At 54.5% G+C, this 68,403-nt stretch overlaps 4 protein-coding genes across 6 annotated transcripts in view; 1 reads left to right on the plus strand and 3 right to left on the minus strand.

Annotated features, from left to right (window-relative positions):
- The window catches only part of LOC142818647 (uncharacterized), an 18,378-nt gene extending 11,345 nt beyond the window's left edge, over nt 1-7,033 (minus strand). The window contains exons 1-3 of one of the 2 annotated variants that reach the window (XM_075899927.1): nt 6,856-7,033; nt 3,597-3,701; nt 1-3,016 (exon numbers count right to left, since the gene is read on the minus strand). The exon at nt 1-3,016 is cut by the window's left edge and continues 98 nt beyond it. In XM_075899927.1, the coding sequence (XP_075756042.1) occupies nt 1-3,016; nt 3,597-3,701; nt 6,856-7,015 (3,281 nt within the window). In that variant the 5' untranslated portion in view covers nt 7,016-7,033. Of the gene's footprint in view, nt 3,017-3,596; nt 3,702-4,699; nt 6,159-6,855 lie in introns of those variants that run through there. The other variant, XM_075899928.1, reaches the window with a different exon arrangement.
- Nucleotides 7,034-12,098: 5,065 nt separating this feature from the next.
- NDUFAB1 (NADH:ubiquinone oxidoreductase subunit AB1) lies at nt 12,099-16,221 on the minus strand. Its single transcript, XM_075899929.1, has 5 exons — nt 15,986-16,221; nt 15,384-15,503; nt 14,674-14,761; nt 12,989-13,100; nt 12,099-12,250 (listed from the first exon to the last, which is right to left on the minus strand). Exons 1-4 carry the CDS (start codon nt 16,124-16,126, stop codon nt 13,009-13,011), a joined length of 441 nt encoding a protein of 146 aa, XP_075756044.1. The 5' UTR covers nt 16,127-16,221; the 3' UTR covers nt 12,099-12,250; nt 12,989-13,008.
- A 7,597-nt stretch (nt 16,222-23,818) lies between these two features.
- PALB2 (partner and localizer of BRCA2) lies at nt 23,819-41,546 on the minus strand. Of its 2 annotated transcripts, XM_075899930.1 has the most exons (12): nt 41,473-41,546; nt 37,377-37,436; nt 34,738-36,474; nt 33,073-33,824; nt 31,696-31,776; nt 30,281-30,442; nt 29,647-29,732; nt 28,414-28,575; nt 28,104-28,220; nt 27,667-27,754; nt 26,150-26,298; nt 23,819-24,390 (listed from the first exon to the last, which is right to left on the minus strand). In XM_075899930.1, the coding sequence occupies exons 3-12, from the start codon at nt 36,260-36,262 to the stop codon at nt 24,177-24,179; spliced, it is 3,336 nt and encodes a 1,111-aa protein (XP_075756045.1). In that variant the 5' UTR covers nt 36,263-36,474; nt 37,377-37,436; nt 41,473-41,546; the 3' UTR covers nt 23,819-24,176. The 2 variants fall into 2 exon arrangements, with proteins under 2 accessions (XP_075756045.1, XP_075756046.1); XM_075899931.1 differs by lacking the exons at nt 34,738-36,474; nt 37,377-37,436; nt 41,473-41,546 and adding an exon at nt 34,576-34,726.
- A 182-nt stretch (nt 41,547-41,728) lies between these two features.
- DCTN5 (dynactin subunit 5) lies at nt 41,729-57,035 on the plus strand. Its single transcript, XM_075899932.1, has 7 exons — nt 41,729-41,853; nt 44,136-44,204; nt 45,335-45,453; nt 47,421-47,532; nt 50,790-50,892; nt 52,177-52,268; nt 56,619-57,035. Exons 1-7 carry the CDS (start codon nt 41,806-41,808, stop codon nt 56,637-56,639), a joined length of 564 nt encoding a protein of 187 aa, XP_075756047.1. The 5' UTR covers nt 41,729-41,805; the 3' UTR covers nt 56,640-57,035.
- Nucleotides 57,036-68,403: the final 11,368 nt, after the last annotated feature.

The raw sequence follows: 68,403 nt of genomic DNA on the forward strand, positions 1-68,403 counted from the left end.
GCCGCTGGGCCAGGGGTCACTGGTGGCTCCGCCGCCCGGCGCTGCGAGCTGGCGGAGACGTTGGCCCGGGCACTGCTCACGGGCTCCGGTACGTCTCTGCTCCACGCCCTGAGGGTGGCTGCCAGGGTGGGCCAGGGACGCCAGCTGCCAGCTGTTAGCCTCAGCCCTGGAGTGGGAGGGGTGGGGCTGGCCTGAGCCCTGCTGCTGCTCGGAAGGCTCCCCCCAGCCCCGCGCGGGGCGGGCGCATCGGTGGCCTGGCTGGAATTCCCTGGTTCCGCCCCGTCCGGGCGGGTCGCTGCCTGCTGGCTCAGCCGCTCGGCTGCTACCCCCCCGTGGGCAGCTGCCACTGGGGACGTGGTGGCTGTGGCATTCGTGGGCTCCTGCAATGGCGACTGGGTGGAGGCCACGCTGAGCCCCCGGGTAGCGGGAGCCCCCGAACTGTCCGTCTCTAGGGAGAAGGGGGTGCTCGGCCCTGGCCCGGGCGGTGCAGGGGGCTCTGTCGGACTGAGCGCCGTGGCTGCCGGCCTATCAGCTCCAGCAGGCTGGCTGGCGGGCGGAGGAGAGGTGGCTGGCAGGGGGCCTGGCCCCTGGGGCCCAGCTTCCCCACTGGAGACCCCGGGGGACAGGCCCTCCTGAGACGTCATTGTCCCGGCGGGGAGGGAGGCTGCGCGGGAGCCAGGTGGCAGGGAAGACACGTGCCCGGACGGCGCCATATCGGGCGCGGCTGTGACCGTGCTGCGGGGCTCCCCTGGGCCCGGCCCTCGAGTCCTCTCCGCAGGCGTGCGGGGGAGCCAGGCGCGAGTCCGGGAGTCTCTCGATGGCCACTCTGGGGCTGGGGTTGGCAGGCTGGGCTCCGGGGCACTCCCAGGGAGAGACCCGTTCTCCAGGCCGGGCTGAGCCAGGTCGGCCCCTGGGCTGGGCGCTGCGGGCTGGGCCAAGGCGGAGAACAGGCCAGAGGCCGAGGGGCTGGCCAGAGGCCCGGGGGTCCCAGCGTAGGCTCCTGGCAGCCTGTCTGGGGAAGCCCCGGGGAGCGGCGCAGCCCACGACGTCCGTTCGGTGCGTGTGTCATTGGGGAGAGACACGTCCAGGTTTTCTGGGGCTCCGTCAACGCCGCTGAGTCCTGGTGACTCCTCCGAGCCAGCCGCCTCCAGGGCGTGCTCCAGCCCCTCCCCCGGCCCGGAGGCCCCCAGGGGTCCCACGCGAGGGGTACTGGGCTGGCGCCGGGGGGCAGAGCGAGCTGCTGTGGTGAGTGGCCCTGGCGTGCTGCCGTCGGGGCTCCCGGCCGTCGCTGTGGCTGGCTCGGCCGTGCTGGATGAGCCGGCCCCCCGCGGCCCGGTGACGCTCTCCCAGCCCTCCGGCTGCACCTCCCCGGTTCCCAGAGCCTCGCGCGGGGCAGCGGCCGCCGTGCGCAGGGTGAGCTCCGTCTGTCCCCGCCGCAGGGCGCCAGAGCCCTCCGTGGGGCTTGGCAAGCCGGCTCCTGTGCCAGCCAACTCCGGCGTAACAGCAGCCCCCTTGTGCGCCGCTCCCTGCCCCCCTCCTGCAGAGAGCTGAGCCCCGCGGCCCCCGGCGCTCGCCCAGAGAGCGGGGCTGGGCCCCGGTGCAGAGGGCGGTGGGGAGGTTACTGGCAGCCGGGTGTCTGCAGCTCTGCCCGGGCTGGTCTCTGGCCTGGCGCTACCCGGGGTGAGAGCAGCCCCCAGCGTGTTCGCACCCCGTGGCCCCAGGTCCGAGGGCCCCGGCGGGAGCGCGCTCTCCCCGCTGGAGTACCCCGGGCCCCTGCCTGCCAGGGCACTGGTAGGCGTCCAGGCCCATGAACCCGGATCCCCACGGGCAGAGCCAGGCAACCCTGGGGGGGACCCTGCAAGGAGGGTGCTGCCCAACGGGGAAGGCGGCTCCTTCGTCCCCCTGGTCCCCAGAGAGCCTGGCACTGACGTGGGGTCTGCTGCCCGGAGCTGCGACCTAGCAGAGAAGGCGGGGCGGCCGGTCCAGCCGAGGGGCGGCCCCATTCCTGCAGCCGGCCGGTGCGTTGGTGCCCCCAGCACGCGGGCTGTGTCCCCAGGCGCAGCGGCCGCTGCCGGGGCTGGCGGCTCCTCACGCTCGGCGCTCGGCCCGTCCGGGGGCGGGGTCCTGCTCCTGCCCGTCCCGTCCGGGGGCGGGGTCCTGCTCCTGCCCGTCCCGTCCGGGGGCGGGGTCCTGCTCCTGCCCGTCCCGTCCGGGGGCGGGGTCCTGCTCCTGCCCGTCCCGTCCGGGGGCGGGGTCCTGCTCCTGCCTGTCCCGTCCGGGGGCGGGGTCCTGCTCCTGCCCGTCCCGTCCGGGGGCGGGGTCCTGCTCCTGCCTGTCCCGTCCGGGGGCGGGGTCCTGCTCCTGCCTGTCCCGTCCGGGGGCAGGGTCCTGCTCCTGCCTGTCCCGTCCGGGGGCGGGGTCCTGCTCCTGCCCGTCCCGTCTGGGGGCGGGGTCTTGCTCCTGCCTGTCCTGTCCGGGGGCGGGGTCCTGCTCCTGCCCGTCCCGTCCGGGGGCGTGGTCCTGCTCCTGCCCGTCCCGTCCGGGGGCGTGGTCCTGCTCCTGCCCGTCCCGTCCGGGGGCGGGGTCCTGCTCCTGCCTGTCCTGTCCGGGGGCGGGGTCCTGCTCCTGCCTGTCCCGTCCGGGGGCGGGGTCCTGCTCCTGCCCGTCCCGTCCGGGGGCGTGGTCCTGCTCCTGCCCGTCCCGTCCGGGGGCGGGGTCCTGCTCCTGCCCGTCCCGTCCGGGGGCGGGGTCCTGCTCCTGCCCGTCCCGTCCGGGGGCGGGGTCCTGCTCCTGCCTGTCCCGTCCGGGGGCGGGGTCCTGCTCCTGCCCGTCCCGTCCGGGGGCGGGGTCCTGCTCCTGCCTGGCTCTGGCGTGGTGGCATTTGGCGCAGAGCCCGGGCTGGCAGGGCGGGGGTGGGGAGCCAGGCTGGGGCTGGTTGACCTCCCTGTGGTCTCTTGCGACTCCATTTCCCCAGCATCTTCCTGCAGAGGCCCTGGTCCCGCCGGGGCTCCCGCGCCTACGGAGAGAGGCAACGCCTGGGCGAGGGCAGGGCCGGAGCTTGGAGCCCCCAGGAGGCACCTCGCCGGGGGGCGGAAACGCTTTCCCAGCCCATGGCTTGGGGCAGGACGCCTGGGTTCCCGTCCCGCCCCGGGCCGGCCCGGCAGTGCCCTGCGTGCAGAGTGGGGCTATGGCCCGGCCCCCTCCCCCGGCCCCGGGCTGAGTCGCTGGGGGCTGCACAGGTGCCACACGCCGAACGGCCCCTGGACACCGCTGGGGGGTCTCGTCCCCTGCTCCCCGGGGCACCGAGGGGGGCAGGCGAGGTCTGAGCCGGGCTTTGCCAGCGCAGCCTTCCCCCTCCGCAACGGGGCTGGGCCCAGAGGGGTGGCGAGGGCCTGAGAGCGCCTGGCAGCTCCTTGGGGCTGGGCCAGGGAGAGGAGCTGCAGAAAAGCCCAGCCCCAGCCAAGGCCTGGGGAGGCGGGAGAGCCCCGTGGACTGGCCCTGCCTGTGGGGCGGGGGTGACAGAGCATCCCTTCCCGCCCCGGGATCAGACAGGCAGGCTCCCCGCCGCTTGCCCCGCCCCCGCGAGCAGCCTTTACCTGGGCGGCAGCCTTCCCCCATCGCGGTCCCCGGGCCGAGGCCGGGCTGGGCCGAGCCCTCGGCGGAGCAGCACAGGGCCAGCCGGGCGCACCACTCCACAGCGACTGCGGGAGAGCAGAGGGGGGCGGGTCACGCAGGCCCAGGCCCTGGCGCCGGGGGCAGGCCGTGCACCAAGGCCAGCCCGTGGGAGGCAGCGCCGGGCTCTGAGGCGTGTTCCTCCAGCAGGGCTGGCTGGGAGGTTTCCAGCCCGGGGCCCACGCCAGGCTCAAACGCCTTCCTCTTTGTAACCGCCCTGGCAACGGCGGGGCCTGGGATCCGGGGAGCACCAGGCACCCCGCACTCCCCCTCGGCCAAGCTACGGGGCGGAAACGCTGAGGGCCCAGGGCTGGCGCCGCCCTCCGGCTGAGACAGGAGGGAACCAACCCGCCTGCATTTCCCACACAGGCCTCAGAAAGTCCCTCGCTGGCAACTGGGTCCAATCCTCCCCGCCCAACTCTCCAGGAAACCAAAGCCAAGCCGGGCGCTTTCGCCCACCGCCCCGGCTGGAGCAGCCGCACTGCTCTGGCATCGGGCTGGGGGGCTCCCAGACGCGCGAGAGACCCTGGCACGGCGACAGTCACCGTGGCCTAGACCCGACCTGGCCGAGCGCCTCCCAGAGCCGCAGGGCCCAGAGGTGTGATGGAGGAAAGGACCGAGTGCACCTCGTGACAGCCCTGCCCCTTCAGGCAGCTTTAACTAGGGACTGCCCCAGCAGCCCAGAGCCGTGCAGGGCTAATGACGCGGCTGCACGGTTGCCCTCCGGAAATCACATGTAGCATGGTCCATAAGCCCACTGCTCTCACGCGCTCTGTTTTCCTAAAGACTTGACAGTCTCTGCAAAGGCAAGACCCTTCCCCTGCCTCTCCCCCAGCAGCTCGGAGCTTTTCTCCCTCCAAACCCCATGGAGTCATTTTTCAAATACAGTCCCTTTGCCTGACACCCCTTTTGCTGTACACAGCCACTCACTGGGGAAGTTAACCCTTTGCAGTGTCAGGTTTTGCCGAAGGCCATTTCCTGGGAAAGGAAAAGCTGAGGCATCATTTAAAATCCATCTGGAACTCACCAAACCTCCTCTATCACCACCAGCAGTTGCAGGAACAAATGAAATCAACCCCTCTCCACCAAACCTCCATTAGCTGAACACACACCAGGGGAGGAGCCTTGCTGATGTGCAAAATGCTCCCCCCCTTTCCTGAAGTCCCATTCAGCCAAATAAACTCCATGTCCCCCATTTCGTTCAGCTAACCGAGCCCATGCACCACGCACACGAACGGTACGATTGCAGCATACAAAAGACCAGGCCTAGATCTGTACGTGAGCGCAAGCTCCCGGCCTATTCGCTCGGGGAGCACCACAGGAGGCGTTTTGCACTGCCTGTGTGCAGAGCCCCCGACAATGCAGATGCCCTGCTTTATTGTTCCAAAGCTTCACAGTCACTGCAATGAAATTCAAGCAGGCGCTTTCCCCAAAACACCAAACAGCCGCTACTTTCAGCAGACGAAGGCGACATTTTTTTTTTCCAAAGCAACATGAATCATGGATGCTCTCCCTGGGGACAGATTACAGGGAATTTTCTCTTCAGGGAAATAGTTCAGCCCTAGGCATAGAACTGGCTTTTGCAGGGTTTCTAGCCATTTCCTCTGCAGCCGTTGGTCCTGGCTACTGCCAGAAGCCACATACCATGCCACAAGCACCTCCCCTGCAGCGAGAGCCGTCTGGGGAGCCCAGCGCCTGCTTGGGGACCCCTGGTGCCACTCAGCCAGGGCCCCCCACTGCTCTCCTGATCCATTTTAATGGCCTATTTCCTACTGGGACCCCAGGCAGATGTCTCCTGCAGACAGCAGAGTTCTGGGTTCACCTGCCTTTTGGCCAGGACCAGAGCGCACCTGCCCCCCTCACCCCGCACCTGCAGTGACATTCGCTCTTCCCACTCGCCGGCCCGTTGGCTCCTCAGGGCAGGGCCTGGCCCAGTGCATGGGCAGCAGGCTGCTCAGGCCACGTGGAAATGGTTCCAGTGTCTCCAAATGGCTCTTAGCCCAGCAAGTGGCAGTGAGAGGGGAATCCCGGCTCCCTCTGATCCAGGGGCATAGGCAGACAGGGGCCCGCCAGTGGGCTCTGATTTAGGATGGGTGGGCAAGGGCAGGAGCCACCAGGGCCACCTCTGCCCAGCTCCAGTGCCCTAGGCGTGGAGGGGGGATAAGCGCCCCCCCCCCATCAGGCACTACAGCCGGGGAGTGGAATTGTGGGCTTGCCCCATCTGCCCGGCAATCCTTCGGGGGAACAGGGTCAGGGTGGTGGGGCTCACCCAGCCCTGGTGGGAGAGAAGGGGTCGGGGCTGCAGGGGCTTGGCCAGCTCTGCCCAGGGCGCCTGATGGGAGTGGGGTCGGGCCACGGGGGCTGGGGCGCTCTTACAGGCCCCCACACCCCAATTCCACTCCCTGGCAGGAGCACTGGGCAGGTAGGACAAGCCCCCTTGGCCCAACCCTTGGCCCCAGCTGGAGCCAGCAAGCCCCCCCCCCCGGGCACCACCCCTGGGTGCCAGCCCCCCTTCACTGCGGGACCCCCCCCGTCTCCCGGGTACCACCCCTGGGTGCCAGCCCCCCTTCGCTGCGGGAAACCCCCCCCGCCTCCCAGGCACCACCCCTGGGTGCCAGCCCCCCTTAGCTGCGGGAACCCCCCCCCCCGCCTCCCAGGCACCACCCCTGGGTGCCAGCCCCCCTTCACTGCGGGAACCCCGCCCCCGCCTCCCAGGCACCACCCCTGGGTGCCAGCCCCCCTTCACTGCGGGACCCCCCCCCCCCGTCTCCCGGGTACCACCCCTGGGTGCCAGCCCCCCTTCACTGCGGGACCCCCCCCCCCCCGTCTCCCGGGTACCACCCCTGGGTGCCAGCCCCCCTTCACTGCGGGACCCCCCCCCCCCCGTCTCCCGGGTACCACCCCTGGGTGCCAGCCCCCCTTCACTGCGGGACCCCCCCCCGTCTCCCGGGTACCACCCCTGGGTGCCAGCCCCCCTTAGCTGCGGGAACCCCCCCCGCCTCCCAGGCACCACCCCTGGGTGCCAGCCCCCCTTAGCTGCGGGAACCCCCCCGCACCAAGCCGCTCTTCAGGGGCGGGGCCGGGCCATGCTCTGAGCTGACCCGCAGCCCTGCGAGCCCCGGCCCGGGCCGAGCGCAGCGCGGGGGGGCACAAGCGACTGTCCCCGGCCCGCCCGGCTCTTACCTGCCGCGCCCAGCAGGGCCAGGAGCGGGCGGCGGCTGCCCATGCTGCCCGCGGGCGGAGCGCTCGGCGCGGCTGCCGGCAGCGCGGAGCCCGGGCTCCGGAGGGAAGCGGCGGCAGGAAACCCCCGCTGCGGACAGCAGCGCAGCGCAGCCCGCCCCATGCACCCCCCTGGGCCCCAAACCCCGCCCCTCCCCATGCACCCCCAAACCCCGCCCCCAGGGCCCCGAACCCCGCCCCTCCCCATGCACCCCCAAACCCCGCCCCCAGGGCCCCGAACCCCGCCCCTCCCCATGCACCCCCAAACCCCGCCCCCAGGGCCCCGAACCCGCACTGCCCCTCCCCTCCATAAACAACCCCGCCCCTAGTGCACCCCAGCCCCCGCAAATGCATCCCCAGGGCCCCAGGCTGCATGACTCACCGCAGACATCACAGCCCGCCTGCCATCCACACCCCCTTGAAAAGAGGCCACAGCACATTGGACAGGCACCCACAAACCACACAAGGATGGTGTGGCCACACAATGCAAGCGCAGCACCCTGTCCGCACCCCCCGCCCATAAAACACAGGCGTTTGCACTGCTCAAAAACACACAACACCTGTACACCACACACACATTGTGCAAACACCCCCCCCCCAAATCACACGTAGGGGTCAAGGAAGGTCTGGTAACCCCAGTGGCAAAGAGGGAAGCCTGGGTTGTTCTGTAGAAACGTCTGTCACACGTCCCCAATGCACAAAGAGCGGCCCCCCAAATGCAGGTTGAGATGCACAGCAATGGCAAATGCAGCCATTCAAAAATCATAAATCAGGCCCCCCTGAATCATCACATCCTGATTTTGTGTGTGGGGGGGACAAACTTCTAGTGTGAGAGACTGGAGTGTCCTCCGGTCACGTTTCAAGATGTTATTTACAATCCCGAGAGGGGACGTGAGAGCAGTTTTCAGGTGTCTAGAGGCTGTCACAAGGAGGAGGGAGAAAAATTGTTCCCCTTGGCCTCTGAGGACAGGACAAGACACAAGGGGCTTAAACTGCAGCAAGGGAGGTTGAGGTTGGACATTAGGAAAAACTTCCTGCCTGTCAGGGGGGTGAAACGCTGGAATAAGTTGCCTGGGGGGTTGTGGAATCCCCATCCCTGGAGATATGGAAGAGGAGGTTAGACAGACACCTGTCCAAGATGGTCTAGACCGGAGGGGGGAGGGGCAACCTGTGGCTCTTCTGAAGTTAACCTGTGGCTCCTTGCTCAGGCACTGACTCGGGGGCTGCTCAACTCCTGGCTCCACCTCCTCCTCCAAGCGCATTGCACCCTCTTTCCTGCCCTCCCCCGCAGAGCCTCCTGAGGGCCATGAAACAGCTGATTGCAGTGAGCAGGAGGCACAGGGAAGGAAGAGGCGGCACCAGTGAGGCTACTGGTGGGCAAAAGATGCTGGAGACGGGAGAGGTCTGCGGACCAATGACTGTAGCTCTTTGGCAGTGGACACTGAGTTGGCCACACCCGGTCTTGACGGTGCTTGGTCCTGCTGTGAGGACAGGGGGCTGGACCTGATGGCTCTAGAGGTCCCTTCCAGTGCTAGGATTCTATGATCAAGAGGACTAGAAATGTACCTGTGAAAAGTGAGAGAGTCACTTGATTGCAGGACCTCGGCGGTTAGGAGCAACACACACCCTGTGCCCACCAGAACCCCCCTCCGATGCAACAGGAGACACACGCATTAGCTGCCTCGTATCATTTTGATGGGGTGCACGTCTCTCCCATTCTGCTACAGCAAAGGCCACTCCCTAGGGAGCTAATTCCAACAGGAATGGACTTTAGGTTTTGGAAAACTGAAGCTTCCACTAGAGTGGAGCAGCTTAGGAACCCTTCCAACTGCAGGTTTTGTCAATCCAAAAGTGAACCAGGCTCCAGGGGACTGAAAATTCACCATCTAACGCAGTGGTGGGCACCCTGCAGCCCATCGGGGCTCTATCTACGTGTGGCCTGCGAGACATTTGCTTAGCGTTATCCATGCACAGGGGCGTCAGATTCTGGCAACTTCTGTCTGCGTCATTTTTTCCTACTGGCCTGACTAAAGAGACACATGCAAAGCCAAGGCACGACCATATTGTAGCCCACTGCAATGGAGGAGGCCACTCATGTGGCCCACTCACTCGCCTAGGTTGCCCATTGCTGATCTGACAGACGTGCAGCGCCCCCCTTGCAAAACAAGATGGAGATCCCTGTGCAGCATCAGCTGATCGTAACACAATTAGCACCAAGGTCCTGCTGCCAGTGGTAGCTGTGACATGTAGACCAGCTGGTCTTTTTTCAAGGTTGCACAAGTGACACTCTAAATCTGTTTACAATCCAAATTGTATTGTGCTGGCACAAACCCCTAGGTGGGCACTGAGCTGACAAATTGCTACAGACAGCGTTTCGATCCAACGGAGGTGTCCGCTCGAGGCTTTATTTCAGTTTAACTCATTCAGCTTAAAAATCAGCCCTTTAGTGCAGGCGGGGGAACCAAATACAGACAAGGCTGTCGGCTCCCCACTGGCACGCAGACGCCACTGTACGGTACCACCCATGGGTCCAGCTAGCATAGCTGCTGATCCCCCATGGCGAGGAAGACGCAAGAAACCCCCTAGCGGTCAGCTATGGAACAGCCGGCAGGTACTCCCCCCGGTGCGAATTCAATGCCTGATGTGTACCGTGTAGTGGAACTGTGGATGAGATGACCCATGCATGTCCACACCTACTCCTCCTTTCAAACCCCAGCAACTAGTCACTGTCCTGTCTCTCGTGGAAATGGATTCCATGGGTCAATTTTGTTATGTCAAGAGGATTTATTTTTACCCATTTAGAACTGGTTGCCTTTCCATTTGAAATCCCCTCACTCTTGCATGAGGAGAGACCATACGCCCAGCAGCGCATACAAAATACTCAATGCCTACAGCCAACCATTCCCAGAGGCATCCAGACCCTCTACAACAGATTCACGTGACACGCTGGCGTTGAAAACACTCTCAGGTCAGATTAAAATTAACTCGAAGGCTGCCCTAACCTCAATAGAGTCCTGAGGCCAACAGCAGGGAGGTGAGGGGGCTAGAGAGACAGAGCATGGGGTGGGGGGGAGTGCTGGACTAGGCAAGTGGAGCAGCACAGCTGTAGCAGATACTGTCCTGTTGCAGACCATGAGAGCAGAACCTAACACTCCTAGAACCTGCTGGTCCCTTCGCTCAAGTCCCATCAGTTACACATCTGATGGCAATGAGCTGATCACGCCCCTGGACTCTCAGAAGCTAAGCAGAGGCAGTTGCTGGGCAGGAAACTCCCCAGGGAAACCCCAACAGCTATAGAAGCACTAGCGTTAGTGCAGGGGCACCAGTCTGGAGCCACCACAAAGCAACTGTGAGCCTGGAAGCAGCTATGCCATAGGGCCCAACACTGGTGCAGATAACAGGACTTATTAAGCAGGTCCTGGCTTATAGGGACCATCCACTAGAGAAGCCAGCAGAGACTGTTGATCTAGCTGAAGACTATGCTGCCAGGCAAACAGCTACAAACAAAAGCGGTCACATGCCGGACCGCTGCTGCCAATCTTTTTTTTTTCGTGCCTTTTGGCAGGAATGCTGGCATAGGTGCAACAGCTACTTGAGTTCATTGTATTCCACTACCCCAAATTCCCCTTTAAATTGTAGGTGGAGCCTGCCCGCCCCCCCCAAGCTGCTTTGCTAACAACACTGCCTCCAAGTGGCTGCACTGCAGTAAAGCCAGGCTCTTGTATGCAGAGTGGACTTAGGACAGGGCTTTGGAAGGAAGGGTCCTCTTAGGTAATCCCTTGAGCAGTTTCTAATTACAAAAAGCAAATCCTTGCAACCCTTTCGGAGGACTGAGGCGCAGTCTGAACCATACAGCCGCTCCAGGCCCAGTGCCTCCAGCTGGCGGTGAGAACACAGAATTTTAAAGCCCAAATACAGCTGGAGCCAGCAAGCTGTGAAAACAAACACCTACAGTTAAGGAGCCCACGTGTGGCAGGCGTAGGCTCCAGCTTATTTTCCAGCCGCCTACCACTGTGAACGTCACAGGAAAATACACAATCAGGCGACACTTTCTTGGCGCTCGGCCTAGTGGTGCCCCCACGACGGATGAAAGTGGTTCTTGGCTCAGAGGGGAAAAGCTGTGTAGTGTCCAGCAATAACTTTCAGCTCTGCCTTGGGAGAGATTTAAAACAAGCCCCTCATGCTGAGATTAGCTAGATTTACAGTAGCACTGATCCTAGTCGGCATTTCAGCAGCAGGAAAATCATTCCCCTTTATTTTCCATCCAGTCAGGACCACCATTTTGAAACTAACTTTTACTTTTAACACGTTTATTTAATAAACACATTTAACAGGGGGAAGAAGCTGATTCACTGGAAAGAAAGCAGATGTTTACTGAAAGGTGAAAGGAAAAGTGATCACTCAGGCAGAGAACCCATGCTCTTTTAATAAGCCAATTTTAACACATTGTACAAATGATAGTGTAAGACCCATCTCTGAGCATTCTGAAACTGATGAACAGTGGGCTTATTATGGGGTTACCTTAGTGCCAACTGCAGCCCAAAGACAAAGCTTTGAGCATAGTCACCTAGCCATTGTACTCTTCATGATTTATGTGGCCAGACCCAAGCGACGCCTTTATAGTAGGTGAGGATTTGCTGGAGTCTTCTAGTATTGGTTAGAAATAAAAGTCTTGAGAAAAATCAAGTGTTTATACATATAAGTTCGACAAAACAGAGGGAGAGGATTTGAATTTCGCTGCCAGGCGCAGGCTGTTAACCCCAAACAATGGTCTCCTAACTGTGCTTAGTAAAGCAACTTATTTAAACATAGTATCAGGGCACAGGAAAGATGGGACCCAGGTGTGCAAGACCAACGACTTTAAACACCTTGCTAAGTACCGTGGCTGTTGCTAAAAGATCAGGACAGGGACCCACAGGCAAACCCAAACAGTAAGATAAGCCCAGAGCCATGACACTAGTAGTCAACTGCAAGGGGATGCTACAGTATCTGAAGAGACACACCAAGAGCTTTTCCAAGACTTTGGAGGAGAAATGCTGAAGGCCTCAAATAGTTATAGCATAACCTACCATTCACCCTAAATATCTAGGAGCCAGCATATCTCCCCATGAAGGAAGATTTAGCACTTGAAGAATGGCCAGAGCCATTTTAGACATTAGCAATAATTATTCTGGGCCATTGACAAAGGGTCTGAAGAACAAAATCACCACCATATTACTGGTCTCATTTATTTTTAAGGCCAATACATAGACTTAAATACAATGTCCAACAGAACTACTGCAGCCATAGGACAGTAATGTGCGCTTCCATTCACAAAACCGCTGAGATCATCCTAGTCTCCATGGTAGAAGAGAATTTCCTGTTAAACACACAGATTTGGTGTTTGAGCTCAAAAAATTACTGTGTAAAATAAAGCACGCAAAACCGAACTGACATGGATGAGTGATCAGCGCGAAACAGCACTGCCAAAGGAAGCCAAGGGCCAGTGACAGGGTGCTCGCCCTTGTGAGACTGCCATCTCCCTTCGCAGCACAGAAAGCAGCGGGAGCAGCTGAGCATGCTTCCCCAAAATGCTGTGCCATGCTTCTCAGTCCTGATTTTGGGAGGGCGGGGGGGGGGGGGGAGGGGGCACGGGGAGGAACGAACTTCAGTCCTTGCCACAAGGGGACTGCCACAAGGGGACCAGCTTGTGCTGGTATGTTCCCCTGCGGTGCAGAGCTGGAAACTGGACTGAGGCCACAAGTGCATTTCACAGCCAACTAGCCACCTGCCACAAAATCTGTGCTAGGTCCCATTTCAATATCTGGACTGCATCACGGCATTGACTACAATTATACAGCCGAGAAACAAGGGATTTCTCATCTCCAGCAACTGCCTGATGGTTTTGCACTGCCTGGCCATTACTGCTACCCAGCAGCCTCCCCAGGAATTGAAATGGGGGGGGAGGTAAGGGCCAATGAGGGGTGAGACCATGAGGGTGAAGGTGGGCTGTATGGCACCATATTTCACAAAACTGGGAGGTGTTGGGGAAATTCGGGGGGGGGAGGGGGTGTAGGGAAATCCCTGGCTACTTACATAAAAGAACGTTTCTACTTACTCAGCTTAGAAGAAATGCCTTTATTCGTACACATCCTTCTTATCTGCAATATAATCTACAATCTCTTGTGGACACATTAGCTTTTCTGCTTCTGCATCAGGAATTTCAAACCCTGGAAGACAGAGTACTGCTCAGCTTGTAATAGGAGAGACAACAGCAAAGAAAACAAGCATAACTCAATTGCCAGAGCCTTGGCTTGGGGGGCAACACACATGCAGAGGTTGCTGTTCGGCAGCTCAGACGTTGATCTGGCATCTCTCATTACGAATGCTGCATTTCAAACCCCGCTGTACCAGGCCCAGCAGCAGAACATTATGTAAGAGGCGTTAGGCAGAAACAGCAGTTCCTGCCTTCCAGGGTCTCGCTTGCTCCAGCGGAGGGCTGCCAGGGTCACCACGGCCCCACTTGCTGCCCTGTCTGGGCCCCCAGCACCTGGCCCAGTTATCTGGTTACCTCAGTAAGCCTAATGCTTACCAGGTAACCAGTTAACTGTTTACATCCCACTTACATGCAAGGGAGAATGCAAAGCATCAGTTTGATAGCCTTCTAGCAAGTGTCGTTACAGCAAGTAGCTTTTATTATTTCTACAAAATTCACCAAGTTAGGGACCATTGGGCCTTGAAATAGCAGAAGGGGCCACTACATTTTCTAGATAATTCTGGATTGTCTATTTCTAGTCCTGCTGGCTGCAAGTTTAACCTCCAATCAAATGCAAATCAGTGTAGAGACTGACTGTATCTGGGCAATGTGCAAGTCAAAACGTTTCCAATTGAAGTGTGTATGTTCTACTACAGTTCAGTTTTTAAACTATTGGGATTTACAGGCACTGAATACAAATGTCAAATTTTGACCACACATGGCACAAATTTGCCTTACTTTATGTCTATTTCAGCATTTTGGTTTTGGTCTGGGACACAATAGGTGGTTTAGCAGGAGCAGATATAGAGGTTAAATAACTGTTTTAGCAGCTAAGCTTGGAGAAATCGAATAAAATTCTCCTATCCAGAGCACACAGAAGAGAATGGTGGCTGTACTGGACAGCAGTCAATGCAAAATAACACGTCTGGCGTGGTCATTTGCATTTCATTACTTTGAATGCTGTTGCCTTCTAGCCAACGCCATACTACAGCTAATTCCCTGGGATGGTCTTAAGGAGAGGATTTGAAAGTGCACCACTCTGCTTTATGGTGAAGCTATGAAAATCTTAATGTACACTTCAGACAAGCAGGTGCAGAAGCCACAAAGATGAGCTGTAAATCCCTGAGTAGGAGCTACATTGCTCACTGACAGTGAAAGAGCTTTCTTTGGCCCGGGGCAGTAAGTCAACGCTAAATATTCCCATTGAGCTTATGGAAATAAAAGAACTGAGATTTTATCTGCAGTAAGCACATTTTGAGGGAGGTTACAACAGCAGAGCTATCTTTCTTTTAAGTACCTACATACCCCCCATTACCACAGCACTGAGCATGCCAGTCTTTAGGGTATTTATCCTCACACACCACCAGGAGGCATTTACAAATGGGAACGGAGGCTGAGGCTAAGCAACTTGCCAAGGTGACACAAACTGGTGATACAGCAGGTATTAAAGCTAGTTCTCCCAAGTCCTAATATAGCCCTCTAACCCTTGGACAATCCTTCCTCTCCATTGGGAAGGGCAGGGAACAGACATCAGAAACTTCAGTTACCAAATTCATCTTCCATGGCCATGATGATCTCCACTTGGTCTAAACTGTCCAAGCCCAGGTCTTTCATGAAGTGGGAAGTTACTGAGAGCTTGCAAAGTCAAACAAAAATACAATAAAATTGATCGCAGCCATTTCACTAGTGTAAGAAAAGTAAGAATATCAGAATGTTTCCCCGCTAGGAGTTTACAGCCTGGAGTTGCTACAACACCTGGTGGATTTTGGCCTTTACTGTCCCTCTGTAGGACATTTTTCAGCTGTACAGTTAGAAGTTTCTCTGCTATCTAGTCAGTATGTATCATCCATGGGAGCAACTCATGACTTAAAACCAACTAATTTGTGTAGAGAACGCTAACAGATGAAGGGGCAATTTGACTCTTGAGCAGACTCTTATCATTCCTGAGATGAAAAACTGCTTCCATTGATAGTGACTATTCAGAGAAACAGAATTTCCTGTTTCCTGACAGCCCCCGGATGCTGACCTGGTTTATTAACCCACAGGCCTTAACTTCCTGGACCTTGTCACCACTCATGTTTTACAGCATGTCTGTTTGCGTGTGTTAGCCACCCCCACGCTGCAGACCGTATCCTTTGGCAAGGCATGCAACGGCCAGCTGGGGACAGCCCAGAGGAACTCCACTTGTTACCACTCTAACTATTTCCCTCCCTCTACTGGAAAATGGGCCACGTGGGTACAAGTGTCTCTGTCTCACCTTGTCTGGATCGACCTTATCGTACAGTTTCAAGACGTACAGGACGCGCTCCTGGATGCTCCCCAGCGTAAGGGGCGGAAGGTCTGAATAAAGGCGGCATGAGTGCAGGGTGCCGGAGGCCTAGGAGAGAAGCAGGGAATTGCTACAAACCGCAGGGCACCGGGAGCAGCAGCGCAGGGCAGGACCAGGCACCGGGCAGGGTCCCCCCCGGGCCCGCAGCAGTGGGGCTGGGCAGGATTCGCTCTTCCGGGATCGCCCCTCCCGCTGCAAACCGGGACCCTGCGGGCGGCAGAGCACGAGCCCCCCGCCCCCCCACGCCCACAGCCCCGAGACCCCCCCGCAACCCCGCCCCCCCACGCCCACAGCCCCGTGACCCCCCCGCAACCCCGCCCCCCCACGCCCACAGCCCCGTGACCCCCCCGCAACCCCGCCCCCGAGACCCCGCCCCGAGACCCCGCCGCGACCCCGCCCTCAGCCCCGTGACCCCCCCCGCGACCCCGCCCCCCCAGCCCCGTGACCCCGCCCCGCGACCCCCCCCGGGGAGCTGCTGAGGACACGCGCCGGGGCCCGGCACGAGGCCGGGGGGGCTCGGCCCCGCTCACCTGGGGGCCCGGCGGGGGCGCGGCGCGGGCCGGGCGGCGGCAGAGGGCGCTGAGCGCGGCGGGGCGGGGCCCGCGGGCGGCGGGCGGGGGCAGGCGGGGCGCGAGGCGGCGGGCGCAGGCCGAGAGGACACGGGCCGCCATGGCGTCCCCTGCTACCCAGCGTGCGCCGCGCCAGGCCCGGCCCGCACTTATCCCGGCATGCCCCGCGCGCACGGGGAGGGGGGCGGGGCCGGGGCAGCGCCCCCTGGCGCGCGGGAGGGGGAAGGAGCCGGCGCGGCCCGGGAGCGCCAGAGCCCGCAGCGCGCACGCGCGGGGCCCCTCCTCCCCTCCCCTCCCCCGCCCTGCATCAGCCGCCTGCGGGGGCGGGGTCACACCAGCCCGGCCCGGGGCCTGGCCCCGCCCTGGGGAGCCCCGCGGGGCCCGGCCGAGGGGGCCAGAGCTGAGCTGGCAGAAAGAGCGCGCCCCGGGGCGTGTCCGTGCGGCGTGTCCCGGTGTGAGTCCGCCTGTGCCAGGGCCAGTGTCCGCCTGTGCCAGGGTCAGTGTCCGCCTGTGCCAGTGTCCGCCTGTGCCAGGGCCAGTGTCCGCCTGTGTCAGTGTCCGCCTGTGCCAGGGTCAGTGTCCGCCTGTGTCAGTGTCCGCCTGTGCCAGGGTCAGTGTCTGCCTGTGCCAGGGTCAGTGTCCGCCTGTGTCAGTGTCCGCCTGTGCCAGGGTCAGTGTCCGCCTGTGCCAGGGTCAGTGTCCGCCTGTGCCAGTCCGCCTGTGCCAGGGTCAGTGTCCGCCTGTGCCAGGGTCAGTGTCCGCCTGTGCCAGTCCGCCTGTGCCAGGGTCAGTGTCCGCCTGTGCCAGTGTCCGCCTGTGCCAGGGTCAGTGTCCGCCTGTGCCAGGGTCAGTGTCCGCCTGTGTCAGTGTCCGCCTGTGCCAGGGCCAGTGTCCGCCTGTGCCAGGGCCAGTGTCCGCCTGTGTCAGTGTCCGCCTGTGCCAGGGTCAGTGTCCGCCTGTGCCAGGGTCAGTGTCCGCCTGTGCCAGGGTCAGTGTCCGCCTGTGTCAGTGTCCGCCTGTGCCAGTCCGCCTGTGCCAGGGTCAGTGTCCGCCTGTGCCAGGGTCAGTGTCCGCCTGTGTCAGTGTCCGCCTGTGCCAGGGTCAGTGTCCGCCTGTGCCAGGGTCAGTGTCCGCCTGTGTCAGTCCGCCTGTGCCAGGGTCAGTGTCTGCCTGTGCCAGGGTCAGTGTCCGCCTGTGCCAGTCCGCCTGTGCCAGGGTCAGTGTCCGCCTGTGCCAGTCCGCCTGTGCCAGGGTCAGTGTCCGCCTGTGCCAGTCCGCCTGTGCCAGGGTCAGTGTCTGCCTGTGCCAGGGTCAGTGTCCGCCTGTGCCAGTCCGCCTGTGCCAGGGTCAGTGTCTGCCTGTGCCAGGGTCAGTGTCCACCTGTGCCAGTCCGCCTGTGCCAGGGTCAGTGTCCGCCTGTGTCAGTCCGCCTGTGCCAGGGTCAGTGTCTGCCTGTGTCAGTCCGCCTGTGCCAGGATCAGTGTCCGCCTGTGTCAGTCCGCCTGTGCCAGGGTCAGTGTCTGCCTGTGTCAGTCCGCCTGTGCCAGGGTCAGTGTCCGCCTGTGTCAGTCCGCCTGTGCCAGGGTCAGTGTCTGCCTGTGCCAGGGTCAGTGTCCGCCTGTGCCAGGGTCAGTGTCCGCCTGTGTCAGTCCGCCTGTGCCAGGGTCAGTGTCTGCCTGTGCCAGTGTCTGCCTGTGCCAGGGTCAGTGTCTGCCTGTGTCAGTCCGCCTGTGCCAGGGTCAGTGTCCGCCTGTGCCACTGTCCGCCTGTGCCAGGGTCAGTGTCCGCCTGTGCCAGGGTCAGTGTCTGCCTGTGCCAGGGTCAGTGTCTGCCTGTGCCAGTCTGCCTGTGCCAGTGTCTGCCTGTGCCAGGGTCAGTGTCTGCCTGTGTCAGTCCGCCTGTGCCAGGGTCAGTGTCTGCCTGTGCCACTGTCCGCCTGTGCCAGGGTCAGTGTCCGCCTGTGTCAGTCCGCCTGTGCCAGGGTCAGTGTCTGCCTGTGCCAGTCTGCCTGTGCCAGTGTCTGCCTGTGCCAGGGTCAGTGTCCACCTGTGCCAGGGTCAGTGTCTGCCTGTGTCAGTCCGCCTGTGCCAGGGTCAGTGTCCGCCTGTGCCAGTCCGCCTGTGCCAGTGTCTTGCCTGTGCCAGGGTCAGTGTCCGCCTGTGTCAGTCCGCCTGTGCCAGGGTCAGTGTCCGCCTGTGTCAGTCCGCCTGTGCCAGGGTCAGTGTCTGCCTGTGCCAGGGTCAGTGTCCGCCTGTGCCAGGGTCAGTGTCTGCCTGTGTCAGTCCGCCTGTGCCAGGGTCAGTGTCTGCCTGTGCCAGTGTCTGCCTGTGCCAGGGTCAGTGTCTGCCTGTGTCAGTCCGCCTGTGCCAGGGTCAGTGTCCGCCTGTGCCACTGTCCGCCTGTGCCAGGGTCAGTGTCCGCCTGTGCCAGGGTCAGTGTCTGCCTGTGCCAGGGTCAGTGTCTGCCTGTGCCAGTCTGCCTGTGCCAGTGTCTGCCTGTGCCAGGGTCAGTGTCTGCCTGTGTCAGTCCGCCTGTGCCAGGGTCAGTGTCTGCCTGTGCCACTGTCCGCCTGTGCCAGGGTCAGTGTCCGCCTGTGTCAGTCCGCCTGTGCCAGGGTCAGTGTCTGCCTGTGCCAGTCTGCCTGTGCCAGTGTCTGCCTGTGCCAGGGTCAGTGTCCACCTGTGCCAGGGTCAGTGTCTGCCTGTGTCAGTCCGCCTGTGCCAGGGTCAGTGTCCGCCTGTGCCAGTCCGCCTGTGCCAGTGTCTTGCCTGTGCCAGGGTCAGTGTCCGCCTGTGCCAGTCTGCCTGTGTCAGTGTCCGCCTGTGCCAGGGTCAGTGTCCGCCTGTGCCAATCCGCCTGTGCCAGGATCAGTGTCTGCCTGTGCCAGGATCAGTGTCTGCCTGTGCCAGGGTCAGTGTCCGCCTGTGCCAGTGTCTGCCTGTGCCAGGGTCAGTGTCTGCCTGTGTCAGTGTCAGTGTCTGCCTGTGCCAGTGTCAGTGTCCGCCTGTGCCAGGGTCAGTGTCTGCCTGCGCTCCTGGTGCATGCTATAAATAATATAATACTCATACATAACATGAACACAGGTGCGCGGGCAGATACTGATACATGCTCCCTCTCAGAGGTTCAAACACGTTAACCCCCATCACCTGCAGTGGTGGGAAGCAGAGCAGCTTGGGCCCAGCAAGGGGAGGAGGTGGAACCGTGCCCTGCACTCACCAGTGCCAGGACATGGCTGGGAGTGGGTAGAGCACTCCAGGTCACTGCTTCCCACCAGCAGTGAGTGCCAGGGTGGGCCCAACTCCTGCTGCCCGCTCTAGGCCCCAGCTAGGCCCCGGGCCATATCTCTTGGGGAAAGGAGCGGAATGTGGGAAAGGGCGGAACATGGGTGGATGAGGCGGTTGTCCTAGGTCCCACACCCATGCTAGGGCCAGCCCAGCTGATGCTACATAGAAGGCATCCAGGGGTCACATCAGCTCAGCTAGATATTTGCCTAGTTTTAGAACAGGCTGCATGAAAAGCCCAGCACAGTTGCTACAAACTAACATTTCATACAACCTGACTGCTTTACACACATTGACTGCATTGAAACACGCATCAAATATTTATCATCCAACTGATTTGTTGTGTAATAGGTTAACATGAGAAAGCGAGCCATTTTTCAGCAATCTCGTGTTGTGCCCTCTCTTGTATGTTTGTGTCTGATTTCGTAAGGACAGTTTTTAAGTGAGGTGAAACTTGGGGGCACGCAACACAAATCGGTATATGAAAAAGTTGAGAACCACTGACCTAGGTCAACTTAGGTGCAACCCAGGGCTGTAAAAGCATTTAATGCCCTATCCACCAGAGTCAGGTTGTTATGCTTATAAGAAGCACCCAGGATCTTTTTCAGGGGAAAAAGCAATATGCTGTGTTTATTAAACATACAGCAGGAAAAGCAGCATATGTGTATGCCCACACACAAACTCCCCCCCCCCCCAACACCACCCCTATATATAGATGATTTCTAGTTACCAGCCTGCCATGGCTCAAGTCAATCTTAGGGCTACAAAGTGGACCTAACCCCCACTGTTAATGTGGCTAGGTCAATGGAAGATTCTTCTGTTGGTGTAGCTACTGCCTCTCAGAGGGTTGGATTAACTACATTGATGGGGGGAACTATCGGTTGATAAGCAGGTGTCTCTACACAACTATGGTACAACTGCAGCATACCACCAGTGTCGCTAAATCCTTGACACAGGAGTCTCAAACTAGGGGATCAGACCTGCAGGCTCCAGTCTGTGGTCAGTCTCTGAGAACACCTTCTGGATTGGCTCCTGCTACTTCTCACAGCTTGCCCAGAAAGGCCAAGAGCCTCGTGGACTCATTCACTACTCAAATCCTATTCATTGTATTACCTTTATGAATATTCCATACATCATTATGGGCCATGTATTCCTGGCTCAGTGGGTGAACTGAAGATTTTAGTTCTGCAGAAAACAGACACTGGTGGGGAGAGGGAGTAATTAAAGCAAACCCTCAATACTGAAACAATTCAAGTAGCCAGTTTTGCCACCCAGGGAACCCATATAGGCTGGTCAGACCTAGTTCAAGAGGCTTCAAAAAACAAAGGACTTAAAACTGCATAAAATATTGGCCTTGGCTTCAGGAGAGCTCACTCACACTCCTCCCAAGAACTGACAAGACATGAAACTGACCAGAAAGAGGTCCTGTGGGAAGACATGCAACTCCTTAAAACCTACCAAGGTGTCCCAGTGGAAGATGGTTATCACCTGATACATACCACCACGCTGTGTCTACATTAGCATCCCTTTTCCGGAAAGGGATGCCAATGAGACACTTCGGAATTGCAAATCTGTGGGGGATTTAAATATCCCCCCACGGCATTTGCATTTACATGGCTGCCACTTTTTTCCGGCTCGGGGTTTTTGCCAGAGAAAAGCGCCAGTGTAAATGCGATTCTCCGGAAAATAAGCCCTTTTCCGGAAGATCCCTTATTCCTACTTGAAAGGAGGATACAGTTCCTCCTACTTGAAAGTAGGAATAAGGGATCTTCCGGAAAAGGGCTTATTTTCCAGAGAATCGCATCTACACTGGCGCTTTTCTCCGGCAAAAACCCCGAGCCGGAAAAAAGCAGCAACCATGTAAATGCAAATGCCGCGGGGGGATATTTAAATACCCCGCAGATTTGCAATTCCGAAGTGTCTCATTAGCATCCCTTTTCCGGAAAGGGATGCCAATGTAGACAGCCCCAGTATATACAATATTTATTGCTTTTAAGATACAGTTCCTCCGACATGCTTTTGTTCTGACTCAACAGAACTTTGCTTTAGGAGAGCTGGTTGGTCACTGGATAACCGTCATTGCTCCTGAAAGCACAGGACTGCAGGAGCTGAGCTGAAATCAGGCCTGCTCAGAGGACCAGTGAATTACAGAAGGCTGCTGTCTAAGGGTGAGACTATGCTGCACCTTTACCTCAAAATAAAACACGCAATGTGCACTACGCAAATTGCACAGGTTATTTCAAGGTAATTGTGAAATAGCTTATTTTGACATTTGGCACTGTCTACATAAATTTTTGTCTTTGCCAAATTTTGAAATAAAGCGCTATTCCAAAACGTCCCTTAACCCTTGTGGAATGAGGTTTACAGGGACATCAGAATAGCAAGCCTGTTATGTTTCAAAATAATGGGCACACACAGAAGATGTGGAATACCTATTTCAGGATACTTCCGATATCCCAAAATAGCTCCACAGTGTAGACATAGCCTAAGATGCCAGGGTCTGCAGGGAGAGAATCACAGGTTACCACCTTGAGCATGGTGATAGTTAGAGGCCTGAGACCTAAGACCTAAGAAAGGTGCCCTCAAGAAAGTCATGAAGGGGTCACAGGTGCAGTTAATTTAGAAACTGTGATTCTTGGGAGTGGAGGTCCTCTGGATTAGTACAAGAGGCCTGATAATTGTGATGCGCATACTTGACCAATGAAGACCGCACTTAGATTAAGAACAGTCAGACTGGGTCAGACCAAAGGTCCACCCAGCCCAGTGTCCTGTCTGCCCACAATGGCCAATGCCAGATGCCCCAGAGGGAGTGAACAGAACAGGAAATCTTCAAGCGATCCCTCTCCTGTCACCCATTCCAAGCCTCTGACAGAGTCTAAGGACATCATGGCCTACCATTTCTACCCATCCTGGCTAACAGCCATTGATGGACCTAACCTCCATGAATGTATCTAGTTCAGTGGTCCCCAACCTTTCGTGGCTGCCGGGCTCCATGGGGCGGGGCTGCTCACGTGCCGGGCATCCAGGGGTGGGACCGCTCACGCGCCGCGCTTCCGGGGGTGGGACTGCTCACGTGCCATGCACCCGGGGGTGGGGGCAGGGGCCGCCCATATGCCACACACCCGGGGCTGGCACCACGCATGTGCCGGGAGGGGGGGCAGCCCAGATGTTTTGGCAGGTGCACATAAATGCCCCGGCGGGCACCGCGTTGGGGACCACTGATCTAGTTTTCTTGAAGCCTGTTAAAGTCCTGGCCTTCACAACCTCTTCTGGCAAGGAGTTCCACAGGCCAACCGTGCACTAAGTGGAGAAAAACTTCCTTTTGTTTGTGTTAAACCTGCTACCTATTCATTTCATTTGGTGACCCCAAGTTCTTATGTTATGTGGGGGTCCCATGGTTTTATATAGAAGCAATAAGATATTCCCTGTCTTATTCTCTATCCCTTTTTTAATGACTTCTAACATTCTGAAACAAAAAAAACAGGACTATGTAGCACTTTAAAGACTAACAAGATGGTTCATTAGGTGATGAGCTTTCGTGGGCCAGACCCACTTCTTCAGATCAAATTGTGGAAGAAAATAGGCACAATTGATATGAGGAAGTGGGTCTGGCCCACGAAAGCTCATCACCTAATAAACCATCTTGTTAGTCTATAAAGTGCTACATAGTCCTGTTTTTTATTTCAGCTAGACTAGACTAACACGGCTACATCTCTATTACTATTCTAACATTGTTTGCTTTTTTGACAGCCGCTGCACACTGAGTGGATGTTTTCAGAGAACTATCCACAATGACTCCAAGATCTCTCTCTCGAGTAGTTGTAGCTAAATTAGTTCCCATAATATTGTATGTATAGTTGGGATTATTTTTTCCAATGTGCATTACTTTACATTTATCAACATGAAATTTCATTTGCCATTTTGTTGTCCAATCACTTAGTTTGGTGAGATCTTTTTGAAGCTCTTTACAGTCTGCCTTGGTCTTAACTCCCTTGAGCAGTTTGGTATCATCTACAAATTTTGCCACCTCACTGCTTACCCCTTTCTCCAGATCATTTATAAATATGTTGAATGGGATTGGTCTCAGACACCCTTGGGGGATACCACTAGTTACCTTTCTCCACTCTGAAAACTGACCATTTATTCCTACCCTTTGTTTCCTGTCCTTCAACCAGTTATCAATCCATGAAAGGACCTTCCCTCTTATCCCATGACAACTTACTTCAGATTCCAACTGATTTCTTAAAGACACCAAACAGCTGCTAGCGATAGCGAGAAAGCCATCTGAGCTGCAGCTGAACCAACACATGAGAAGGAAAAAACTATTTCTATACCTGAAAACGGCAGAATGGAGGTGTGTTTTCAGAGTGGCTTGACTGGGCAGCCCTGAATCTTGGCTGCTGTTCTCATCCATGATCTGGTGCTAGCTATGTTTAGCTCACTGTGCATAATTGCTGAAATAACATTTTTTACTAATGAAATTAGTGACACAAAAATCGCATAAGCTAGAAGGCAGAGTTTACAAAAATAAAGTTTAATAGCATCTTACATCAAAATAATCCACTGAAAATGCTTTTCACAATGAAATGTACAAACCCTGAATGCCAACAGGTAGATCTAGCCAATCTCTGTTAAACAGCATGCCACTGGCTTCACAGATCTAATGAACAGGACAAGAAACATTCCAAGTCAGCCAGGTTGACCAGCATTATCTTACAGACCTTGTGAACTCAGTATACTTGTGGGAAAGCGAACAGATGACACTGAAGAATCTTCTTTCAACTTAAAATCCTAAACTGCTCCATTTACTTTAGATTATCAGTGCAAACTCTGTTAGCTTTGAGAAGCCATCGTATTACCCATTCAATTCCCTACAGTGAATAATGGTACATGTACACGCTTCCGTCTTTCTGTCCAGCCAGGAGACAGGAATCTGTGACTGACCACCTGACCAAAGACCATTTCCCATCAGTATTTGGTGGAAGCAGAGCAGTACATTGGCCTAAAAATAAGTCCCACACTGCGATTGTTCCAGATGTTAGCACAGCTGCCGCGGAGCCACCCTTCACTTCACCTTCCAGGTACCTAACAAAACGCATAGAAGAGTAAGTCTACACAACGCCATCGCACAAGATTCTACAGGTTTTATTTCCGATTTGTTGAATGTAAAAGAAATACAAGTTTTCCGCATGGCAGAGCCTCTTAAATAGAAAGAAACCTATTAGAGCACAAGCCAGAGAGCGGGCAAAATCTGCCTTGCCAAGCCCCTGGATCCAGCCCACAGGCTAGCGGGAACCTCAGGCACGTTCCTTCCTCCCCGCCCCTGCATGCTGCTCACAGAAGCCGTTGCGATGGCCAGGTGTTTCTCTGAATGCTGCAAGTCCAAGAAGAGGGGGAGGGGCTTCACATGCTGCCCTTGCCCCCAGCACAAGCTCAACAGCTCCCACTGTCCAGAAATTAGCCAGTGGAAGCTGCCTGTCTGCACGACAGGCAGCACGCAAAGTACACCTCCATCTCTCCCACTGGGCTCATGGCCTTCAGAACAGCGCATGGCCCCTGCAGCCGACTGCTCTGAGCGGTTTGCAGGGGCATGGAAGGCAGGGAGCCTGGTTGAGGAGCCTGCTAGATTGCTGGCCAGGAGCTGCCCAGATAAGCACCTTCCAGCCAGAGCCTGCCTCTGGGACCCAACCCCCTCTCTCCCCCCAACACTCTGCCCCACCTCCGGCACCCCTACACCCCATGTAACCCAAACCCTCTGCACCCTCGGCTCCTGCACCCATATCCCCTCCCACCCAGCCATATCCCAAATCCCTGCACCCTAGCTCCAAGTCACAACCCCCTGCCAGAGCACCTCCCACCTGCACCTCTCCTCCAGGTCAGAATCCTCTCTTGCACCTTGCACCTCCCTCCCCTTCCGAGGTCACAACTCTCCTTCACCCAAGCTCCCTCCCAGACCCCACACACCCTCCTGCATCACAATCCCTTACCCAAAGCTCACTTCTGCACGCAGCCTACAGCCCAGACCTCACACTTCCTCCATTAATATCATGGAAGTGTGCGGCCCCTGACCACTTACCAAATTCTTGGAGTGCCCCCTCCAACAAAAACTATTGCCCACCCCTGGCGTAAGCTAATGGTAGGAAACTAAAATATAATGACGTTGTAAGTCATCTTCATTGCATTTGACCAGGAGAGGTAGAAGTCAATTGTTAAGCAGTACCACGTTCTACAGTCCCAATCTGCGAACGCTTACACTCCTGTGTAACTTTTCTTACGCATGTAACTATTTGAAGGATTGGAGACTAAATGTCTTATCTCCAGATTTAAGATACAGGTCACCTAGCTACAAATGGCAATGTACTCATGAATTAATGTACCTACATCCAGAGAGAAGACTCTCAAACAGTTTTAAGTATTTACAGTGTTAATTTGCCTACATTTTCCCAGAGCATTCAGAAAATTACAGCTTCTGCTACAGAATCTCTCCTCCCAGAAACATTTTATGAAAGCAAATAAAGCGTGAAGCCTGCAAGGGAGTAAATTCCCTTGCCTGAACATAGGGCTCTTTCCTGGCACACCAGGGAGATCCTCTGACACCGGGAGCTCAGAGGTTAGCTCACAGGCATGGTCAGGAAACAGGCAGGAAATGGGCAACACCCTCACTGGGATCTCCGGTACAGACAAAGGTTGAAGTGACTTATCGCAACCTCACTATCATCAGCGAGAGGACAAATGGCCCCTCGTGGCTTGCCAGCTTTGGGCTCCTTTGATCATTAAATGAGTCCAAGTTTCTGCTTATAAAATAGTCTAAGAAATATACGTGCGTTGTTCCTGAGGTACTTGCCTTCCGCTGTGTCCAGGAGGGAGGGAGAAGAACATGACCCCAGTGCTTCTGGCTGTCCTGGGATTGAACGCTCTCACCCGGAATGCAGGGTTTCCACAGGACTCATTCTCTTTGGCATGTGGGTGACTTAAAACAACAAACAAGAGGCCCTGATTTACAAAGGAAAAAGAGGTCAGTAGAGTAAAAGTTAAAAGAAAAACAATAACAAGCTGGGGTGGGTTTTTTCAATCAATCATTGGAAAACTCTTGCCTGTAATCAGAAGCCGGTGCCCGCTGATGCTGTAAGCAGTAAGAACTTACCACTCCCAATATTTATCCAATTAAATACAAACAAATCAGGAGCTGCTGGGAGGCCGGTTGGTTAGGATTTATTTGGTGCAGTGGAATGACAAGTCAGGAACACAATGAATTTAGGCACTTTTCCAGCTCAAAACAGCTAACCTCCCATCAGGATTAACTCACACCAAAAATGAGTGTGTTGGTCCCAGTCTAGTCCTTAGCCATTTGTTCACATAACTACTGCACAATTAGAAGCGACTGGCAGCTTCTGCTCAAGGCAAGGCAAAGGACAGAGTGTACTGGGAGACAGATCTTGAATCTCCCGCTGATCTGGCTCAAGTGCTATTAATCCAAACATTCATAAGCATTAAATGTATACACCTACAGGAGGAAATGAACCTCACTCACAAATCCTAAGAATGCAACTTGGCAAAACATCCAGGAATCATGGCAGAGGTGCTAGTGAATGGGAAGATCCATCAGAATTGGAACCACAAGTTCGTACACAAGTTTGTGGGTTTAGATCAAGTTCTGAGTCTTTGGGGTGCATGTAACCATCGAATAATTTCACAATTATAAGACGATGCTGTAGCATCACTGTGGTGGGAGCTAACCATTTGTGAATCGGGAAAGGCTGAGTGTGCAATCCACCAATAAATGATAGCTCTAACACACACACACACACACACACACACACACACACACATTCACTCACTCTCTCCCCCCTTCCCCGGGGTGTGTTATTCTTTTGCTTAACCAATATATCTGTGAAAAGAACAAGAAATTGAGAGAAGTGATTCAACCTCTTCACTACCAACCAACTCCTTTTTCTTTTCTTTGTGGACCTGAACACAAAAAGGTCCTTAAATCCAGGAGCCTCTTTTAGGCCATGTCTTTGCTTGCTGTGCTGAAGATCAATCTTCTGGTGTTTGATTTAGTGGGTCTAATTAAGACCTGCTAAATCAAACGCTGAGGGTGGCCCCAGAAAGTGCAGGTATTCCTGTCAGTTGTGAGGAGTAATGGAAGCAATGAGCCCGTTTGCTCCCTGTCAGCCTCCCTACTGCCGAGCTCAGTTTAGGGTAAACTGACTCTAGCTCTGTATTTTACATAGCTGGAGTTGTGCACCTTAGCCCAACCTTCCAGGTCCTGCATCGACCTGGCCTTAGACAACTACACCTTTGAACCCCAGTCACAGGCACTCCCAGCACAAACAGAATGACACTGCTTCACATACATACAGAGTCAGAATAGGCACGATGGCAGATGGAGGCAGGGTAGGAATAACCAACATGCATCTTTTTCAGAATCTGGCCGGTTTTCAAGTTCCTGCAGAAAATGGAAACAGATCATCCGACTTTTATAAACCTTCTTATTTATACTTAGTATTTAGACTGCAGTAGTGCCAGTGAGCAAGGTGCTATCCCAACAAATTACCACTCCAATAAGGTGGTAGATAATGGGAAAGGGAAAAGGATACAACATACAAGTGCCGTGAGCAGCACTAGAATGTGGCATAGGCAAACCAGCAGCAAACTCCACCATGTAGGACTGATAACTAGCTATTACAGCCAAAATCACTGTGCATCCTCCTCTCCTCCTACTGTCTGATCCCACACGCTACAGTTCCTCCCCAAAAGCCCCGGGGAGATAGTGTCATCTCAGAGGAAGTACTTACCAAATAACAAGGTTGTTCATGGCAGTGGTGCCAACCAAAGCATCTCTAATCCCTTCCACCTCAGCAAATGCCAGAATGGTTTCTTCTGGGGGCATCAAACTCTGCCTCTCTTTGCTTCTGGGGAGCACATGAACATAAACAGTAGAGGGGGGAAAACCTTCAGATTTCAATACTCCAGAGAATGAGTCACATGCAGCAATACTCCAGGAAGGACAGCATACGATCCCCTTGGCTCCACAGATACTGGTGACATCTCCAGAGGGCTCTCCCATCCCCATACTGAGAACAGCACAAATACGAGACTGCTTACCTCCCTGCCTCCAAAACGGAGATTATCTCGATTTGCTGGTCTTGAAGGGCCCCGCTACTACTGACCAGCCTCCTGTTTGTCAGCCCAAGAACAGCTTTGATGTTCCCAGTTCTCATTAGCGATTGCTTTAAGGAGCCATCTTCGGAAGAACAAAGCAAGAGCCTAAACCAGATCAGAACAGAAAGCCACATCATAATGAAGGAAAAGGAAATGGAACCCAAATCCGGCCTGTTTCTAAGCAGTCACATCTGAACCAGAGGGAGGAAATGAGGAGTAAGAGAATCCTTGCAGACCTCTGAGTAAAGGCAAAAAAATCTATTTTGAAAGATGTTTTATTATTTGTGAGATCACTTAAAAGATCCATCAGCAAGAGTGCTTCGGCCTCTGGGCAAGAGAGGTGGTCACAAGCCAAGTCCCCTCTAAGCTGTGCAGCTGCATATTAAGCCCCGTGCAGGGGCTCAGAGCTGCAGTGAGCGAGGCGCCTCTGCCTGCCGGCCCCAGTGCAGAGCTACCTTGGACTGGTCACGGCTAAGGGAGAGGTGCCCTTCCCAATACCCAACCCAGCCCCAGCATGAACCTGCCCCATCTGGGAGAGAGGTTCTGCTTCTCCATCCTTTCCCCAGCCTAGCCCAGACATGCCAGGGCCATAGAGTGGCGTCCCTCCCCAGCCAGGTCCCACTGGCCATGGGGAGATGCTTCTTACCTGGCCCCAAGCTTCTGCGGGGAGAGAGGGCTGAGGATAGGCCTCTCTCCCAGAGGCAGCCTGCACCCCCTCCAAACCACTCAAATCTAGCCTCACCCTAACGTCTATATCCCCATCTAGAGCACTCACTTTCTCCCTCCCACTCCCCAGCCCTGAGCAACCTCCTCCACCACAAACCCTGCATTCCTGGCCCCACCCCAGAACCTGCATTCCCAGCCAGAGCCCTCCCGCCCCACCCTCCAACCCTCTGCCCCACCCGAGCCCCCTCTCACACTCTTAACCCCTCAGCCCTCCCCCGCTGCACTGTACGTGTGCGGAATGAGTTCTATGATGTGCACCAATACAGACATTGCGTGTCACACATTACCTCCAAATCAGTGCACATCACAAAACGCATTCCTCCCACGGACATAACAAATGAGAGGGAACACTGGGCACAAGTAATACACGATTATCTGCGGGCAAGCTGGAGAAATGAGACTGGAAGTGTTCAATATGCAATAAAAACACACATATCCAGCAACATTCACCTTATTTCTCCAATCTCCAGCTCTCCCAAGGCAACACACACAAGATTACAGACATCTGGCAAGGGAACAATTTGTATTACTGGAATCTGTGAAGACAAAGGACAGGGATTTAGGTAGGGACATCCATAAGCTCCTTCTCGGATAGACTTTCGCCCCATTACATAAAAAGAAGCACAGTTAGATGCAGCAGAGAATCAACAATCACCATCTCTGTCCTTACCTTAAACAGGAGGCAATGACTTTTGGGAAGACAAGGATATATCAAAAGAAGTTGAGTAGTTTAAGGCCATGAAGGGGACACAAATAAGTCATGCTGCTGTACAATCAATATCCAGTATGTGGAGGTCTACTGTAAGGAACTAACAGTAGGGAACATACAACTGTAAGGAACTAACATTTATTATGAAATTGAATTGTTCAAAATATTGGGCTGCATTCTAAGGTGGTGCAAATTTAGTTGCTTAGCTTCCTTCAGGGGGGCTACACCAACATGTGCCAGCTAAGGATCTGCCCAACTGTGTAAAAGAACGTACATTCCCTTTTCGGAGTCTACAGGTTGTGGGCATCTTGCAAAGTGGCCTAATACTACCAGAAAACTACCTTACAGTAAAAAGGAAACTTCTCTTTAATTTACCTCTGCAAGGTGCCAGGTATACGCCTTTCTCCACTGGCTGGAAGCCAGAGGTTTCCACAGAGAGACTGAAGTCTCACAAGCAGTGAGGATACACAGTTCCGTGCAGCCAGCTGATTCCCACCAGACAGTGCTCACGTCCACGGCACAGGAACTTGAGGGGTTCTGCTCAAAACAAAACAGTGCGGAAGCTATTCCAATAACTACAGATCTTCAGCCTGGAGATTCAGGGTGACTCTGGCAGGAAATCACTGCCAGAGTGCCAGTGTGAAGGAAATCTGGAGTTGGGGGCTAGTGCCTTTGATTTTGACTTTGGAGTCCTGGATCCCAATGCCAGTTAGGCCATAAAGAAAATGAGTTTGGCAATTTCATCTTAGAAGTAATGGATACCCATCAATCTAGCCACCAGGGATGTAAGAGTGTAACCGCTTAAACGATTAATTGATAAGCATCAACGTATCAGTTCCCGTTACAGCTACATGCCAAATGCCGGCCCGTTTCCAGGGAGCTGGCGACCGCCCCGCACTGCAGGCTCCAAAGTATAAAGCTTAAAAGCTGGCTCCCGGCACGGACCGACTCCCGGGGAGGCAGCTGCCACCCTGCCCTGCTGGCTCTGTATCAGCTCTTTAGTTGCTTTTTGTAAAAGACAACAAGGGGGCTGACTGATTATTGCCAGAGTATTTTTTGACTGGCCTCTTGTTTTGCAGTGTTTATAGTGCAATAGTGTGCTATTAATAATTATGTCATTATTCCCCTTTACTGATGTAATTATTCCTCTTTATTCGGCTCTGGTAAGGCCAGATCTGGAGTATTGTGTCCAGTTCTGGGCCCCCCACTACAAAAAGGATGTGGACGCATTGGACAGGGTCCAGCGGGGGGCAACCAAAATGATTAGGGGGCTGGAGCATATGATCTATGAGAAGCGGCTGAGAGATTTGGGTCTGTTTAGTCTGCAGAAGCAAAGAGTGAGGGGGGGATTTGATAGCAGCCTTCAACTTCCTGAAGGGAGGTTCCAAAGAGGCTGGAGAGAGGCTGTTCTCAGTAGTGACAGATGGCAGAACAAGGACCAATGGTCTCAAGTTGTGGTGGGAGAGGTCCAGGTTGGATATTAGGAAAAACTATTTCCCTAGGAGGGTGGTGAAGCACTGGAATGGGTTACCTAGGGAAGTAGAGGAGTCTCCATCCCTAGAGGTGTTTAAGTCTCGGCTTGACAAAGCCCTGGCCGGGTTGATTTAGTTGGGATTGGTCCTGCCTGGAGCAGGGGGCTGGACTTGATGACCTTCTGAGGTCTTTTCCAGCTCTATGATTCTATGATTCTATTACTACAGAAAAACACATTTTAAAAGTCTCAGTGATTAAAAATACTTTTTGTTTAAAAAGTCAATTTGTGGTTGTAACTCAAAATACTGTTTCCCAACCTTTAGCTTTGAGGCCAGATGCAAGCTCCTGTCTCCCAGGTCACTCAATGCTACAGCCAATTGCTCTGCTGTCGTTTTGTCCTGTACAAAGAAAAAATACAGACTGATTATAAACAGTTTCAGCAAATTACGCTCAGCGGTACCAGTACGGACAAGAGACTACACTTACTGCGTCAGATTGCTGGGCAGCAGATTTATGAACATCTCTTTTGTACGAATACATTTTGGAAAACAAAAGATTATCTCCTCCTTTGAATGCTCTTGACACCCGTCCTCCCTGCCTCCTACAACCCCTCTTCACAAAGAGCAAATGTGTTTGGTTGATCACCACTCTGCAAGCAGTTCCACCTTCCTTTCTCCACTCCCATCTCTTGCACTGGCTATTCTGTACTCTAATGCTGTCCTTACAAAATTCCAGCTGAGAGCCTTTCTTTCAGTACCCGGACCAAGCCATTCTGCTCACTGGCATGGTTAGAATTTACCTCTGTGACGGGACGGGCGGCCTCCACCCCACGGAGGCAGACCCACCCTGCACTGACCCCGCGGTCGCGCTTGTGCTCCTGGGGGCAGACCAGGAGGCGCAGGCGGCGTGCGGTCCCTGTACTGCCGGCACCCGGAGAGAGGGCGGGCGCTGTGCCGGCCGTGACATGGGCAGCCGGTGACGTCATGCCGGGGAGATGCCGGCGCAGGTTTTTAAACCCTGGGTATGGCAACCCGGGGGGGACGCCCAGGAGAGGAGGCGGCAACCCGGGAGAGAAGTCATTGGGGGGAGGGGGGGCTGGGCCCCGTGGAACCACAACAGAGCCAGGAGAGGACTTGGGGGGGGGGGGGGGGGGGTAGGAAGTAGCTCAGGGCGGGGCTTGGAGCCGGTGAGTTGCGGGCATTAGCCCCGCCGGCTGGACAGGATCTAGCGAACCTGTCCTTAGGGCCCTGAGCTGGGGCCCATGAAAGAGGGCGGGCCCGGGCCCCCCTACACCCTCACCCCGGTGATAAAAGCCAAACCAAGCGTCAAGCGCCGGGGGAGAGTAAACGAAGAATACTGAGGACTGCCTCGGGGAAGGGAAAAAAGGAGAGTGGGAGCGGCTAAGCACCCGTCTGACTAGGGCGGGCAGACCCTCCACTCCTACAACCTCCCATACACTCTACCTTTGCTTCGAGTTAAGCCAGTGGGATTTTAAAGGGTTTGCTCTGCTGGAAGGCGGGGATGGCACGGACTAACTCACTGGCAAACAGGCAGCTAAGGGAGACCACGGCCCTGGCAGCAAACAGCAGCAGGCAGAAAGCCCTTGCCCCTAACCCTGAACAGATTTGGGGGAAGATGGCGCCTAGGCAGAACCACTGCTCGGGTGTTCCCTGCCTGGGGGGCTCTGCTTTTACCTTTGCCTTGCAGCACTCCGGGGAGCTGCTCCTTGCTGGCTGATGCTCTTTGAGGGTGATGGCTTCGTCAGAGATGCCATCAGATCCCATCCTGCAGCTCTCTGAGTGCAACACGCTTGTGGAGTTATTACGCTCCCTCCCATCCATGCCATACCTGGCTGGCTCTTTGAAGGGACTGGTTTTCACTTGCAAAGGAAGCACAGACAGCGTGTCAGACTGTGACAGGACGGCCGGGGTCGCACCCAAGACAGGGAAAGCAGGTAGGCGAATCTGAGAGTTACGCTGGGCGATGGCATCAGCTGAGACAGTACTTGCCGGAGTCAGCAGCAATTCCCTTGGAGAAAGCCTGCTCTTGTGCAACAGTCCTGCTGAGTGATGCTGTGTAGGCGACAGCACCTTTGCAGGAGACATAAAGCTATTTTCTGGACTCTTCCCTTCTGTATTCACTGTGTGTCTCACGTCCCCCAGCCTCACGCTGCCTCCAGCATGGTGCTGCCCGCGTCCAGACCCGGAAGCAACAAAGGGCTCCAGCTCTTTCACTGGGCAGGACTGTAGTTTCTCCAATTTAAGGAAACCAAACTCCTCATCCGGTAAATGAAAGTCTCTGATGTCCAGCTTAGAGGGCAGCCACTTGAGACTGAGCATCTCATTCTGGAAGTGAAAGGGAGGGTCAAAGGCCACAGGATCCAGATCAAGACGGCCTAGAGGAGTCAGATCTTCCAAGCCCATCTGTTGACTGCGCCCTCTTTTACCTAGAAACAGGAACACACGATAGTACGGAATTGAGAACTCAGAGGCAAGACTGTCACATTGTTGTACAAATACCCAGCGGACATGCAATTCCCTCCTCTCACTTCATGCAGTAAAACACAGCCTCTGGGTATTTCGCACCAGAAGTAAGATTTTCCCAGAGACACATTTCAGGGCAATTATGCATTTCTCAAGGCAAGGCACTCTGCTTTCGGACTCCAGCTAGACTCCTCCGGCAGAGGCTGCTGGAACTGACTGCATCGCTAGCTGTTTGGTTAAAAACGTTCCCCCCGCCAATGATTCTTGTTTCCAAACTGCTGATTGTAAGCTCCTAGGGTCAAGTCTTTTTTTAATTGTGCCTTGGAAAGTGTCAAGCACTTTGTCAGCACTTAAGTACTGCTGATGCCTGGATACTATGGTGACTGGTGTCTAAAGGAACTAAGAGAGGGGCACATCTGTGCAAATCCCAGCCTTGCACACATGCAGTGAGTATTGTAACCGTGTGACTCAAGCACACCTTGTACCTGGCCCAAATATTCTCCACAAAGCTCCCCAGCCACTGCTTCTTATCTATTTCACAGCAGTGAGCAACCAAGGCAGAGCATGGGAGGAGAAGCTTAGGGCTCACAGAAGGCCCAGAAAATGAACTTTTGAGATGTTTATTTGTTGGAAACTCTCCCCTCAATTTTCCTGACTCTAACATATGGAACCGAAGGAACCATATCTACAGGAGGCTCGACCACAAAAAGGTACCTTCGAAAGATGCCACCACTTCCACCAGCAAGACGACGGTAGCAAAAAAGGTCACAAAAAAGCAGGAAGGTAAGTTTAAGAAAATAAGAGCCAAAGCTGGGTTAAGAACACACCGGAATGTGGGTACTAGCCCTATCATGGAACTCTCTGATGTTCGGGTACCTTTAGATCCCTGTCTCGCTTTACGTTTCACAGAGGTACTTGGGAGATCATGTCGAGGTGGAGTTTCTTTAACTGCGGGCAGTGGAGTTTGCATCTGTTCTAAAGGAGGCTGATGGCATTTGCCAAATGTTTGGTTTCCCTCAGGAAGATCAGCTTCAGCTGGCCATATAATGCCTGACATTTCTGCTTCTGCGGTGACAAGCACCCTTGTTTTTCCTACTGATGAGCTCTCTGGGTCACCCTCGCAGTTTTCCTTTGCACTGTGAGAATCGCTTGAGATGCGAGCACTCTTTTCCTTCGGCTCTATGAGATCTGAATTATCAGGACGTGCTTGCGACGCATCCAGGGCAGGTCTGCAGGTAGAACCCCCTCTGCCCCTTCCTCTCCGCCAGGTTCTTCCTTTAGCTCGTCGTGTACTAACAATACTCTTCTGAGAAAGAGACCCACTGGAAGTGCAGCTCTCCCCCGAGGAAGGGAGAGATTTCGGAGAGCTGCTCGAACTCACTGGGTCACTCTCTGCGCCTAGAAAAGGGAACGGAGTGCCCCCTGCCTGCACATCGCTTTGGGCTGGTTCTTGGTAGAGCTGATCTGAATTTGAATTTAGCTGCTTTTGTTTATTTCGCAGCCCCTTCCTGCTCCTGCCCAGCTGGCTGAGAATGACAGCCTCCAGGTCTACTTTCCTCTGGCAGGCAGACATACGCCGAGTTGTCCTAACATAATACTCTACGGGAAAGAGAAGTCCTTCGATCATTGTGCAAGAGCTCAGTGCGCTTTCTGCTGCAGGAGTCGTCGTCTCTAGGACAGGAGACCCTGCTTCACTCGGGGCCTCTGGATTCTCCAAATGTTCTTCAACGTTTCCCAGAACAGCATCAGTGTTCAGCAGCCTTGAGCTACTGGGCTCACTGTGGTTTCTTTCTTTATGGGTTCTGAGTTCTCTAAGACTAGGGTTGCCTCTGCCTGCTGAGGATGGCTGATTATCTGCAGATAAATCCAAGGACCTACATAACTCTTCACAATCCACACACACATTTTCCATTTTGTTTTCTACACAGGCAAGTTCTTTTTCTGCATCACCCACGTTTTCAAATGAAACAGGGCTATCGCTCACTAAACACGGTGCTGTTGGCTCACAGCTGGCACAGATGTCCACGGCACATGGAGACAAAGGCTGCTGAACGTTACTGCCACCCATCGACATGTATGAACGTGGCTCAGGGACACTCAGAAATACATTTTCTTTGGGCATTTCCTGCCAATCTCCTACCCGTGGATCTTGAGGAGTTAAATCTTTTTCTTCCCTCACAATGACCAGCTTGAGGGCTGTCGGAATGTTATTCTTGGTGCTGGAGATGGTATTCCTCCCCTTGAACACTGGTGACCCAAGCTCCTCTGCACTGGCCATTTGATTTTCCAACCTCTGACCAGCACTGACTGGTGGCACTTCACAAGCGGATTCTCTCCCCCGTGAGACCAAAGCCATTCCACTCCTTGGCAGCTGATTTTGGCTCTCCTCAGTAACAGACATAACGAGGCCAGAGAGGACATCTTCTTGGTCCCTATTTGTGATTTCTGCCTGTGAACTTTTCTGTAGGTTAACTTCCTTGTTGAAGAATTCAGGCTCAAGTTTAAACGTGACAGACGTTTTTTTCTCAGTGCCAGAGGCAGAAGAGGCATTGGTCTGAAACCCACATGCTTCAGGTTTATCACCAGCATTGGGAGACTGTTTATCCACCAGTTCTGTGGAAACAAATGCAATGTATGAAGAGCATTCCCCAGAAGAGTCCCACTGAGACAGGAGGCAACAAAGCAGAACCAGTGAAAATTTTAGCAAAATTTGCACACTAAGGATTCTACAAAGATTATTCCACTGACATTTTATATTTCAGCCAAGAAAACAAAGCAGACACACGCTATTTGCTCAGTTTACTAAGCAAACACCAAATGGCTACATGCTCGGTAAGAAACGATACTTCTAGAAACTAGATGGTATAATGCAGCGGTTCCCAACTGCCGGTCCACGAATCCCTGCCTGCTGAGCCATGGCACACTGCCAGGCCACGCCCCCAGATGCTAATGAGCCCTCCCGCTGGGTTCCCCACGCAGCAGCAGGGTGACTGGTCTGGCAGACAACGGGTGTGCTGCGACTGGAGCTGGGGCTGGAGTGAGGCTGTCCCTACTAGGGCAGCCTCCCTGTGGCCCTGGTTCCAGCTCCGGTGGCCACTACACAATAGCTGGCAGGGCTGCATGATGGGCAGCTGCAGCGCTATACTACCCTGAACAGTAGCATGGGATCCCACAGCTCTATTCATAATGCCAAATGGTTAAAGGAAGAAATAATCCCACCTCCGGGGGCTATATTTTGAATTGTTACCTGGGGTATTAGTCTCAGTTTCCTCTTGCCTAAGCAATCGATTTTGTTCTGCGACCGTTTTCTTAACATATTTTTTAACCCTCTCAGCTCTTTGTGCACGCTGTTAAAACAACAATAAATCAACGACTCAGCATTTTATTCTTGGCACTGTTATATATATATATATATATCTCCCAAAATCTCAGCACCTGTCACCAAATTGATCATTAAGAAACACAAGAGTTGGGCAAACCTAATAATTCAGGGTCAGACAAGGGTGCTTACTTACCTGTAGCCTGTTGAATGTTTTGCTGTACTCTCTTTTCAGGAAGGCTAACTTTTCTTTCAGCTAGAAAACAAAGATAACACATCACAGACATTATACCATGTAAGCGAAAACCGAGGCCTAAAATTGTGCAGTGACATTTAACCCTGGAGAATTCATACACCCAAAGACTCAAGCATCCTGAGAAATATAACGCTTCATTGCTCAAGATCAGTACTAAGGGTCTCAGATCTGCCCCAGTTTTCTTATCCCACTGCTCTGACCATGTTCCTTTACCAGCCTCCATACTAAACTCTTTTTTTTTTTTAAATCAGCTATAAGACTCTAGTATAACCAAGGCCATTTCTGTCTGTGCACCTCTTTCCTCAACACCCCCTCCCATATGAAATTTTTGCCTCTTCCTTGCCTTCATGTCTCCACACCCACAGCTTGTACTTGGATCACCCTCCCATTCTGAGTGCCAAAGGGCCTCTTAAAACACCCCTTTATAAGTGACTACTTCCGAGAGGTCTTTCAGCAGTAAGTCGCTGTGTACTGCAGACACACTGTACACTCACAATTGAGATCTAAATGTTCCTTATAAGGCGGATTTTTACACAACCAATTGCTCAAATCAACCAGAATTAACTAATTCCTGGGAAGCTTACGGAGGACTGATTAAGCTATTCACAAGATAAAAGACATCCGTAAATGAGGTGGAACTAAGAATGTTAAGTATTGCGTAATGGACTAATCGAATAGTCAATGCATTTTGTATTGACTATTCGATTAGTTGATACAGCGCCTCCACCTGGGGCTGTTGCTACACTTCAAAGGCGAAAATGTTGCGTGGAGCCCACAATCAGCAGCTGACTCCAGGCTCCACGCAGAGCTGCCCCTTTGAAATGCCACGAGGAGCCTGACGCCAGGCTTCCCACAGCGTTTCAAAGCGGTAGCACCACACATGCTTTGAAACGCCATGTACATCCTGGGGACACCCCAGATGGCCCTGGGCTGCATGCAGCTTTTCAAAGTGACAGCACCATGTGGAGCCCAGGATGTGGCCGCTTTGAAGTACAGGCAGTCCCCGGGTTACGTACAAGATAGGGACTGTAGGTTTGTTCTTAAGTTGAATCTGTATGTAAGTCGAAACTGGCGTCCAGATTCAGCCGCTGCTGAAACTGATCAGTTTCAACAGCGGCTGAATCTGGACACCAGTTCTGACTTACATACAGATTCAACTTAAGAACCCCAGGCATCCCCAAGTCAGCTGCTGCTGAAACTGATCAGCGGCTGATTCCAGGAAGCCCGGGGAAGGGGCTTCCTGTAGTCAGCCACTGGTCAGTTTCAGCAGCGGCTGACTTGGGGATGCCTGGGGCAGAGCAGCTGGGGTGCTGCTGGGTTGGTCCAGTAGCACCGCCGCTCCTCGGCGCTACTGGACCAACCCAGCAGCACCCAAGCTGCTCTGCCCCAGGCGTCCTGATTCAACCGCTGCTGAAACTGACCAGCAGTGGCTGAATCAGGACGCCTGGGGCAGAGCAGCTGGGGTGCTGCCGGGTTGGTCCAGTAGCGCCCAGAGCAGCGCTACGGGACCAACCCGGCAGCGCCCCAGCTGCTGTACCACAGGCGTCCAGAGTAAAGCCGCGGAGCACGGGGGCAGCGGGACAGCCCAGACGCGCCGTGGCTGTCCTGCTGCCCTCGGGCTCTGCGGCTTTGCTCTGCTTTGCTCCCCGTCTCCCTGGTCTGCAGACCAGGGGACGGGGAGCAAAGCCGCAGAACAAGCGGGCAGCGGACAGCCCAGACGCATCTGGGCTGCCCGCGTGCTCCGCGGCTTTGCTCTGCTTTGCTCCCCGTCTCCCGGGTCTGCAGACCAAGGGGACGGGGAGCAAAGCGGCGGAACACGCGGGCAGCGGACAGCCCAGACTGTCCGCTGGGCTGTCTGCGTGCTCCGCCGCTTTGCTTCCTCTCCCTGATCTGCTGGAGACCAGGGAGACGGGCCCCGTTCGTAACTGCGGATCCGACATAAGTCGGATCCGCGTAACTCGGGGACTGCCTGTACCTCATCTTCCCCCCCGCCTCTATCTGATAGAGGCAGCAAAGGGAGGGAGCGACTAGTTGACTATCGGATAAGCATTTGCTTATCAGACAGTGAACTAGTCTTTCACATGGCTAGGTGGAACCGCAACTAATGGGAGCTGCGAGGCTCCGTACCTATGGACGCTTAGATAAACAAAGCATCTTGTGGCCCACCAGCAGCTTAACTGGGTGCACATGAGACCCAACTTTGAAAACCCCTGGCCTAGAAAACCGGTCCCTTCGAGCCCTACAATTCTATGATAATTGTATTGTGATTTGCTTCATTCATTCATTGAAAATGAATCAGCAGATCAGATGCCTGAATAATTCATGTACCGTTTAGAAACCTGTAATTGATATCAAAGCATCTCATGGTTACATGGCCCCAGGATACAAGACAAAGTTAGGAGAGTTCAAGGTGGTGAGCTCCGTGTAAGCTTTTGTCTCTCACCAACCGAAGTTGGCCTAAGAGCAGATATTACTTCCCTATCTTCTCTCACTATCAAAATCTCTCCGCCATTTTTATAAAATCCATTGTAAAATTAAGGAAATTCATACTGAAAAAAGTAAAGGTAGGAAATAGTGATTATTAATTCCTTGTGGGAGGGGAAAGGCCCTTAATGTAGTTTTCTCACAATAACACACATGGGAGAAAGTCTGGAGAATCAAACTTACATTTAAACTTGTTTATTAAAATATACAATAATAAACAGACAATAACAGCACACAGTAAAACCAGAAGGCAATCCTCCAACACATAACTACACAGTCTGAGAAGTGATCTGACTAAATTCACTTATTTGTGTTGAGGGGTCAATGGAGTGCTACCCTGCCATCTAACCTGCCATGCACCTGTCCATACATCACTACCATAAACTACTCAGATCTTTCATAAGCCCCTATGCTATCCCTGAGAAGGCTTTTATATCCCTTCATAGCACATGGCCACATTCAAATCAATCATATGGAACAAGTCTCCAACAATACAGTGGAAGTCATATATAAGTGTTGGCATATTACGAGATTTATTACAGACGCCTACCTAACATATCTGAGACTATGGGCCTCAAAGCGTGGAACCCAGAGTCAGGTACCTTACAGTGAGATAAGATGGCATGGACTCATTTGTCATATATGAGCAAATACGAAGCCATGTACTCCACTTCCTTGACCACACAGCCAAATGTACAGAGTATATTTAAGATTTAGTAAAGACTTCATCAAAATGGCTCTCCGAAAAGTAACATATACAATTAGTACCAGGGACACAGGAAATGTTTTTACTAGTGTACTAGTTTTATTTATCCATTTCTCTAAAGCTGAATGGTCCTTTACCTCAAAACTCTCATCTATTAATTAAGCACGTAGGCATAACACATCTGTAAATATGGTACAGTATTCTCACACTCATAGGTACATGTACCTTTGAGGAACACTGTGGGAGAATAGCCCCCAGGTTCAACCACATCAGATAGCAGTTTTAGAATCATAACAGTACTTCCTGGACAAATGTGCACTTTTTTGAGCACCACATGATCTCTGTTTAGCTATTCTTAGAACAGAACCACAGTCAGGGATTTCTGTAGGCCCTTACAAGGAGTTTCATGCCGTCTAATACCTGGTTATTTCATTCCTACAATATCTGAGCGTAACCATAGAGTGGAAATCACCAGCCTGTCTTGAATACGTGTTTTCTGAAGAAGTTAGCGACGCTCTTACATAACTGGATCATGTCGGGGATGTGAATGGGTAACTGGTCACCAGGTACCAGTTAACGGGGTAGCTGCACCCCCCCCCCCCCGAGAGGAGGGCTGCTCCAGCCCTGTGGAAGTTGGGCCCTGGCCCCCTTGCGTGGGAGAGGTTGAGAGGAGCCCGCAGCTGCCCCCCTCCATGCTTGGGGGGGGGGGCAGGGCCTGGGAACAGGATCTGTCCCCTCCGCCCTTGGTCTGCCAGGTCCCCCCCCCGCACTAACGGCGCCTGGGCTCGCGCGCCCCTTTACAGGCCGAGCCCGGGCTGCACGGCCGGAACCGGGCCCCGCCCGCACCTTCTCCTTCTGCTGCCAGGTCAGCGCCTTCCCCGCCGCCGGGCCCTCCGTGGCGAGCAGCGCCGGCCCCCCCGGGCCTGTCTCCGCGCCCCCCGCCGCACCAAGCGCCTCAGCCTCCCGGTCCCGAGGCGCGCGCCGCGGGGGCGGGACGGCGGCGCGGATTGGCCGGGGTGGAAGGCGCGGCGCCGATCCTGAGACGGGATTGGCCGAGTCGGCCCCCCGGGCGGATGTGACGCCACGGCCCGTCGGGCGCGGATTGGCCGCGTGGCCGCGGAGCCGGAAGGCGGGGGTACGGTGGCCGAGCCGGGGGCGTCCGGAAGCGGCCGCGGCGCGATGGAGCTGAGCGAGATGCTGTACAACAAGTCCGAGTACATCGAGACGGTGCGGGGGGGCCTGGCCACGTGCCAGCGGCGCTGGGGCTGCCCGGGGGGGGGCCGGTCGGGGCGCTCCCCCTCCAGGGGCGATGGGGGCCTGGCGCGTGGGGCCGCGTCCCTGCTCCTCCAGGCTACCGGCCCGTGCCCGTATCCCGCCCCCCCGGCAGTAAGGCCAGGGGCGGCCTGTGCGTGTGGGGCGGGAACGCCCCGTTCAGCCCGCCTGCTCCTGACTAGTCACGGCCTCAGCATCCCGTGTCTCCCTGTCGCCTGGGACCTGAGCAGTCTCGCTCCTCCTCCTCCCCTCGGATCAGTCGCTACCTTTTCCAAATTCTTAAATATACACACCGTGGCTGTGTCCACACTGGCCACTTACTCTGGGAAATCAGCCGCTTTCCCGGAATAACTTGCCAGCTGTCTACACTGGCCCCCTGAATTTCCGGAAAAGCACTGACGATCTACTGTAAAATCATCAGTGCTTTTCCGGAAAAACTAGGCTGCTCCCGTTCGGGCAAAAGTCCTTTTCTGGAAAACTGTTCCGGAAAAGGGCCAGTGTAGACAACACAGATTTCTTTTCCGCAAAAAAGCCCCGATCGCGAAAATGACCATCGGGGCTTTTTTGCGGAAAAGCGCATCTACATTGGCACGGACGCTTTTCCGGAAAAAGTGCTTTTCCGGAAAAGCATCCTGCCAATGTAGACGCGCTTTTCCGGAAATACTTATAATGGAAAACTGTTCTGTTTTAAGCATTTCTGGAAAATCATGCCAGTGTAGACATAGCCCACGTATGTGTGCTCTTTTTGAGATAGGATTTGACCAGAACTGCATGGTGTGATCTTACCATGGATTTATATACAGAACATTATGATATTTTCTATTTTTAGTAGTTGTGCTTTCTCCAGTGGTTCTGAACATTGTTTGCTTTTTGACTGTTGCAGCACTTTGAGCAAGTGTTTACAGAGAACTGTCCATGCTGATTCCCAAGGTCTCTTCCTTGAGAGGCAACAATGAAACTCATTTTTTCCAAACTGCATTATTTTGCACTTATTAACATGAATTTCATCTGCCATTTGATTGTAGTCACTCTTTTTTTGAGAGCCCTTTGTATTCTTTGCAGTCATCTTTGGTTTTAACTTACATCAGTTACAAATTTTGCCATCTCACTGTTAACCCCCTTTTCTACATCATTTATGAATATGTTGACAGCAGTGTTCTCAGTATAGCTCCTTGGTGAGCAATTTGCCGAGCCCCATTGTGAAAACTGACTATCCTGACCCCTTTTTTCCTATTTTTAACCATTTAATCTGGTCCTTGGGAGAACCGTAGTCTGTGGATGTTTAGTTTGGTTAATTTCCCAGAACACACAGGGGACATGACCCTGCCCTAAAAAGCATCCAGTCTAAGGGTTAGTCTTGATAGATACGTGAGGGAGGATTGCAGAGCAGGCAGGAGGATGCAGGTTCTAGTCTTGATATACAAGGCATTCAGGCAACCCTTCCCTGCAAGAGCTCCCACTCTAGAAGACCAGGTTGTACTGGGAGGCCCAAGCGAAGGAGTTTTAGCTGAGTTTATTTTAAGTTTCTTTTCTCATTTTGGCAGAGTTTTCATTGTTTCTACTTGCAGGCCTCCAAAACAGCGACCTTAGGAAAGAGAAGTAGGATGAGGATGGTGGCCTAACACATCTGTCACTTCTTCCTTCTGTTCCTTAAATTACAGTCTTGACTATTTAAATATTATCAATAAGGGAAGAATCTTGCATTGTACAATATATGGCTCAGATCTCTGGTACTGGAGATAACTAGGCTGGCATATTATTGTTTTTAGGGTTCTATTTATTTGTCTCTTGATGTCTTATTTAACATGCGTAGAGAAACGTCCCTAAACTGATCCGTCAGGCTACTGTACATCCTTCTTTCAAGACATGCCTCTGCCCTGGATGCAGTCTGTAAGAAATATCATATGAAGCTTCACTGGAGTCAGCTGAGCAGAGTCCCAATGGGAGGCTTACTGCCAGAAGAGAGTCTGAAGAAGGGATTCAGTGCAGGACAGTTGGCTCTTAAGCTGATACTATATTGGATCTTGCCTAAGGAGTAACATCCAGGAATCCTGGGATCAACATTAAAGTAGCATTCTGTTTGCAAACTCTGTGTTCTCAAATAGCATTCTGTAACATTCTATACTTCACTATAGTAAAGGAGCCCATGCACTAGAATAAGTCTTTTGTATCACAAGGTTGTATTTCTGTTACTGATCATCTCTCTGTCTCTCTGTTTTTCTTTGTCTCTCCCTTAGGCATCTGGCAACAAAGTCAGCAGACAGTCTGTGCTCTGCGGAAGCCAGAACATCGTTCTGAATGGAAAGGTGTGTAATATCAAGTCACGGGTGTAATTTTTGTAAAATCAAACATTTTTGTGGTTTACAGTCAAACGTGCATGTGTTCATAAATTGTATAATCAACTGCTTGACCGAGCTTTGGTTTGTTATGAAATTTACTCAAGGCCAAATGTCAGTTGGGTTTATGAATGGAAAAATGTTTAGATAACAGTCTCTGATATGTTGTGTCATATAATGATTTTACATTTATCTTATACAGGTGGTATGCTCCCCAAATTATATATTTTAGCTGGTGGTATTTATACAATGATTTTACAAGTTACACACATTTTACATGTCACTAAAATCCGACTATCAGTTCCATCCCCACCTATCTTGGTTAGTGCAGGTCTCCTGATTCAACACACACATTTATTTTATTGATCACCATTGTCATTCTTGCTGATATTTTTTTTTTCACCTGGGAAGAAGTGTTCACTAATGTTTTCAGGATTCATAGATTCCAAGACTAGAAGGGACTCCTATGTTCGTCTTGTCTGACCTCCTACATAACACAGGCCACAGAATTTCCCAAAATAATTCCTAGAGCGCAGAGCTTTTAGAATAATACTCAATCATGATTTAAAAAAATGTGGGTGATGGAGAATCTACCCCAACCTTAGGTAGACTGTTCCAGACTAATGACTCTCACCCTTACAAATTTACAGTCTGAATTTGTCTAACTTCAACTTCTAGCTGTTGGATCAGTTGCTGTATTGGGATCCACATTTTATGGGATCTCTGCACTTATGTAGCCTTTGGGCAAGGTGCTTCACCTTTTTGTACCTTAGCCTATTAGTAGAGTGGAGATAAGAACTGACCCCTTTCCACGGATGTCCTGAAGCGTCATTAATTTGTCTTGGAATGCTCTCACGAAAGCGACTTCAGTGGTGAATTTGCATTTTCTTTTCTCATTCATGTGGTTTGCCCTACGAGGCCACAATTCATGGACTAATAGGTGCTAATGACAAAAGTTGGTGTTCTTTTGACCCGATTGAGCCCTGCTGAAAGGTACAACTTCACTGAAGTTATGGTGGTGCTCAGTGTGTCCTATTGTAATAAAGGTACTGAAAACATTGGTAGAACTAGAACTCACTTGACTCTCTCTTGTTACCTAGACAATAGTTATGAATGATTGTATTATTCGTGGTGATCTGGCAAACGTGAGAGTTGGACGCCACTGTGTGGTGAAAAGCCGTAGTGTCATCAGGCCGCCATTCAAGAAATTCAGCAAAGGGTAGGAGTTTCTGTTTCTTCTGTGCTATCCTGTGAGCTTCGTTAAACTGAAAGGTGATATTTTAATACTATAGCTGAAGTATTGGCAAAAGAAATCCCTAAAGATTCCCATGTCTAACTGCACACTCAACCCACTAAATCTATTCTGAACCCTCGAGCTGTCCTTGTGGGACCCTGTATCAGCTATAGATATTGAACATGGGTTCCCAAACTGGGGGGTGTGAAGAAATTCCAGGGGGGTCCCGAGGTGACCCAGCCTCTCTCTCTCTCCCCCGTCAAGTTTTGCTGCCCTGTTCAGATCCTTTTTTCTTTTCTGCTCAACAAGTTTTGCTGCTATTTGGAAGGGGGGGGGGCGCGAGGGTTTTTCAAAAATCAAAAAGGGGGGCCTGATGCCAAAAAGTTTAGGAACCACTGGATTAGAATGACCCTTCGCGGGCCAGCATGGCCTTGTTAGTGTTTACCAGCAGGGGCCCTATAAGGATTCAAATAATTGAATCATTCTGAACTTTCAGCCTTCTTTGCTGTATTCTTCTCATTCCTGTTGCCCACTGGGGAATCCTAATCCAAAATGCTTCAACAGAAGCTGACTGTACCCTCCTACACAGCATGTTAAGCCCAGAACGTGTCAGACTTCACATGTTCGTTGTTTAGCTGCCTGCTTGGAATTAAATAGTTAAAATTCAGTATTCAGAAGCACTCAGATTTATTTTTGTTTCTCCCGTGGAGCTTGAAACACAGAACGTTGCTTCATTGAGTCCCTTTGTAACAGCCATAAAGGTAGCTCTGCTCTGAAGAGTCTGTGGTCTGTTGGGGCAGCGTCACACACCAATTAGTGTGGTAATGCTTTGTTCAGCCACAGCCAGCTCTCTGCCCCTCAGGTGAAAGGGACAAAGCTGGAGTGTATCATGGTGCAGTCCCTGGCCAACAGCATAATTTAGAGGCAGTCTTGGGCTGTTGTTTAGGCCTCATCCAGTCCCAAGAGCAATAAGGCGGTTTAGAGGTGCTTTTTTCCACCCCCTTCCTTGGTCCTGCACGAAGAGCTTGGTTCGACCCAGGGATTCAGACCTTAAATTGTTCAAAAAAAAAAAATGTTGCTGCTATTTTCATATGACCACAGAAACTCCTCCTGTTACTGTTACAAGATGCCTTGTTTGCAAATGTTTGCAGGACCCAGTTTAATTCAAGAGGAAATGAATGAGCACAATCCGAGGCTGTGTCCCTAGGGATGTCCTGCAGGAATGTCCTCTACTCCTCCGATTCGGGGGCACTTCCTGAAGTAAATTGGTGGGGGCTACAGTTAGAAGTCAACAAGTCTTGAGTGTCTCCACGTTTGTAACAAACGAGCTGGAAGGCTGGTGCAGTAGTTAGGGCACTAGCCTAGGACTTGAGACCCTTCTATACTGTAGGCTTGCTTGTGTGACTGTGCTACATGAGCTCTCTGTGCCTCAGTTTCCCAGTTGGTTCAATGGGGAGAACAGCACTGACCTGACCATGGGGATGTTGAGAGGTGCTTGGACACTATGGAGATGCAGCCAGATAAATACCTCAGGAAGAATGTCCATGAAGTCCTAGCTGGCAGGACCTACTTATGTCCCTGCAAGCTGCTTTGGCTTCTCCTTGTGAGCCCTTCTCCCTCTCCCAACACAAACTCATATCACACAAAATTGATGGTTGGTTTGGTGTGAAATGTTGTCTGATCATCATGGGGATTTGATACAAAATGCATCATTTCTGGCTAGGGATGTGATCTGGTTACCCGGTAAGCATCAAACTTACTGGCTACTGGTTAACTGGTACCCGGGTGCAGCCTCCTACCCATGGCCCACAGGTTTAACTGGTTAACCGGGATTTTACATCCCTATCTCTGGGCAGATCTATCTTGGCTCCAGCTGATGGGGATGGGATTATATGGTTTGGGGTCTGATGCTATTGTAGAGTTTGAACAAGTAACCCCCTTTCCTTCTCCAGGGTTGCTTTCTTCCCTCTCCACATTGGTGATCACGTCTTTATAGAAGAAGATTGTGTGGTCAATGCAGCCCAGATTGGCTCCTACGTTCACATAGGCAAGAACTGCGTCATTGTAAGTACGCATGGTCGGTCTTCTTCCTTTAAACCCCTCAAATACGGCTAAGAACTTGTACTTCCTTTTGCTGGCTCTGAGGATCGGGGAGCGTCCCACCCTTGGGTTAGGAGAGATGGACTTTGGCGTTGATCCGTGGTTCTCGCTCACTGGAACAAGTGCTAGTCGGCATAGTCTGTATTGCCGGGGACGACTTCCACCTTAATCACTGTGCTCGTGTAATTTCCCTTCCCCAGCGTGGAGCTTGAAAGCTTTGGTGGGCGCAAACTCTGCTCTTTTGTATTGAGTGTGCGTTTGAATGGAAAGTGCTTCCAAAACCCTCCAGCTTCTGTGCAGTGCACCCCGCTGCCTGCGTCCCACGGGAGTGTGTGCGCGCTGCGCTGCAGCACATGTGAGACTGGGTGCAGGGGAAGGGCAGAACGCAGCTGCCTGGGGAACGGTAGATGTCCGCGATGTTCTGACATTGGCACAGTAATTGGAGGTCTGGGAAGCCTTGAATAATGGACCTAAGGCAGGGTGGGCAATCATTTGTGATTGGGGGGGGGGGCACTCCAAGATTTTGGAAAATTGGAGGCCCGCACTCTTCCATGGCATTAATGGAGGTTGGGTGCGGAAGGGACCGGGGTGCAGGAGGGAGACTGGAGTCTGGGAGGGAGTTGGGATGAGGCTGGTGGTTGTGACCGAGGGCAGGGGACTAGAATGCAGGGGTTTGGGATGTGACCTAGGGTAGGAGGGGATTGTGATCTGGGGCAGGAAATTGGGATGCCAGATCTGGGAGGGGGCATGGGTGTAAGAGGGACAGAGGGTTTGGGTATGTTGAGTGGGGGGAGGGCAGAGAGTTGGGGCAGGAAATGGCTGGGGTGCCAGAAGCAAGGTGTGGGCAAGAGACTTACTTGTCAGCTGCCAAACTTGCCTGCCAGCCAGCCTGGCCATGTGCTTCATGAATAAGAAAGCCCAGGAGAGAGGGCGTGATTCTTCTTAACTTCCTGTTATTCTAACAAGCAGCTCCCATTGGCTGGTTTCTACCAGAAACCAGCCAATGGGCATGTGATGGGGGTAGGGTGGCTCCTAAAACATCCTCCCTCCCAACGGAGCCCTGCAGCCAGGTTTCTGCACAGCACAGGGGGGAAGCCTGCCTGGAGCTCCCCGCTGCTTCTGCGGGCTGGATCCGGTGGCTTGGTGGGCCAGATCTGGCCCATGGGCCATATTTTGCCCAGGCCTGGCCTAAGGCAAGTGTGGGGTTGGCCTGACCACTCCCGGGGGGGGGGGGGGGTCACTTGTGTGACTGGTTATGCACTCAGTGACCCTGCCTTAGTCTAGCTGAGGACCTCCTCTGAATTGTTCATTTATACCACTGATAACGCTGGACCCTGCAGCCTACTCGGCTGGTGCAGAGGGAGGCAGGCAGCCAGCTAACAGGAGTTCAGCCTTATGCCAAACATGTGCCCGCAGCGCTAAGTTTTTCTCGTCACAGATATCAAGCACAGCAAAGCCCACGCTGCCTTCTGCTCCATAAGGCAGTAGGGTGAGGTGCCAGCATGTGCTGCCTGGAAAAGATTCCCGTTAGCTGGGAAGGCAGGAATGAGCCAGTGGTACAGAGAGGGAAGAACGCAATAGAGTCTTTAAATGGTTTGATGCTGACGGCCAGCGAAGATAAGGGTTGGTGTAATGAGATGAGGTAAAAGGCCCTTTCTGAGACTGTCACCTGACTGCCTGAGACATGCAGCGCCACTGGTATGGGGGGCACACACTTAGGGCTAGTTCTTCAAGGAAATCGATGGTCCCTGCTCCACTGTCTGGCTTATTCATCATCCTCGCAGCACATGGCCCCACAGCACATGGCCCCTCCAAGAGTCGCTGGTGCAGGCAGGAGCCAGTGTCCTGGGGTGTCTTGCTTCCTCACACAAATCAAACCAGCCTGCAAGGCTTTAGAAGGGAACTGACATACGCGGGCATGGCGAGGCCTCCAGAGTTCCTATCTGCCTGTAATGAATGGCCGGATAACGACTCCCATTAGGAATGGCAGTGCAGTATCGAGATTAGTGTGCAGTTTGCTGTATCGTCATTCGGAGAAATGAATGCATGAAGCATGACCCGCTAATTGTTTCAGACAGGATGCCAAGAGTCTTTGAACAGGGTGACACCATCCAACAGGTTAACGTCCTGCGTCCCATTAAATATTGCAGCAATTTCATTCTCATCGCTGTTGCCTATTTCAAAGGCGTGCTTGTTCTTCTCAAACACTGCATTTACCTAACGCCAGACAAGTGGACGTCCCTATTAATTGCTATTGTTTCTGGGCTTCGTCTGCCTCTCCAAGACAAATGAGAGCGGTGGGGTTATCAGCAGGCATGAGGAATCGCTGATGTCAGGGTATCCAGAGGAGATTGACAGCGGTACAAGTACAGCTCAGCACAGTGCCATACAGTCAAGGTTGCTGACGACTGCGATGGGGAATATTTTGCCCAGTGATTACACAGTTTGGAATACCAATCCCAACTCAAATATCTGCTCACCGACAGAGACTTGTTTTAACAGTAAATCCCTACTATGTGTGTGTGCTGGACACACAGAGGGTTCCCACACAGAAGACCGTCTCTGCTAGTATGTGTTGATCTGTGCAATATTAAAGTTTGCCAAAGTACGTTTGCAACAAACTTATTGTTGGCCAAAGCTACACAAAACATGTTTATATTTACTTGGGAGGGGCTGAAAGCAAACAGACAGGCTAGGAACTCTGTACTGAGTGCGCTGATGATTTCTAGACAGCCTGACAGTAAGGGCTTATCTACACCAGAACGCTTTGGCTGCTTTAACTGTGCTGATATGATGTAAGGGGCATTTTGCCAGTACAGCTGATGTTTGCTTCCCAAATCAGAAGTAAGCGAAACCAGTGTAAGTATAACTTGTAAGTGTATCCGATATAACGGCATCCGTTCTGGGGCTCACACCCTACACTGATCAGTAAAAACATCACACTCCTGGTAGTGGGAGCCTGAAACATAAGCCCCTACCCAGCATAATTCTTCTGGAATAACTTCTAGCATAGACCAGGCCTTTGAGTGAAATCAGCAGTCAGGGCTGAGAGGAGAAGACCCATAGGTTGCAGGCAGAGTTCTTGCTTCTTACAGACAGCCCTCGTGACAGCTTTGAGCAGTCAAGACTCGCTTTTGAATATTAGAGGCGTGAGCTGGAGTAAGACACAGTGTGTTTTTGTGGTTGTTATACAGTCCCATGGAATCTGGTTTCTGTTCTAGGGTCGGAGGTGTGTTTTGAAAGATTGCTGCAAAATTCTAGCCAACACTGTTCTCCCGCCTGAAACCGTGGTCCCACCTTTTACAGTCTTTTCCGGCTGCCCAGGTAAAGCCCATTTAATTTTACTTTTGGCATAAATTCAGCTACCATCTATCCTGACTTTTAAAAGACATATAACACCCTGCGGTGGGGAAGGCTGGGTAGGCTCCCCGCTTGCACGGTCTTAAAGGAATAAAGCAGGGGAGAGGAGTGAGAAGTAGGCAGTGCTCAGTGAAAGGAAAAGACAATACCTGAAAAGTAACAATGCTAAGCCACAGGACTCACTGTCTCGGGGCATGCTTGGGACAGGAGTTCAGTGCGAGGAAGCATCACGTGCACAGCGTCACCAGCTTACTGTGGCTCGGCCTCGTTAGTCTGATTGCCACTTACTGAATCGCTTCCCAGCAGCTGTGGGGCCAGTCTCCTCGCCTGTCCCATACGCGCTGGGTTTGCAGGGGCCTCCACAAGCCTAGCTGGAGAGAGTTGTTAATGACAGGGCTGGTGCTACATGAAGGCATGTGAATGCTCCTGTCAGACTGCACCGCTGTGACCAGACTGGAGGTGCCAGTGTTCCAGTCCTTTGGCAACAGCCGTGGGGGGAAGGTCAGTGTAACCTTTGTTCCCTTGGTTACTTGCCTTGCTTTGGAAAGAGCTGACATGACCCTTGTTTGTCTGGGGGGGATAAGCAATTAAGGGAGCTAGCTGGAGACTGCTTGCCTTACGCATTTCTTAGGGGAAGCCAGACTATTGTGTTCATCTGCATGAGGGCAGCATCCCCCCACAAGCCCACGGGTTGCTGTTTAAGCTGCAGTATCTAGGGCACTAGAAGACGGACCCGGCATTTCTCGGGTCCTTCAGGGCAGAGGGCTGGGGAAATGGGGGGTGCAGGGCAGGAAGCTGCGGGTGTGTGGGACAGTGTGAGAGTGAGGGTTGGAGGGGTTCCGGGCAGGGGATCCCATTTGGCAGGGCCTTTTCTCTCTCCCACCTCCGGCGCTGTGGCAAGGGCTGTGGGGGTTGGGCGAGGGGCTACCCCCAGTGGCCACAGTCAGTATTGCATCTCTCCTCATTGCCCCTCCCTTTCCATGTTATGGAAAACGGTCCCGTTCCTGGCACATGCCATTTTCCTGGCACAACCAAACCCTGACCTTGCTTTCAGTTAGGACACGAGGAAGCTGCCTACTAAAGCTGGTAGTCCTAGCTCTTACCGTATAGGAGCCGTTCTTGGACAGACTCACAGACGGACAGTCAGATGCGCACTTCTACAACAGAGAAATCAAAACCAGTGGAGAAGCTGCATAAAACTTTCCCGGGTTCATTACACTTGCACTCATGCTCTTCTTGGTTTTTCAGGGCTCTTCTCTGGAGAACTCCCAGAGTGCACCCAAGAGCTGATGATCGATGTGACAAAGAGCTATTATCAGAAGTTCTTGCCGCTTACTCAGGTCTAGTAGCCTGTTCACTGTGTTTCCGAGAAGTAAAGGCACTACAGAGAGCACTGGGAGAGGGGAGGGGAGGGGAGGGGAGGTTAGTGCGCCTGCGCTGTTAGGAGTGACACGTCCTGTGTGCTTTAACACTAATGCTCCAGCAAGCAGTTCCTTGTGAAAAGTTGCTGTGTGATGTTTAAACTTTGTATATCTACTCAAATGTATTTCATTCCATATTGCCTGTGAGGTGTGCCATGAAGTGTTTTGAGGTTGCAGTACAGTTACAATTCCCGCTAGAGTAATGCATCCTTCTCCAGTTGAGCATTGAGGCAGGACCCTACTGTAAATACTTCCCCGGGGCAAAGTGAATTGCATTCATCTGTCCTCTTCAGCCTGACAGCTAGAGTGTATAACTGTTACAAGTTACCTTTGTCCCTGACCCAAGAGGCTGCTGTAAGTACTGACTCTGAGGCAGGATTTTCCTTCATCTACCCTCTAGCACATGGACTGGGATTCTCTCCCCACACTAAGAACAGAATATCTTCTGCCTCCCCTAGTTTGCTTCAAAACTTTCTGTAGTTTAGCGTTCCTGCCTCCTGCTCCCAGGATTATGGGCAGAGACCTGGCTTTCTCTGCCCTGGCTGAAGGCAAATGTCTCACCATCTGGTTACTTTAAGAGCAGAGACGTTTACCTGCACTAATCCCAACTGCCTTGCCAGCTTAGTGTTCTCATGACTGATGCTCATTTTTCTCCTGAGCAGCATGCAGTTCAGAGACTCAGATGAGATTATGGAAAGAGGTCGCCCACTGCATTATCTGCTGCCAGAAGTGGGAGAGGGTGGCATTAGTCCAAGAGTGCCACGCTGCAGGGGGCACGGCCTGTTGGCAGCTCTTAACTGCCATGTAAGAGTTGTCACCTGAAAAAATCCCTCAAAAAAGCAGCAAGTGCATGGCGAGTTGGGCACAGTTCACATGCTAGGCACGGTTCTTATCGGGGTAAGCCATGTGTATAACTCATGGGAGGCTACGAATTCCACGCCTCTGACTCCTGTAAGGTGGGCCCCTGCCAAGGACAGGGTCCCCTCCTGTTGCATTGTGTTCAAACTTAACATTACCCCTTCTCTGCTGACCCGGGCATTTAAAACCAGGGCCTGTGTGGTGTCCTGCACTGAGCTCGGAGCCAGAGTGCCTGGCAATCGTGTTGTAGGCCTGTAGGTTAGAATAGCAGTGAAAGGCCTTCAGCTGTTGTGTATCACGTAGGGCTCTGATACACATTAACTAACTAACAGCTATATCCATACTACATGTGTTGTAACCACTGTTAATCAAATGTAGCACCGCTGTCTGGTTTGTTTGTATTTTTTACTGTACATAAATTAAAAGCCTCTTATATGGGTCAAGTGACTTGAAAGTTGTAACTTTCCAAATCAGATTGCCAAGGGCACTGAGTTCCTGCTGTGTCACTGGACTCGTTCCAGGTTCTGTTGTTCAGAGAGGCACCTGAGCGCTTAGCAGGCATTTAGTTTGAGTGCGTAAGGAGCTGCTTGCCTCGCCCGAAGCAGAATAACTTGGACTGTGGCGAGCTGGTTCACCTGTCTGCCTAGAAACAGCAAAATAACATTCGAGGGCCGCTGATGGGAAACTGTCCTGGGAAACACTTACCAACCCTGCACACAATCAGTCACTTCCCTGTTAATGTGGTAACAGGCCCCAGCCAAAAAATATTACTAGCTCCAGCCAAGAAGAGAACAAAAGGGGGGTATAAACAGTTACATGAAGATAAGAACAGTCCAGTTCTGCCAAGTAGCAATTAAAAGGGCCGGTTAGAGGCAAAGACATCCTTTCAAAACTGGAATTCTAGTGAGAAAAATAGAAGGAACATAAAACTCCAGCAAGTCAAGTAGAATTAGGCAGGCCAAAAAGAATGTGAACAGTGACTAGCAAAAGGCACGAAGTAACAGCAGTTTTTTCAAGTACCTCAGAAGCAGGAGGCCTACCAAACAGTCAGCTGGGCCACTGGCCCATTGAGGTGCTAAACAGGCCAGTGCAGAGAAGCTAATTTCTTTTTTTTACATTAGCCTTCACTTAGAGTGAAGAGGGTGTGAGGGAGACTCTCACACCTGAGCCATTCCTTTCTAGGTGACAAATCTGATGGATTTTCCCTGACTGAGGTGTCCACTGATGAGTTTTTGGAATAAATTGATAAGTGGGGACTGCAACCAGTGTCAGATGGTTTTCACCCACAAGTTCTGCTCCTCCTTAACAAGCAGGGAAATAAGGAAGAGCCCTGCTAATAGAAGAGGAGAGATTGTTTGTGAAACAGGCAGCCAGCCAGCCACAAATACAGCCGAGCTGTAGGTTATGGAGACCCCCTCCTGAGCACGTCCTATTCCAGATGGAATTGTGATAGTCCCAGCTCTAGAGCTGGGGTGTTTCGCCTCCGATGTCATTCTACTGCAGCTGCATGCAGCCCACGTCAGTTAGCCCTGTGATGTATGCTGGGTACAGCGGCCTGTGTTCCGCCTCCACGCGGCTGGTGTCAGCGACGGGAGACGATCGCTATGGCTGTCTGCAATGGCCCTGCAGCCCAAGTCTTCCTTACCCTGAGGCCACGCAGCCCGTTTCAAATCCAGCCACTTCCCCCTCTCCAGCCCTGAAGTGTGCGCACCCCCAAGCCTGTGTTAAACTAATTCTCTTGTTGGTGCAGCAAGCCCTTGGAAATGCCCCTGCTTTCTTCTGACACTCACTTTCCAGGAGGGTGGATTCCTTCTCTACCTGCTCCACAGCCCAGCCAAAACTGGCAGGCCCCCAGAGGGTTGGTGCTGCGACGTTGTTGGATCCTGCAGGGTTGTGGTCCTATTAAGCCTTATCTATGCTGGGCTTCACAAAGAGAATGTTTGGGGTTTAACCCCACGTCTGGGCTATCTTAGCACTTGGTCCTGCATTGCCTAACCAGATCTGAGGACAGGGCAAGAAGCAAGGGAGGTTGAGGTTAGACATTAGGAAAAACTTCCTGCCTGTCACGGTGGATAAACACTGGAATAAATTGCCTGGGGGGTTGTGGAATCTCCATCTCTGGAGAAATTCAAGAGCAGGTTGGGCAGACACCTGTCAGGGATGATCTAGGCGGTGCTGGGTCCTGCCATGAGGGCCGGGGACTGGACTCGATGACCCCTCGTGGTCCCTTCCTGTTCTGTGATTCTATGGGGGTGCAACTGAGTTTAAGAAACCCTGTTACACCAGGCCTGGAGCCAAATGTCGCTGGAGGCTTAAAGAGCTTAACTGTACGTTTCTCCTGTGAGTCAGCTTGTCTGGCTTTAGCGTGATGAAAATGTGACTGGGCCAGGGCCTGCCGCCTTTCACCTGAGCGGCACAAGTATTAAGTCAGATGTTCTTTGCATGGGAGGACATTGTGTCCTGCTGCTACGTGAGCTGAAAGGAGTTGATCCTCCAACCCATTCCCCTCCAGGCCTCTCCACAGAGAAGCGAGAACTTTACTCTGCAGCTCCATGCCACAGGCACGTAGGTTGCAGCCTCAAAGCTCACATGCCCAGACACACTGCAACTGCTGAGCGTCTGGCATGAGCACTGGGAAGTAGCTGCAGGAACACATTCAGCCTAGGGATGTGAACCCCTGGTCAATCAGTTCACATTAGATTGCCCTCGCATTTAACCCGTTAACCGGCTAAGCAGGATCTGGGCTGGGGAATGCTGCAGCCCGCCTGGAACAATCCCCAGCCTGCAGCTGGAGCTGGCTGCCGGCTCCCTGTCCCACGTGGGGACAGGGGCTGCCACCGGCTCCCAGCTCTTACGGGAGCAGCCAGTCCGTGGTGGATCCCGTGGGGAGCTGCTCCAGCCCCCACCGGTTAATTGGAACCATCCATTAAGGGTGATGCTAACCAGTTAACCTTTCGCATTCCTAGTTCAGTCCCACTGGAGTGACACCGACCATCTCTTTGCTAACTGACCAGGGCAGCTCTGTGCTTGGCAAGAAATGGTCAGCGGCAGGGTCCAGCTGCATGTGTTACCACATCCACTGCAGAGTTTCAACACCACGCAGGCATTTCACAAGGGTTGCTGGGTTGGGGCCGCACTCGGGCCTCGGGAGGTGAGGGGAAAGGGGAAAACCCCTTTTGAAAGATGGGAGCTAGGTTTTTGCGGGAGGAGGGAGGTTAAGGGGGTGCAGTCCAAAGCCTTGGGGTGAGCTCTGGGTCCTGCCGTGTCTGGTGCTGTGATGTGTTAGCACAGCTCTGCGGCCAGGGGTCTGCAGTTGCAGGGCTTCCCAGGAGCATCTCAGCCTGGAATCCTCTTTTACTAGACTGCCCTTCCTCCGCCTCAATGACCGTCTGTTTTGTTGTCTTTGTTAAGGCGGCCTCTGCCAAGGCCTAAAGACCAAGTCGCCCGTGAAGACCTCACAAAGGCAGCACTGTTAAAATCCCCTAGATCTGGCCCTTTTACCCTCCGTCCGCTGGAGCATCGCTCTGCCGGGGCTCGTCTCTGCACCTCTGCCTGGGGCTGGAACCATGAAGTCTCCCTAGGTTGGTGCCTGCCACCGCTGCCTCCTGGGAGTTGTAGTCTCCTGATGTCTGCTGTTAGCTCGAGACAGTGGAATGAACCACAACTTCCAAGAAGAGGCTTTGCTGCACAGATCTGGAGCAAACAGCCGCAGCGGGGTAGCTGGCTTTGTGGGCAAAGGGGACTCTGCTACTGAATTCCTTTCTTCAGGAGCCTTTTCAGAGCGTTCTCACGTGTCAAAATAAACCGTCCCTGCCTTTTGGCACCATACAGTTTTGTGGGCCCTGAATGCCCTGCCTAGCTGCTGGCAGCTTTCCGTTTTGTTTGAAATAAGGCAGCAGTGCTCAGAAACAGAACAATCGGAGCTTCGGGAAGCTGCTTTCTCCCAGGGTCCCAGGCTAGTGGTTCCAGCCACAAGGGAGCAAGGCCACAGGCTGTTGTAGGGCTCTGTCACGAGAGGGAACGGAGCCCAAGAGCATTGCTGGAGGTCAGACCTGCTCCACCAGGCCCAGGGTCTAGACTACAGAGTTTTGTCCACAGAAGTTTTGTCAACAGATACTGTCGACAAAGCTTCTGTCGACAAAGAGCGTCTAGACAACATCCAGGTCTGTTGACAAAGCAAGCCACTTTGTCGACATAACAGTGTGGACGCAAAGGACAGTGTAGATGCAATAATGCCTCCTATCGACAGAACTCTGTCGACAAAAGGCGTTATTCCTCGTAGAATGAGGTTTACATACGTCGACATGACTCAAAGGCAGTGTGGACGCAGGTATAGTTTTGTCGACAAAACCCTGTAGTCTAGACACACCCCCAGAGTCTTGGAGCTAGTTGAGCCATTGGCTGCAGTGTGTGACCTGGACCTGCAGGGCCCAGGGTCTGGCACTGCAGCCTCAAGCGAGCCATGAACTCTAAGTCCCTTCTAGAAGCCATGTGAATGCCTCTAACTTGCCAGTATTTATACAGCGGAGTCTCGTAGGAAGGCAGCTACCTGCTTAGCAAGGCGCCCGGCAGGGCACCGGTTTGAGTCCCTCCTGGCGTTAAATGAAGCTGGTTCAGGCAATGGGGAGGGGACGCCCGGGCAGGGATACTTGTCAATTGACATAAACACTGACCGACCCGTTTACAGGCCCTGCGAGCTGTTAGCAGGGAGCATTGCCTCTAGGGACTTCGGGGGCCCTAGGCTCAGCCAGCTCGGGGGGCAGGGCTGGGAACACCCGGCACATGGGCTTGTTTCCTTGTCCTGGTCTAAAGGCACAAACCTGGAGCTCAGGTGCCCATGGCAATGCCTGGCTGCTGCGCTAGCAGTGTCGCTGGGCAAGTCTCCGGCTGGCCTGTGCTCTGCTCCGAAACAGGCAACCGCTTGCAGAACAGCTCCGGGGAGCCAGAGGCAGCTCCTTCCCGTAGGCCTGCGGGGGCAGCCACTGGCCAGGCCTGGATTGCGCACTGGGGGGACGTGCAGCAGGCTGCAGGCAACAATGGCTAGAGTTTCAGCCGCACACACGTATCTGGGGGAGGGGGATTACTTCTCCCACCACCGCTGCTGGGGCAGAGCCCAGGGTCCATCCCCACCACACTAGGTCAGGTGTGGAGAGTGTCACTTTAGCCAGGACAAGAGCTAACGGCCCCTCTCCCCTTACTCAGAGAACCATGCATCGGCTGCCACCACCATGACGGGGGGAGGCACCCGAGAGGCCCAACTGCCAGCAGCAGAGGGGCTCTAGCTCAATGCACCGAGCCAGTGCTAAGGACAAACCGCTGCCCTGAGTTACCAACGCGGCCTATTGCAGCGCCAGCTGTTCCCTGGAAAGTCCCAGCTACGGACCAGGCCTCAGCAGTGAGACGTGCCGCATCACTGCAGGAGCTGTGGCAGGAGGAGCCATCCAGTGTGTAGATGAGGGGGTGGGATTTGAAGATTATAGTATCACAGAACACTAGGACTGGAAGGGATCTTAAGAGGTCATCAAGTCCAGTCCCCTGCCCTCATGGTAGGACCGGGTATCATCTAGACCCATGATTCCCAACCTTTTTCTCATGGAGGAACCCCTAAAATAATTTTTCATATCCCAAGGAACCCCCCCACCTATGAAAACGTTTGCTTGGCCAGAAAAAGTTGACAGCGGGTAGCGCAATTCAATTACTGCTAAATTATTGTCAAGAAAATGTATTTGTAAAGAGCTGTTATATATCTATGTCAGCTTACATTGTAAGAAAAAAATATTTATTCCACAATTTCTCATGGAACCCTGGTTGGGAAACACAGATCTAGATCATCCCTGGCAGGTGTCTGTCCAACCTGCTCTTAAATATCTCTAGTGAGGGAGATTCCACAACCTCCCCAGGCAATTTGTTCCAGTGTTTCACCACCCTGACAGGCAGGAAGTTTTCCCTAAACCTCCCTTACTTTAACCGAAGCCCATCGCTTCTTGCCCTGTGGAGAGTCATTAACATGGTCAGCCCAGGGCACAGCTGCACTGAAACTGCCAAACAGCACACGAGTTGTAATAGCAAAGAGATCAAATACAGAGCGAGTGAGAGGCCCTGTCTGGGAGACTGCAGGAAGAACTGGGCAGGGGCAGGGTTCCTGGGACAGAACCTTCAGGGAGAAACAATCATGACCAGATGCCTCTGAAAATGCAGACAGAGAAAAAAGACATTTCCCCGAACACTCGCCTAACCAATCTCTAGTGACACGGTGTTAACAAATGGTGGCAGGGAAAGGGAACCCAAAGTGCTGTTCAGAAGAGAACACCCTGCAGCAGTTCCGATCAGACTGAACAAAAGGCAACCAGGAGCTGATCACACCCCGATAACACTTGCCCGAGTCTAACCAGTAAGCTGCTCAGAACACACACGAGATGAGACGCAGGCTAAAAATCACCCCGCTGCTTTCTCGAAAAGTCACCTTTTCCAAATATACCGACGAGAAACCCCCCGGGCCCGGGAAACTGTTCTGCACCTAAGCCCATCTCCCTCCCTGTCACAATACACAAGTCCAAATCCCTGTTTGACACAGTGGTACCTAACAGCCAAGTGCACGGTTGTATCTCACAGCCCCGCCTCATCACCCTGGATATGCTCATGGAGACAGAGCAATATCACGCCAAGTACCTGTCAGACTCTGTTCTCGCCTCTGTGTTAGCCACACCAAGAGCCGATGTGTCTACTTGTGCATTCGGTCTGGGTACTTATCTTGAGTATTCCCTGTACCACGGGGTCCCAAACTTTTCTCTGCCACTGCAGCCCTTGATACCTGTCATTCTGAGATACACCAGGGGTTGGCATCCTACAACACGTGTGCCGTAAGTAGCAGGCAAAATGATTTTCACTGGCACACGAGCTTCCCCACCCGATCCGAACGCTAGACCCCCTGGCTCTGCGCGTTGCCATTTTCCTTCCCCCTTCCCCTGGCAGGGACAGGCTCATGCTAGCGCAGCAGCAATGGCCTCCCTCCCCGAGAAGGTAGGCGCTCTGGGCTCTTTGCCAGGGGGCAGCCAGGGGAGCTTCCAGTGGCGTGCAGTTTCTGGAGTCCAAAGCATTTTTCGAGTCCCAGTGAGACCCCTCCATCTACTGTGGCTGCCCCACCCCTGCGCGCTGTGCGGCCCTCTCCCTCCTGCTGCAAGACTGCCTCTGCCATGCAGGGCCCCGATCCACCCACCCTGCTTCCTCCTCCATTTGCAGGCAGTCGCTTGTTACAGTGGCCACCGGGGGAGGGGGAGGCAGCCTGGTCTGAGGCAAAACCCAGTGGAGCCGTTCCTGGACCTCAGCGCCTTGGAGGCCCCAGGAGGGGCTGCACGGAGCCTGGCTGGGGCGCTGCAGGACGGGGTGCGCTCGGGCTCAACGGGTGTGCTCTGTGCGCTGCTGCTCGCTCTCCCTCCCCCTGCCCACCCCGCTGGGGAATGGTAATGCAGTGACGCATGAGGCTTTCCCCACTGCAAGGGGTGCGAAGGCAGGTAAGACCCCCACACCCCAATCCCCCTCACTCCCTTCCCTCCACCAAGACCCCTCCTCAGCTTGCTCCAACACCCTCCTTTGCTCCTGCACCCTCCCTCCTGGCCACACACCCTAGCCCCATCCTGCTCCTGCACCTTCCCTCAGTGGAGAAAGTGCCAGGCACTTGAGAACAGCAGCTTGGGATGACAAGCCATGAATAACTTTCTTCTCATTCCCCGAATAGTCTTCCTACGGGTGGGATTTAAATGCAGGACAATGAATTAACTCAGAGTATCACCAGTTCAGGAGCGAGGCCCCAACACATCAGGAGGCTGCCCCACCCCCAAAGGTGTGGTTATTTACAAAGCCGTCACATTGGGTTTTTCAGTCTGTCTGTGATTGGTACACGGCCCCTGCCCGCCCCAGAGAGACTGTTACCATGGGCTGGGTGAGGACTTTGGCCCCAGCTGCAGTTCTCACCCATCTGCTCATCCCCTCTCCAGCAATGAATCCTGCCTCTGCAACCTCCAAGTCAGGGCTGCCCCCCAGCCCCTTCCATTCAGCCCCCACCTCACCCCAGTTCCATCCCACCCCGACCAGCTTTGCCTGCCCAGCTCCTCTACCCCCACCCAGCCCGACTCACAGCAGTTCTGCCCCCACCATGTCTGCCCCCCACCTCACACTCAGCCCCCACCTCATTTCAGCCCCTCCCAGCCTCATCTCTGCTTCTTTCTCTCCCCCCCCCCCACTCCGGGGGCTGCTGCAAGGTTCCCCACAAGGGAGGGGTACAGGAGCTGACCCCTTGCTCATAGGAGGGGGGGAGGAGGAGGATGATACTGAGCTCTGATTGGTTGCTCTGCCCCTTCAAGCGATGAGCAACGAGGCAGCTAGCCAATCAGAAGGTGGCTTTCCGCCTGCCCTACCCACCCTGCGCAGGACTCACGTTTGCCTCTCCCCCTGGCTTTGGGCCGGGGAATGTGGGGCATGCGCAATATTTGAAAGAGGCTTCTGGGCCATCCAGCCCCAGCACCAATTACAATGCGAGGGAAGGGTTGTTTGCTCTCACGGGTAGGTTTCTCTAAAAAACGCGGCAGCACCCGGCTGGGAACCGCTGCCCTGGGAAACACAGGCTCCCCTGTGAAGCACCGGGCGTGGTGCCAGAGGAGAAACCCCGCAGTGCCCTTGTTACGACGGTGTCCCTGTAAATCTGCTGCGCCCAGGCCGCTGAGAGCCTTTACCAAACAGGGCAGAGTAAACTCCTGCAAAACCGAGCAAACCAAGTGAAAGCGACGCTGTGCTGTGCACGTCGCCTAGGCAAAGGAAAGCCTCCGGCTGCTGCCCCGTAGCAGGCTTCCCGGAGCCTTCCTGACGCAGCAGAAGCTGCTCCTTCGTAGTCTGGGAGGGGAACATAGCAGCATCCCACTGCAAGAGAAATCAAGGGCATTTCTCCTGTGTCTGCAGTGGGGATGGCAGGGATTTCAAACTGGGCCGCGCCGGGCCAGGCTCCTCAGACGCCATTGGACTCTGATGCAGCCCGAGGCAAAGGCGCCGCTACCCTCCACTGGGAAAGACGGCGGCAGGAGCGCTCTCTTTTTGCTTCCTTTGCTCCTGCCTGCCAGGAGAGCCTGACTCAGAGCAGAGCAAACCAGACATTGGCCAGCTAACCTCTGCTCCCCACACAGCAAAGCTGGGTTGAATCACAAGGGCTCCACCTGCCTAGCTACCCTGTCCCGAGCCTCCCCCACCCGCTCCTGTGATGTGGGGGGTCCCCATTCCTGGGGCTGGGCTCAAACACGGGACCCTGCCTGGAACAAAGGCAGAGGCCAGAGTTAGTGTCAGGAACCTGGGTCCAGTCCACCGGCTCCTTTGGGAGCCATGGCCTCCTCGCCTCCTAAACACTCCGTTCCTTTGCCCCCTTCCCAGGGCCTGATGCTGGGCTCCCAGGCTGGCAGCCCAATGGCCGTAACGTGCTAGCAGAGAACACTCCGGGCTAAAACCGGCTGCTCTAGCCCCTGCATCCGCTGCCCCACCGTGGTGAGCAGGCCTGGGGTCTTCCTTAGGGCCGTACACCGTTGGAGTAAGTCAGAGCACCCCATAGCTGCAGTACCTCCTGTGTGCCAGCCGGCCATGCACATTAATGTGGAGGCCATGCAATGGGCTCATGGGGCCGGAGACATTTGGCTTGTTTGCAACCCTCCCAGAAGGAAGCTGGCCTCGTCAAACCGCTTCTCTGGGGCCCTGCGATATTACTGTGGGCAGAAAACAGCCCTGTTCCTCCTCCCCCCAGAACACAGTGTCCCTGTAATCTGAGCGGAGGCAGCCGCGCGCAGAGACGCCTCCTAGCCGTTCGCAGGGAGCTGTGATCCCCGCTCCTCAGGGCTCACACTCTGATGGGCCCCGCGCAGCTTCCAAGGGCCAAGACCGGCCGTCGTCACCGGCAGAGCCCCGGTGAAGTCAGGGAGATGTGCCTGAGTGTGAAGAAACGCTTCCTCGTCCGTTATAAACCTGCGCCCTGTCCATTTCTTTTTGCAACCCCTGGTTCTTGTGCGATGGGTCGGAGTAAGATCCTCTTCTTGATTCACTCTCCACACCCGCTGGGCAACGCTGAGAGGCACCCGGCTGCAGAGCGCTAGCCGCACCGGGCAGAGGGGCTGGCCTCGCTCTCCATGCCCCAGGAAGCCAGAGGCTGGAAGGGTCGTGGCAGCATTTCTGCCAGCCCCCCAGGCAGGTCTCCAGTGCTCTGTGCAGGCTAGCCCCAGGGTCTCCGTGACGGGTCGCGTCAGGCACAGGGCCCAGCGGCTTTGGACGTGGCTGGGTCTGTCGCACAACATGCCCGTGCGGGGAGAGGGGCATCGGGACTGGGCAGGAGCGTGCTGGTGTTGCCCAAGGCTTGCCTGTTCCCTAGAGGTTTTGTGGCCATTTACCTCAGAAGATCTCTCTTTCTACCACCTCCCCCTTTCTGGCTTCCTTTCCCCGGCCTGGGCTACAGTCATAAGCCTCCTGTGTGCCCATCGCCATGGAAACACGGAGTGGGCCCTGATGCTGGGAGAAGGTGCCTTTCCCATCACACTAGCCCCAGGCCCTGCATGCCCCATGCCTCTCCCCTTCCCGGGCTGGCCTTCGTTAAACACGTGACCAATACGGCCACCAAGGCCAGTCTGGGCCTCGCCACCCAGACACGGTGGCTCCTCTGGTCCCTATCCTGCCCCAGGCAGCCTGTTGCTCCTTCCGTACCCCCGCTAGGGTTTACACTGCTGGGAGGTTTTGGGGAATGGGCCCGGAGTCAGCTGGTCTCCAGAAGGAACCATTAACCCCTTCCTGTCCTGGTCTGGCCCATCGCGGATGCAGCATTACAGCCCTAATGAACTCTGGTGATAAGGCCCAGTGGGGGGTAGGGCGGGACGTTGAACTATTATCTCAGTATGAGAGTCGCCATACAAAGGGCTGAACACCGCTGGGAGCGGGGCAGGGGTGAGCCCTTGAGAATGGCAAACTTGTGGCACCCCCTGCAGGAGGAGGGTCAATGCAAAGCAGCCCGCACCTGGGTCCCAACTGAGCGGGCTGCGACGGTCCCAGGGACGCAGCACAACGGCGGCCGAGCACTGACGCGCACAGCAGGGCTCCGGGCATGGCTGGGGCAGTGCTGCCGTGTCCCTCAGCCCGCCGTGTTCTGGCCTGCAGCCGAGCCCTCTCCCTCCCCTCTGCAGTCCCGCCAGGCCGGGCTGTGTTCCTGCTCTGCCAGCTCTGGAAACTGAGTCACGACCAACGAGGATGCCAGGCGGACGGTTCCTACCCTGACACTTGTCTCACGAGCCTCCATCTCCTTAGCCCCGCAGGGATCTGGAGGCAGGTGAGGTCACCGCCAGCTCCGGCAGCAGGAGGCCAGCTCGCTCTTCCTGCAAGAGCAGAAATAACTGAACACGAGGCAGGTCTGCCGAGAACAATGCTCTTGCCACGTGCATGGGTCAGTCTGCCCCCGAGACACTCCAGCGCCTGCTGTGCAGTGCAGTGGGGCCGGCCGACCGCCTATCTCTGCGCACTTGGGCTCTGGGGCAGAAAGCTTTCCATTACATCTCAGCCGAGGGGGGGACAACATGGAAACCTGGCCCAGCTGAGCCCAGAGCCTCCCCGGAACCGGAACAGCTGGGCCCCCGAGAAGGGCCTACAGCAGGCGCAGGGAAATGCTCCAGGAGGCCTTGCGAGGACTCTGGCAGTCAGGGCCGGAGGTCCAGGCCCAATCTGTCAGGTTCTCCCCCTTGGACTAACCGCCCCTGCCCCATGGTGACACCTGGAAACCCCTCAGCAGCTGATGGGGATGCCACCTGGCTCTTAGTTGGTGCCAGGCGATGGCCAGGAATGACCTATGGATCTCTGAGGCCCCATCTCAGAAACCTGCATGACCTACGTTAACCCAATATTGCCCCCCGCATGGGCCAGGCCAGGCAGAAGGCTGATGGGCCTGCTCTTGCCTGTAGAGTAAGACACCTGTACAAGTAATCAACCTGTATTTGTATTACAGCAGCACCTGCACCCCCGCTGAGATCGGGCTGCACCCCACCGAGCCAGGGGCTGCATGGGCACAGGGGAAAGAGGCTGGCCTGCCCCAAATCCCAGAGTTGTGCAGCACCAGCGCTCTGCAGCCGGAGCAGCAGCGCAGGGAAGTGAAACAGTCCTGGGAACCAGGCCCTTCCAGGCGTCTGGCCAGGGGCAAGTCCCTCACCAGGCTGTGTCCATGTCCCATTCTCCGCAAGGGGGGGCATTCTTCCAGAGTTTGCAAGGCAGTTGTGAGGGTTCCTCCTTGCCCATCTTTGTCCAGGTATTTGCCCAGTGCTCCCACGGGAGACAGAAGCATCCATGGGCAGCGAGTAATGCAGGCAAGGGAAGGCATTGCCTTCCCAAAACTGCCTACCCTGCCCAGCTGCCCAAGAGGGGCTGGGGCCACCCCACGGGGCAGCCCACCTCCCCGGTGGCCGTGGAGGGCTGGGGCCACGCCGCGGGGCAGCCCACCTCCCCGGTGGCCGTGGAGGGCTGGGGCCACGCCGCGGGGCAGCCCACCTCCCCGGTGGCCGTGGAGGGCTGGGGCCACGCCGCGGGGCAGCCCACCTCCCCGGTGGCCGTGGAGGGCTGGGGCCACGCCGCGGGGCAGCCCACCTCCCCGGTGGCCGTGGAGGGCTGGGGCCACGCCGCGGGGCAGCCCACCTCCCCGGTGGCCGTGGAGGGCTGGGGCCACGCCGCGGGGCAGCCCACCTCCCCGGTGGCCGTGGAGGGCTGGGGCCACGCCGCAGGGCAGCTCGGCGGCTGGGGAAAGCTGGGCCCACACGGTGCGGCAGCTCCGGCCCTCAGCTGGGGTTGGGTGGGCTTGGCTAGGGGGGAAGGTTGTTGAAGGAGCCTGGTGTGGGGGGGAAGGGATGTGGGCAGAAGGGGCAGGGCGTTCGCTTGCCTTCCCCAGCTAGGCCTTCGCCCGCTGCCCATGGAAACATCCTTGGGGCTGACGTCCTTTCAAGGGGTTTCTCTGCCCAGCTCATACTGTCTGAATGCCAGGCAGGGCCAGGTCACTGGGCTGCAATGAGAGCACAGTGGCTGCTGGGAAGCCGCATTAGCCTCACTCCCTGGAAACCCTCGTGGGTCCCACGCCCAGTGCTGGGAGCCAGGTTCTGCTGCGGGAGCGCAGAGTTTCTGCCTGACCCGTAACGGCCGTGCGGCCTGCAGAGCGTCTCCCAGCTCCGAAACTTCTACTTTTAACTTCCCCAAAATAGTTTGTTAAGAGACCTAAAAACACCCAGGGTGATAACCTCTGCCCCAGTTACTGTGTGTGTCAACACGGGCGAGACAGCAAGTGCAAAATAAACCCTGTGCTGGCTCGGGTATTTGCTTCCCTCCCTTCTTGCTGCATCTGTTTGGCCAGAGGCAGAAAGGGACTTTGTTTGCAGCAACGCCCAGTCGTGTTTCCAATCACAACAAGTTCGATTGCTGGGCCTGTGTTTTCCCAGACTGCCTCTGGAGCACAGTGTGGGTCCTTGTTCTCTGTGACACTAGGAAAGGCCACCTGCCAGTGCTAGGAGCCAGGGAAAATACCCCGTTCGCTCATCGGCGGGGGCGGGGGGTGTTTTGGGGGCTGGCAGGCTGAAGGGAGCTCTGACTAGTGAATGCAGGAGGGGCCAGGTGCTCTAGGCTGGAGCCTTGGCTGCAGGTGACCGGGAGGTTGTACACCTGCTCCGGTATTATTGCAAACTGGTCCAGCTTGCTATGGAGATGCAGAGCCTGGAGCCTGGGGCTTTGGCTTGGAGCCACCCTGCCTTGTGGGGGCAGCTCTGCCTCTGTGGCTTTGCCAGGCCCTTGTGCAGCTCCAGCCCTGGAAGAGCGGAGCGGTAGAACCAGCTTTCACAAATATCCCTGGAGGGCATGAGTGGGCTGCGGGGGGCCGGGCCATGCTGTGGCCGCTCCCAAGGCTGAAATGTTCCAGGAGTGGTCTCCCTGCACGGCCATGCTCCACTCTTACAGGAGAGGCCTGACAGGTGACCCCCCTGCCCGCCGCCCCCACGCCACAGGTGCCGGCTCCCTTCCGAGCAGCAAGCTTTGAAATGCTGCCCAGAAATCCAAAGCCAAGAGGCCTCCTTGGGCCGGGCGGCTGTTCCGGAGCAGATGCGACCTCGAGCGGAGGAGAGACATTAACATGCATCTGTGGCCTTTACCACGCGTCCACCCACAAGTGCTGAAACAGCCGCAAAGGTGCCAGCGAGCAGCCTGAAACAACTCAGCCAGGGGGGCGGTTGAAGGCCGGGGGCCCCAGCACTCCACACTCAGGGCTGTGGCTAACGAAAGGGGAATTCCCCAGATGCACAGGCGCCGCGCTGAGCAGTGATGGGACAGGAGCCTGGCACCCACCTGGGCCTACGAATGACCCTCCCTAAACTCTTTCTTAAACTGGCAGCTGCCCCGTAAACCCAGGCCAAAGTCTGGGCCCTCTCCCTGGGGCGCAAGACACAAGGCAAACCCGCAGCAGGGCCTGGGCACGACCCTGCCCGCTGTGAGCCACGCCAGCCGCAGCAGGGCCATGCCACTCCTCAGCCAACAGGCAAGGCCACGAACACGGGGCTGGTTCTGAGGATCTTGCACAAGAGGCCGGAACAGGCGGGGTCACAGCGACTCCCCCGGCGGCACAAGGGGTGGATGCTGCCGCAGGCAGGCAGGAGCAGCGACTGTTTCTTGCCGAGTGACCCCCGCAGGGGCTGGGAAATGGGGAAGAAGAGGGGAACCTCCTGGGAGCTCTGTCTGAGATGGGCTCGACTGGGAGTTCCCATGGGGCTGGACTCAGGCACCCCCAGGTCAGGCCATATCAGACATCTCTCCCCTGAGGATCCCCTTCTTCAGGCCCGCCCTAGACAACCCCCCGGCCCCATAGTGCTGCAACAGGCACCGCTGTGCACTGGCAGTGCGACCCAGCGCACGAGGGCCCTGCAGGAACAGGGTGCCGTGGCCCTGGGGCTGGCAGGCCTGGGCCTGCCAAAGGAGCTGCCCCGGGCAAGATGAGGCAGAGCGAGCTGCGGCCAGGAGGGGGCACTCAGGAGATGGCTGGTCCTGTTCAACTGGGGCTGAACTGCTGGGAGGGGGCATGTGTCAGCCTGGGTGTGGGAGGGGAAGGCAGGTGGGCGCCGAGGCAGGGACCAGAGGGAGGAGGTACAGAGGCCTGGGTGCTGCATGTAGG

Source organism: Pelodiscus sinensis, chromosome 16 (genome assembly GCF_049634645.1).
Source record: "Pelodiscus sinensis isolate JC-2024 chromosome 16, ASM4963464v1, whole genome shotgun sequence".
Classification (NCBI taxonomy): domain Eukaryota; kingdom Metazoa; phylum Chordata; order Testudines; family Trionychidae; genus Pelodiscus; species Pelodiscus sinensis.

Excerpts from the sequence above, each read along its gene's own strand:
- NDUFAB1 (XM_075899929.1), bottom strand. The coding sequence starts at position 16,126 with ATGGCGGCCCGTGTCCTCTCGGCCTGCGCCCGCCGCCTCGCGCCCCGC. Across the intron at positions 15,504-15,985 it reads CGCCCCCGCCGGGCCCCCAG|GCCTCCGGCACCCTGCACTC; the intron begins GTGAGCGGGGCC and ends CTTCTCTCCTAG. Across the intron at positions 14,762-15,383 it reads ATAAGGTCGATCCAGACAAG|CTCTCAGTAACTTCCCACTT; the intron begins GTGAGACAGAGA and ends TGACTTTGCAAG.
- PALB2 (XM_075899930.1), bottom strand. The coding sequence starts at position 36,262 with ATGTCTGTTACTGAGGAGAGCCAAAATCAGCTGCCAAGGAGTGGAATG. Across the intron at positions 28,576-29,646 it reads CTGGAGATTGGAGAAATAAG|GCTCTTGCTTTGTTCTTCCG; the intron begins GTGAATGTTGCT and ends GATCTGGTTTAG. Across the intron at positions 26,299-27,666 it reads ATCGTGCCTATTCTGACTCT|GGCCTCTTGTTTGTTGTTTT; the intron begins GTATGTATGTGA and ends TTTGTAAATCAG.
- DCTN5 (XM_075899932.1), top strand. The coding sequence starts at position 41,806 with ATGGAGCTGAGCGAGATGCTGTACAACAAGTCCGAGTACATCGAGACG. Across the intron at positions 44,205-45,334 it reads ACATCGTTCTGAATGGAAAG|ACAATAGTTATGAATGATTG; the intron begins GTGTGTAATATC and ends CTTGTTACCTAG. Across the intron at positions 50,893-52,176 it reads AGTCTTTTCCGGCTGCCCAG|GGCTCTTCTCTGGAGAACTC; the intron begins GTAAAGCCCATT and ends TTGGTTTTTCAG.